This window comes from Medicago truncatula, chromosome 3, assembly GCF_003473485.1.
Source record: "Medicago truncatula cultivar Jemalong A17 chromosome 3, MtrunA17r5.0-ANR, whole genome shotgun sequence".
NCBI classification, from domain to species: Eukaryota; Viridiplantae; Streptophyta; class Magnoliopsida; order Fabales; family Fabaceae; genus Medicago; species Medicago truncatula.
Genome location: NC_053044.1, coordinates 6255830 through 6326424, shown reverse-complemented (window position 1 = coordinate 6326424; position 70595 = coordinate 6255830). Strand labels below are relative to the sequence as shown.

The window sequence follows — 70595 nt, the reverse complement described above, 5'->3', positions numbered from 1 at the left end:
ATAAATACACCCTCTTGTTATTATTATAAACAAAAATTTATTTTTTAGGTTCATTCAGTAATTGTTGTATGTGATCTACTAGATGTCGCAACCAATCATTGCATAAATGTCAATACATAATTTTGATAATTAATATCGTTAATTATATATAATAAAAAATTAATTAAACAAATCAAAGAACATCTTACTACTAGCATTAGTATTTATATATTAATTAAAAAAAATGGTAAAAATAAGCTATTGTAAAATTGCGACATCTATTTTAAAACAAAGTAGAGTAATTCAGAAAGACCAAAATTAGAACTCACTTAGCAATGATTCGTTTGGCTGCTCATGAGGAGGGTTAGTTCCTTGTCCTTGTTTTTCTTCTGTCATGGATACCAATCTGCAGAAAACTTCAAAAATGATCTTTTGCTGTTCACCTAAGAGGATGGAAATTATCTCAAGAGAATGAACCTTCAAATATTTATAACCAAAAGAAGTTGGTTCTAAAGCGGCATCTCTTTTGGATATTTGGTAAATGAGACATTTCGGCTGATTTTTCCAATGTCACATGCCTCTATTTGTTGGTGTCACGTATGCAAATGTTGGACTATATATTTGGTATATATAAAAATGGTTTAATATGTAAATACTTTATTAGATTTATAGTTATGTATAGGGGCGGATCTAGACATTTGTTTTATGTATGGTTAAATTTTTTAAATGGTAAACCACACCTTATTATTTTGATCAAAATGTGGTGCATGATAACTTTAGAACGGTAGGTGGAGGAAGACCAATTAATTTGGAGATTAGAGAAGAATGGACAGTATTCGGTTAAAACTGCGTATCGCTTGTGTATGGAAAATATTGCAGACAATTCACACCTGTACCGGATAGAAAATTGGGGTAGTATTTGGAAACTTAAAGTTCCACCGAAAGTGAAGAATTTATTATGGAGAATTTGTCGGGACTGTCTCCCGACGCAAGCAAGATTGCTGGACAAAGGGGTAACTGTACTTCGTTATGTGTTATGTGTCACGAAAGTTATGAAGACACGAGCCATATGTTTTTCGACTGCCCAAGGGCGAGAAATGTGTGGCAACACAATTTGTTATTGAGAAAAGTGATTTCAGTAATGCAAAATAGTAACACCGCGGCTAAAATTATTTTCACTCTATTACAAGAGCTGCCACAAGGCCAAGTGGAACAGTTTGAAAAAGCCGTAATTTATGTGTTTGGGAGAATGTTACGGATATGGGGCAGGTTATAATTGAGCGCGCGAAGCATTTGTTGTATAACTGGAATTTCGCAAATTGTAAGAAACTAATAAGTGGGACGGCTGGTGCTACAGCTGCACCACATACTACTGCTGTCATGACAGATACAGCAACAACAATATCACTGCCAGTTCAGTGCAAATGGCTGAAACCGCACCAAGGAAGGTTAAAATGCAGTATGGATGCATCTTTTTCGGAAGTTTTGAACTGTGTTGGTTTTGGGTTGTGCATAAGAGATGAACACGGGAATTTATCAAAGCTAAAACATTGTGGTCGAATCCCATTTGCTCTTCGGATGTTGGCGAAGCATTCCGTCCTTACCATGCTATTCAATGGGTGCGAGAATTACAATTTTCGAACGTAGATTTCGAGTTGTTGGACAACTTTCAACTGTTGTGGAATATTTCAATGAGGGAAGGAATGATATATCCGAGTTTGGAGCCATAATGGATGAATGTAGGAAGAATTGCAATGATTTTCTTAAAAACTCTAAGGTGGTGTTTAGTCGGAGACAAGCGAATGTGGTCGCTCATACTCTTGCTCGAGAGGCCATATCTCGATTTTGATTATTAATGAAAAGCTATAAACTATTTTCCCTCAAACAAAAAAAGTAACTAGAAGGGATGTGTTCACACGAACACGATATTCGACATTCATCTGCTTAGTTTGATTAAACAATGACTTTGTGAGCACAATTCTACAAAGAAAAACACTAGAAAATTGTCAATTTGTCATTCATGAATCATATTTCAATTCCAAAAGTTCAACTCTATGTACGTATTTAAAAACTAATTAAAATTCTATTATAATTCTATGTATATTAATACCTTTCAATTTTAACTAATTAACATTCCAATTCAGTAAAAATATAGCTTGTGAACTTCTTAGTCTGCTTAAGTCCCTTAAGTTCATCTCCATTATACATTTTAGTCATTTCCGTTAAAGGATTAACTCCAAATCTCTAAGGTGAACCTACGTTATAGGCGGTCCAGCATAAACTACATTGATTTTTTAATCTTAATTATTTGATATATTTGTCAAAAAATAAACCATTGAATCTTGGAGGTCTATTATATGTAATAGCGCACTATCACCACATAATATTTTTTCTCTTTATTCATCATTTTCTTTCCTCTTCTTCACGATCACCTTCAACAAGCACGGTATTCGTTTAGGCCATATATTCAATAAGGGCTTGGACTTGTAATTCAGTTTTCACTCTCATACTAACTCCATATGCACATCCAAAACCATCCTATGGTTAGGCCTTAAACCCTCGGTAAAGACTTGCATTTGAGTTTTCTCACTTAAATCATGGGTTGGACACCTCTTTAACAATAACTTAACCCTCTCTCAAGCATCATAGAGAGACTCATTCTCCTATTGCCTAAAGTTAGCAATCTCATGTCTTTTCTCCCAATATTTGGACATATGGAAAAATTTAAGTTCTAGTTTATCCCAGGTTTGGATGGTTCCATTCAGTAAAGACAACAACCAATCTTTAAGTTTTTTCTGATCTTTGGTAACATTGGCTGGTGACACACAGTACTGGAAAGTCTCATAAAACCTACTCAAGTGTTTATGCGGACATTAGGTATCTCTCCCCTCATACTAGTTCTCCTTCAACACTTGTTGGACGAAGTTTTTATGTCAAAGGCGACAGGGTTGGCTGGATGGAAAATATGAGACAGTTGACCACGTTTTGTAGTCAACCCATAGTCTCCCATTATAGGTCTAATTGGTGGGGGTGGTGATGGGTGAGCCATGATAAATGGTTCGATTTCAACTGGGCTATGTACTGTCTACAATGTTCTAGGACCAGCTTCAGTTGATCTAGCTAACCAAATAACTTTTCGATTAGCTTTTGAAGTTTTCTCGATCTCCGAATCATGCAAAAAGTTTTTCGGCTGAACTCTACCCCGCATAAACAGCAAAAGAATACCTTAGTAGCACTGCAAAATACAAAATCCAAACAAACAAGTGAACCAATTTTTTTTTAAATTTTTTTCTCTTGTTTTCAACAGTAATTAAATTGGAGAAAGCCTACATTATAACAATATTGCCTTGTTGAAAAGATTCAACAATCCCTGACAACGGCGTCAAAAGCTTAATAGATATTTAACAAGTGTACTAAAAATTATCGAAGTAATAAAATTTTGGTATCTACGAGGACTTTGTTAACTTCAATTCGGCAATTATTGTTATAAATTATGATGTGTAAAATTGGGGGGTTGCCACAGGGAGTTGGTTGATTTGCACAAAATAATAACAAAGCTTGTAAAAGCATTGTGAAAATAATAGGAGAAACAAATCAGGTATGTCGAATGGTCTTGTTGTCACTATTTGGTTAACTGCATCTATCCTTAATAAAGTTCTTCTAGTTTTGCGATGATTAACAATGTTATCTCTAATCATTTCCTTCACTCATAGCTCTCTTCAATGGTTACATATTCTCAATTCCTTAAGTAATCTAATATCCTAAGAATGTTTTTAAATTCCGTTAATCATTTATCACAAAAACAATTATTCATTCCTAGACTGACCATGTTTAATTGAACAGTTAAATTAGATCCAAGTTGAAAGCTAAGATCAATAGTCATTTATTCTTTACATTCAAATTATATATGATCAATATATATATAAGTCATTAAACATAAATTTAATTGAATAAAGACTATAGTTGCATTACCAAAGACGGAGTTTCACAACCTACATGGTTCAAACAGATCTAACAACTTTCATCTCCATACGTAATCACAAAGAACTTAGCCATTCATAATAAAGATTACAAATAACATATTCAAATGAAGCATTCTAACATACATGGAACTGACTATGTGTTTGGTGGAAAACCACCTCTTTAGTCTTTTGCTCTCAAGTTCGTGTTTTAGATCTCCAAAACTCACAGAATCCTCTTCCTGAAATAGGCAAGGTTCTGAGTGCCCAAAATCGTGTCACGGTGACCAAAATCGTGACACGATAACCTCCAAATTGTGTAACGGTAAAATAGGTAGGGACATACTCTAATTTCTGCGTAAAATCGTGTCACGATGTAGAAAATTGCGACGCGATGCTCTAAACTCAACTTGTAAAATCCTGCGTTTTGCATCTCCAGGCTATTTAAAATTGCTACAAACTCAATAAAAACATCAAAATACTAATAAAAATTATAATGACAGCATGTCATCAATGTGTAATTTTCTAGGTTTTCTTCATTTGAGGGAAATTAGAACCTGGTGGAAAGATCAATGTTTTTCACCTCCAAATGGGAATTATAGGTTTTCTTCATTCAATTCGTTCATCATTAATTTACACCTTTTCAACAATCAAAGGAGGAACAAAGGTTTCGTGCTTAAAAATCAAAGGAGGCCCAAAGGGATTGGGTTGCTCATACTAATAAGGCTATTGGATTGATTGGCTCATCACATTGGTTGATCGAGGATGACTGTCTTAAAGGGTTGGAAGTCATCCTTGTGATTCAAGAATTAGGGCTACATCAAAGAATTGTTCAAGAATATGGGTTCTCGGTATAACCTTAATCGCTCATGGAACAATTTTGGTGTGAAAATTGTATCAAACACTTGGTGTTTAATAATCAACAAAACTTATTGACTTGAGTCTTTGGGAGATGATTAACCCACTAGATAGAATGGTGTGGATGAACCTCTATAAACTTTTGTGTTCTTTCTCTATATCCTTTAACTCTTTTAATTCTCTTTTTTTGATTTGTTCTATTTTAGGTTGATTTTTTTTCTTTTTAAAAACCTAATTTTTGATAGATTTGAAAGAAACCCAATTGAGGGTTGAATCTAAAGATTCAGCTGCGTCAATAGGGTTTCTTAGAATTTGTCTTGTTAATCATTCAATTGTAGTGTCAGAGAGTGTCAGTATCATATAGTTATAAGGGTTAAATATGTTTTTATTCCATATAAAATATCAATGTTTTAAGTTTTTTAATCCTTATAAAAAGTTTATCAATTTTCAGTTCTTGCCTTTTGAAAACAGATGGATTTTTTTTTTTTTGTTAACCTTCATATTTTTATGGGAAAAAGATCATAGTAATATGAAATTCAATCATGAGATAAGTAAACTCTAACAACAACAAAAATTACTCAAAAATCTAATGTGGGTTCTTCAAAATCATTATTCCTTAGAGAAAGCCTATTAACCATCTCAGTTTAATCACTTAGTTAAAACAAATACTTTTAGTTCCTATTTTTTATAACAAGAAAAAATTTAATCCGTCCAGGTGGACTAAAAATGATTAACAAAAAAGTGTACTAATAAAATATTTGTTTATATTTAAATAAATAGTAGATAATTATATTTATGTTGTAAATATATTTTACCTTGCTCTCTAAGTTACTTAACATAGAATATTATTTAGAATATTTCTTTTGTAAATATATCCTAGTTTAGTCTTTAAATTCATTAACTCCTATGTAATAAATCTTCCGTAGTGCTATTCAGACACACAATATTTCAACAGCATATGTCTCTCTTTTCTCTCTTATTCAACAATGTTCAACTATAGTTTTAGGTACTATAATAAATTATAAAACAATATACAATATAAAATAAAAATCTTTGAACAAATAACTATGCAAAAACAAGACTATTTAATATTAAATTTTATATTCTAATATCTTAAAACTAATATTAAAATGTTCACAAAGTTGACTATGATTGATTTTTGAAATTATAAAGAAAGGCTTTAGTGTTGTTGTTCATAGTTAGTGATCATAACTTTGAACCTTAATCATGGTTGATTTTAGTGACTATTTTGCACTCCTCCTTATTTTTCTAGCTTCAATCCTCTTGCTAAGATTGATCTTCACCATCAAGTTCCACCAAAAATCACTCCTTCCACCAAGCCCTCGCGCCTTACCCATTCTAGGACACCTTTACCTTCTAACCAAACTCCCTCACCAAGCATTTCACAACATCTCATCACGTTATGGCCCTTTGGTCTACCTTCTGTTTGGTTCCAAACCTTGTGTTCTTGTTTCTTCCCCGGAAATGGCAAAACAATGCCTCAAAACAAACGAAACTTGTTTCTTAAACCGACCAAAACAAAGCAATTTGGAATACATCACATATGGTTCATCAGATTTTGCCTTGGCTCCTTATGGAACTTATTGGAAGTTCATGAAAAAGCTTTGCATGACCGAACTTCTCGGCGGACGCATACTTCATCAATACCTTCCTATTAGAGCTGAAGAAATAACGTTATTCTTAAAGGGCATGATGGAGAAAGCTGACTTGAGAAAAGAGGTTAATGTAGGGGAAGAACTTACTATGCTTTCTAATAACATCATAACAAGGATGGCTTTGAAAAGAAGGTGCAGTGATGTTGAAGGTGAAGGACATCAATTGATTGAGCTTGTGAAAGAAATGGCTGTGTTAGGTGGTAAGTTCAATTTGGGAGATATGTTATGGTTTGTTAAGAAGCTTGATTTGCAAGGGTTTGGTAAAAGGCTAGAGAATCTTAGAAATAGGTATGATGTTATAATAGAGAGGATCATGAAGGAACATGAAGATACAAAGAAGAAAAACAAGGAGGAAATAAATAGTAATGGAATTGAAACAGTGAGTGATTTGCTTGATATTTTACTTGATATCTATGCTGATGAAAACTCAGAGGTTAGATTAACTAGAGAAAATATCAAGGCCTTCATCATGGTAATTTATAATTATTTTAATTGTTCAAATTTTCTGTTTATTAATTATTCAAATTTCTTACTCCCTCGGTTCCTTTTTATTTATCATTTTTGTATGTGGAAGATTTTATTTTATTTATTTGTTGTTCTTAAAGATCAGTATAATATGTCTCCACAAGTATAACTCAGTTGACACAAACAATACATTGTTAAATGCATGGGTCGGGGTTCCTACTCAGGATACACCACTTATTCACTCTAAAATAAAAAAAGAATTCAAACCACTATGCTAAATGCTATTTGATAAAACAAATCAGTATAATATTAATGTTTTGTCAATAATATCTATAACAAATGTTTATGATATTATAGGAAATAAAGAAATAATTATATAAAGCATAACAAAATTTATTGATTTCTTGGTAATAACATTTAAACGTGAAAGAAAAAGAGAGTGTTTGATATTAATTATTAGTGATGTAATTTGCAGAACATTTTTGGTGCTGGAACTGAGTCATCAGCATCTACAATAGAATGGGCATTGGCTGAACTTATAAACCATAGAGATATGATGGAAAAAGCAAGGGAAGAGATTGATTCAATAGTTGGTAAGAAAAGGTTGGTAGAGGAATCAGATATTCCAAACTTACCATATATTCAATCAATAGTAAAAGAAACATTGAGGCTTCACCCAACTGGACCTTTAATTGTGAGACAATCAACTGAAGATTGTAATATTGGTGGATATTACATTCCAGCAAAGACAACTTTGTTTGTTAATTTATGGGCAATTGGTAGAGACTCAAATTATTGGGAAAATCCACTTGAGTTTCAACCACTAAGGTTTATAAATGAAGTGGGACAGAGTCCTTTGAATCTAAAGGGGCAGAATGTTGAATTATTGTCTTTTGGAGCTGGTAGAAGAAGCTGCCCAGGTTCTTCACTAGCTTTGCATATTGTTCATACAACACTGGCTACCATGATTCAGTGTTTTGATTGGAAGGTTGGTGAAGATGGTAATGGAATTGTTGAAATGGAGGAAGGGCCTGGATTGACCCTTCCTAGGGCACATCCGTTGGTATGTATACCTACGGCTAGGCTCCATCTTTTTTAGCAACTTTGATTAATGTCAGACATATTCTCTGCAACGGTCCACCACATCCAATAAAATTTCGAAGGTTGAATCATGATTGTATCTCGATTTAACCGTTGAGATACGATGGATTAACCCTAGTACGTATAGGATGTGAGTTTGATTTATGTTTGTTTTGTGCATTCAGTTCATTTAGTCCCTTTACTTATTTAATGAACGCAAAAAGATAAATTAGAAAAACATCTCTACTCTCTTGTGTGTAAAATTAGCATGAGATGTTTTTGTGCGGAAGTTTATGTTTGTATAGTTTTATTGCCAAACAAAAATTGTGTTGTTTTTCTTTTCTAAAACAAAATGTGTTGTTTATATTTTTAGATGTACGGATTTATATTTTTTAGAGGAGATGTACGGAACTTTTATAGGCTAATATGTGTCTATTGCAAATAAAAACAACAATAAATGATTAAAGAATGTGAATGATAATAATCATGCAAACATGTGAGGACAAGGAAGATCAAAAGTTACGTATGCCCCATCCATGGACCACCAAAACGATATTATCTCAATAATATGGTGGTAACAATAATATAAAGAAAACTTTCTATCAAAATATAATAATATAAAAAACTAATCCATCATGTTGGCGTGGATTTGGCATCTGTTGGGGAAAAATGTAAATTAGCCCAATCTATCTATAAAAGATGTTTAAAGAAAATAAATTTAGCAAAAATAATATAGGTTCAATGTTGGAACACTAGTTAATTCTAGTGGAAGTTGGAAAGAAAAACACAAGGTAAAAATGTGTGTGATTTAAAAATGTCTCACATTGGTGAGTCACACTAACTAGCAAGTGTTTATATAAGGATGGGGTGACCTCCAAGGATGTGCCCTTGGGATTGGGTCCAAAAAAAATATAATATCACATCACATGAAAATGAATTAATTAATTTTATCATTATTCGAAAGCGTCACACGCTTAACAAATAATTTTTTTTGGATATATCCAACTAAGAAACAGAAACGCGGCTTAATGATTAAGCTGACTTAATCCTTAAGTCACTCGTTTTTTGTTACAAACTCTCCCTATAAAAGGAGGGCTCGTCCCACTCATTCTTTACACCGAATTTCACAGTTGATGATTTATGTGTTTTTCCTCTCTTCTATCCCTCCTTCGACTTGTGTTGACAATTCCTTCTTTTTCTTCTACTCCTTTTTGTCCCTTTCGGTTTCGATTTGAGTGGTCTACGTACCATATATAATGGTTTTAATTGAACGATTAATTCATATTTTGAGGTGTATATTCTCAAGCAATTACATACTATGCAGTACATAATTGAACAGTGAACTGAGCTGTTTTATCCTGGAGGCAGCGCAATTATTACTCTACATTGCACGAACAGGGCCGGCCCTAGGCATAGGCCGCGAGTGCGACGGCCTAGGGCCCATGCCGGTAGGGGGCCTTAAAAAAGTTTTTATTAGTAGGGGTGTATATAGTAAGAATTGGTATTTTGGGGCTTTATATAGTAAAATATACCAACAGGCCCGAAACATTAACAAAAAGTTGGGCTGCAATATGTTATTATTTTGGCCTTTTTGATGCAATTTGTTATATATACACCATATAAAACAAGTATTTCTATATTCACCCTCCCAAAAAAAATTGGCCCTTTGTTTCTAATAATGTGCCAATAACATTTTTATATTTTTTGGGGCCCTTTGTTGCTAATAATGTATCTTACTAATATTAAAAATATATGTGATATTTATTATCCAGAAAATTGGGAGAATCTTCATAACAAAACAAATAATATTTTAGTAGAAAATGGGCCTACTAGAAAAATTAATCTTAATCTTGCTTTTAAAGTATCCAAAATAAATTAATTATATCAATATAGTAATATAAACTTGGTACTTGTAGCATATAAAAAGAAGAGTGATTTATTTGTAGTATACAATTACAAATGAGTTATTGTATCTTAGATTACTCTAAAAATTCTAACAGTGATTTTTTTTTTATATCAAGTATTATTGTTGTTATGAGTTTAACATTGGAGAATTTTGTATCCAAATGTCTAAAATTTAATTAATGACGTGTTGATATATATACTTTTATTTTTTTGGTTTTACTATCATTAGATGTCAAAAATTCAGTGTCTACTATTTAAGTGCTAAAATTTCAGTTTATTTCGCAGAAGCAATTGTTCTCTAATCCTATGGTATGTTGTTTAGTTTTGGTTTCTATGGAGTATTTGATTTATTTGAAGATGTTGCCTAGAAAACCTTTTATCGTATAGTGAAAAGCGAAGACAAAAAATTAAGTGTTAGTAAAATCATAACAAAAAACTAAAAAAGTTTATGATATATTATGTAAGGGCCCATTTTTTCAAACTATGCCTAAGGCCCTTAAAACGCTAGGAACGGCCCTGTGCACGAACTTAGGTAGTGCCGCGAAACGTCTTAAAAAGAGAGACCTGGTCATGAATCAACCCAGTAATCTCTTCGGTAGTAGTTTCTGAATTTTTAAATACGAAAATAAAAATTTTAAGATGTTTCTGAAAAAACACCATGACTACCGACGAAATTACCTTGTCTGGAACAACTGTCGATTTCAACAAACCGTTTAAGTTTCATGGCAGTCACTTCAAGCATTGGCAAACAAAAATGTTGTTTTTCTTAACTATGAAATAGGTTGCCTACGTCTTGAAGGAGGACATACCTGTGCTACTAGTGCTTTCGATTCCTACGGCATCGAATAGTGTCGATAAGACAGCCATGGATACATATGCTTCTGATCCTACTAGAAAGGCTGAGTTGGAAAAGCTTATTAATGAACATGCTGAAAAGGTGAAACAGGCCAATATAGATATTCACCTCTGGAAAGAATATGATTATTTATGCAAAAATTTCATTTTGAATTGTCTCGCGGATCATCTGTACGATCTGTACATTATCCACAATACTGCTAAGAATGTTTGAGATACTCTTCAGAACAAATATAATACTGAAGAGACTGACTCGAAAAAATTTGTTGTGAGCCGGTACCTGAAATATAAGATGACCGATGATAAGTCTATCGAAGAACAATCTTAGAAGCTTCAGAATATAGCTCATGAGATCTTTGTTGAAGGGATGCAGTTACCCAAACCTAGGGTTGCCACACCTCTCTCTCTCTTAAATAAAATATGTTCATTGCATAGATGTTGCTACTCTTAAATCGATAGTATGAATGAGATTTAGTCATTTAAGATTGAATGTTATTTAAGAAGTTATCAAAAATAATTAGTGATAAATGTAAAAAAGAAATCAAAAGCAGATGTTTGAGACAATTTGAATTGTCGCAAATGCTAATAAGATCCCTTCAAACAAAAATAAATAAACTTCACGACAGTTACAAACCCTCACAATAACTTTTATTATAGGAGTAACGATGGTTGCTTGAGTTGTCGTAATGTGACTGAGCGACACGTATATTCTTGGGATATCATTTGTGTACCATAATATTATATAATATTGGCCAATTAAGGTGTGCCACGTGCCACGTGGCACACCCTTTAAAAAATATATATCAAATAAAGTACTTACAAAATAACATTAGTATGTGGCACAATTGAAGGTTACCCAACCCTCGCAAGTGCCCAAACGCGACCATAAGAAATTTAATTTGGATGGGTAAATGTATACAAATCTATGGAGTAGTGTTAATTCCATATTGTCTACATTTTCTCTTTGTTTGAGTTAGTCTATTATATTTATATTTGTTTCAATCAATCTGAAATAATCACAACTAAAATTTTATTCTTTTTTTTTTGAAGGAACTAAAATTTTATTCTTATTATTTGAGTATTTAGATTTCACATTCTTTTCATAATCTTAATAAAATAATTAAATACAATAAATAATCTTTTTAGTATTCCAAAAAATGAAATAATAAATTAATTAAGATATTATTTTTTACAGAAAAATAAATTCAAGTGTAAAAAATTAAAGGTATAGAACAATTGAGTTCATTCATCGCAAAAGAAATAATAAATTAATTTATATGTTATTCACGAACAAAATTATTCCTCCGCCATAGAATTTCAATCAATCAAGTATCTTATTGAAATAACTCACATCCTTACAAGCAGGATACCCATAAAAAAAAAAATCCTTACTAGCAAGATAGAAAGACATCATTTGTTCAAAAAGAAAATGATACCTAGAAAGAAATAATTAATTTTTTTTGAATGACCATTGACTGAATTTAACACAATTATTTTTTTAAAGGAAAGATTTTAAATTATATACATAAAGTTGGTATACATAATTTGATATAAGGTTATAATCATATTTATAGCAGGTAAATAATGTTTTTTTTTCATGACCAAAAATAATATTATTATTTTTAAATTTTTTTGACTGCAATATTTGATTTTTACTATATATTAATTATTTTCTTAAAAGTTTTCCTATCTTATAATTTTTAATTACATAATAGTTCCTACCAAGATTTTATTATTGTATATTATATTGTTTCCTTGAGACATTATATATAGCATAGTTGAGCCCACTTCACTCATCACAAACAAAAATACATAGAGCAAATTTTCTCATATATTATACATCAACCCTCTTCTTGGTATAACTCACTCCCTTACTAAGTAGATAATTAGAAATAATACATTTCGATTCTAGTTTAATTTATTTTAAATTTACTAATTTTAATTATGTTTTATGTCTTGTTGTTTTGTCAGATTTTACATCAAAAAATCTCATGGCTTTGACTACCTCAACCTTAACAGAAAAGAAGAAGGTTTTATTTATCTTGGGTTCAACAGGAACTGGGAAGACTAAACTTTCCATCAACTTAGGAACTCAATTCCCATCCGAGATCATCAATTCAGACAAAATTCAAGTCTACAAAGGCCTTGACATTGTCACCAATAAGGTACAGGAATCTGAACGTTGTTCAATTCCTCATCATATATTAGGCATCATTGATGATCCTGAATATGATTTCACTGTGGATGATTTTTGCAAGCACGTGCTTGAAGCTTTAGATCTTATAATTGAAAATGGACACCTACCTATTATTGTAGGAGGGTCAAATTCTTACCTAAAAAAATTAGTTGACGACCCAGTCATTGCATTTCATTCAAAATATGATTGTTGTTTTATTTGGGTCGACGTGTCTCTGCCTATTCTCTTTCCATATTTGGACAAAAGAGTGGATGAGATGGTTGAAGCAGGGATGGTAGATGAGATAAGAGAATTTTTTGTACCTGGAGCAGACAACACAAAAGGAATTAGAAGGGCTATTGGGGTTCCAGAGCTTGATTCTTACTTTGAAATAGAAATGAAAAAAGGTATAGATGATGCTGAAAAGGAAAAGATACTAAAGGAAGCGATTAGAAAAACGAAACAAAACACCTTCAAATTGGCTGAAAATCAACACTCGAAGATCCAAAATATGGCCGATAAGCTTGGATCGATGATTAAAAAAATTAATTCTACAGAAGTCTTTGAGGTCATTCTAAGGGGGGAAGACTATCAACATTTGTATCAAGATATTGTAATTAAGCCAAGCATGAAGATAGTGAAGAGATTTCTTGAGGAGACAAACCCCAGATTTAAAAATGAAAAATATTCAAATGAAATTGGGAAACACACACCTAATGGTGTTTGAAACATCTTTTTTCATGAATTTTTTCATTCGTATATGAGAAATGTATGAATTTTGTTGTCTTATTTTTATGTGGGAATAAATTTGAGGTGGGTGGGAATCTTACGGATTTTGTCATCTTATTATATTTAGCAATGCATAAAATAAAATAAATGTAAAATTAGTTCTTAATTTTTTTCCCAAAATTAAGAGATGTTGACAAGAAGCAAATTATACCTGCATTTGTAATTTTTCGTCTTGTAATGAATTGTAATTATTTTTTAAGAGATTAAAGTGGATTATATTACCCACAAGAAAAAGTCATCCGGCACAAGATGTATTTACTTTTTTTGAAAGAAATAGAAACAAATCAATAGTTTCATTTCCAATCTCACAATGGACGGAAAAACTGTCAAAATCTTTAAGCTTTGGAGGCAATTTATTTTGAATTATAGCTATACATTTTGCTTCACCTTTAGGTTCTTCACTTAATATTAGATATTAAATTTAAATACGTTGAGAATAAATTAGCAAACAATTTCATAGAAAATAGAGTTTAGACTTGGGTTTGTACATGGATTAAATTATTTGATTATCCCTACAATCCCAAGAATAGAAGAATTTACTCACTCATGATCATAGTAGAGAATAGATTAAATTATAAAGGCATGAAATTAAAACACATAAAAGTAAATGACTGGAAATGTAGAGACCATAAAATACTGGACAATATGTAGACTGCAGAAAAATAAAGAACAAAACGTAAACAAGAAGTAAGAACTAAGAACTTTGATTTCCACTTTGTAGCAAGATTACAAGTGTAAAAGATGATGTTCTTCCTCACAAATGAGGTCTATTTGTACCTTAATGCCTCAGACAATGCATTGAAAACGAGTTACAAATCAATAACTAAATCAACCTTGCTGATTATACATGTGAGACCCTTAAAGAATGAAAGAAAATAGATTAGAAGAGAAGACGTGATAGATTTCATCATAATGATGTGTCCTCCAAAAGACAAGTTTTTATTCGTCCACCTTGACAATCAAGTTTTAATTTGGTCAATCAACGGGTCAAATACAAGCTATCAATAAACATAGAAGTTTCAGCATAAAAAAAATAAATAAAAATAAAAATAGAAGTTTCTTAAGTCAAAACTACATTAGCAAATCAAATACTTAATCCCAAGGATCGAACTAAAATCTTCCACATATGGTTAATTGGTAAGAATAATGAAAGATCTACGACCTTTAATTGCATCCCTCTTAAAAAAATAGTAGGGTTAATAGTGTTTTTCACCCCTGTAATATATGTCATTTCCGGTTTTCGCCCTTATAAAATTCTCGGTTTGATTTGTGTCCTCATAAAATTTTTATTTTCCGGAAAACACCCTTAATAGGCCATTTTCAGAATTTGTTTTCAAGAAATTTTGGTTTTTGAATGGCCTATTAAGGGTGTTTTCCGGAAGAAAAAAAAATTACGAGGATGCAAATCAAACCGAAAATTTTATAGGGGCAAAAACCAAAAATGACATATATTATAGGGGTTAAAAGCACTATTAACCTAAAATAGTATTAAGTTCTTCCATTTCAACCATAGATGGTGTCAAAGTGATTATACTTAAACATGACTTCTGATTTCTTATCAATGTCTTGCCGATGATCAAATAAAAAAATGAAAAGGGTTTCCATTACGGTATGGTAAAAATGGAATGTTTTACTTAATAAAATAAAAAGAAATTTGATATGGATGAATATATGCATACAAATCTATGGAGTGTTAATTCCATATTTTTCACATTTTCTCTTTGTTTGATCTAGTCTATTATATTTGTATTCTTTCCAATCAATCTGAAATAATCCAAACTAAAAGTTTATTCTTATTGTTTGGATATTTAGATTTCAGATTCTTTTCATTATCCTAATAAATAATAAAATACGATAAATAATGTTTTTAGTATTCCAAAAAATGAATATTAAATTATTAGATATTATTTTTTTACTCAAAAATAAATTCAAGAGTAAAAAATTAAAGGCATAGAACAATTTAATTCATTCATCCTAAATAAAATAATAAATTAATTTACATATTATTTACGAACAAATTTATTCCTCGGCCGTAGAATTTAAATCAATCAAGCCTCAGAGTAAAATAACTCACATCCTTACTAGCAGGATACCCCTAAAAAAAAATCCTTACTAGCAAGATAGCAAGACAACATTTGTTCAAAAAGAAAATGATACCTAGAACGAAATAATTAATTTTTTTAATGACCACTGAATGAATTTAGCACAATTATTTTTAAAAGGAATGATTTCAAATTATATACAAATTGGTATACACAATTTGATAAAAAGTTATAATAACATTTATAGCAGGTAAGTAATGTTATTTTTGGTCTTGTAATGAAATGAAATTAATTTTTTTAAGAAACTAAAATGGATTATATTACCACAAGAAAAAGTCATTCGGCACAAGATGAATTTAATTTTTTGAAAGAAATAGAAACAAACCAATAGATTCATTTCCAGTCTCACAAAGGACAGAATAACTGTCAGGAACTTTAAGCTTTGGAGGCAATTTGTTTTCAATTATATAGCTACATTTTGCTTCAACTTTAGGTTCTTCATTTAATATTAGATATTAAATTTAAAAACAATGAGAATAGATTAGCAAACAATTTCATAGAAAATAGAATCTAGACTTGGGTTTATACATGGATTAAATTATTCAATTATCTGCACAATCCTAAGAATAGAAGAGTTTACTCACTCATAATCATAGTAGACAATATATTAAATTATAAAGGAATGAAAGTAAAACACATAAAAGTAAATGAATGGAAATGTAAATACCGGAAAATAAAGGACAATAATGTAGAGTGCATAAAAATAAAGAACAAAACGTAACCAAGAAGTAAGAACTTGATTTCACTTTCTAGCAAGATTACAAGTTTAAAAATTGAGGTTCTTCCACATAAATGAGGTCTATTTATAGCCTAAAGCCTCGGACAAGGCATTGATAATGAGTTACAAGTCAATAACTAAAGAATTAATTCTAAGAGTTTGTAACAGATATTTCTGACTGCAGAAAGCGCACGGTCGTGCTTGCCTTCAAAACTATTGAACTTTTGAAGAGTGGGAAGGGCGCACAATCGTGCTACGTAGGCGCACGGACCGTGTCTAACTTTCGACAATGTTCCCTCCAATTTCTTCAAACAGGGTGCACAGGTCGTGCTCATTTTATGGTCTTGAAAATTCTTCCTTTTCTTCATTATTTTATCCTAAATATGAAAACTAATATTTTGCAGTAAAATAGCTCTAAAGCAAGACTAAAGTTCCACAAATATTATTGAATTCAAATGCTAAAACACACTAAATCAAGACTTATCACAAACCACATGTTCAATACCTTTTATTGGTCACTTCCCTTCAATAACCTCCAACCTAGCTTTCTCTCTATCCTCTTTACGTAAATAAGTCATCTTCTTCACGACTTATAATATCTCCTTCCTCGTTGAGTGCCTCCCTGACTCCTCATTCATTCCTAAAATGCTCACTTTCTTTTCTCCGTCGACACACTTACTTTTTCTCCCTCAAAACGCTTACTTTTTTCTCCCTCGAAAACCTAGAAGAAATACCAAATTTGTCGAAACGTTCTGCATTAGGCCATACCCTTAACTGGACGAAATACACATTATCGAGAGCCCTACTCAACTTTCTAGCATCATGAACTTTCACATATCTCTCAAAAACATGCATTAGGATAGTGTATATGTTCCAGAATGTTTGTGAAATAATAAGTTACCAGTGAAGCTTATTAAGGATCGCGTCTTGATGGAGAAAGAGTAGCAACCTTGTTGTGTAATGATGACCGTGATTGATTTCATCTCAAAACTGACCTGACACACATAACCGTAGTGCTCAAACACATGTATGGTTGAAAAACCTTTGCAAAATTGCGACTTGCAGAAAGATGATGTCGTCTATACTACTTTCTCCCATCTCCTATTCGGTTAATGAATAATAGATCTTCCAATGTTATACTATTTAATTCTTGACGATTATGATTTGATAACTCAAATATTGTCATTCGTGGTATTGATCCAATTCTATATCGTCGAGATAAAATAAAATTTATACCACTCAATTTACTAACAAAAGATTTTTCATTTCTATTGGATTAAATTCTACAGTATTTATTAGAGATTATGGAAGTCAATATTGTCACATTTATAACTATTGCACTATTCATTCTAGTTACTGCTCCCTTTTTAATAATAATTTACGTCAAAACGGTAAATCTAAGTGACTAATTTTATTTAAACATGACTTCTTATTTCTTATCAATGCGTTGACGAAGATCGAATAAAAAAAATGAAAAGGGTTTCCATTACGGTATGGTAAAATTGGAATGTTTTCCTTAATAAAATAAAAAGAAATTTGATATGGATGGGTATATGCATACAAATCTATGGAGTGTTAATTCCATATTGTTCATATTTTCTCTTTGTTTGATCTAGTCTATGATATTTGTATTCTTTCCAATCAATCTGAAATAATCAAAACTAAAATTTTATTCTTATTGTCTGGATATTTAGATTTCACATTCTTTTCATAATCCTAATAAATAATAAAATACAATAAATAATTTTTCTAGTATTCCAAAAAATGAAAAATAAATTATTTAAGATATTATTTTTTTACAAAAAAATAAATTCAAGTGTAAAAAATTAAAGGCATAGAACAATTTAATTCATTCATCCTAAAGAAAATAATAAATTAATTTACATATTATTTACTAACAAACTCGGCTGTAGAATTTAAATCAATCAAAAGCCTCCGAATTAAGTAACTCACATCCTTACTAGCAGGATACCCCTAAAAAAAATCCTTACTAGCAAGACAGCAAAACAACATTTGTTCAAAAAGAAAATGATACCTAGAAAGAAATAATTAATTTTTTTAATGACCATTGACTGAATTTAGCACAATTATTTTTTTAAAGGAAAGATTTCAAATTATATACATAAAGTTGGTATACACAATTTGATATAAGGTTATAATAACATTTATAGCAGGTAAGTAATGTTATTTTTTCTAGTCCAAAAATATTTTTGAATTTTTTTGACTCAAATATTAATTATTTTTTAAAAATTTTCCTATCTTATAATTTTTAATTACATAATAGTTACTACCAAAACTTTATTATTGTATATTATATAGTATATAGTTGAGCCCATGCTTCACTCATCACAAACAAAAATACAAAGAGCAAGTGTTCTCGCATATTATACATCAACCTTCTTCTTGGTATAACTCACTCCTTTACTAAGTAGATACCTAGAAATAATACATTTTGATTTGAGTTTAATTTATTTTAAATTTACTAATTTTAATTATGTTTTATGTGTTGTTGTTTCTTCAGATTTTACATCAAAAAACTCATGGCTTTGACTACCTCAACCTTAGCAGAAAAGAAGAAGGTTTTATTTATATTGGGTGCAACAGGAACTGGGAAGACTAAACTTTCCATCAACTTAGGAACTCAGTTCCCATCCGAGATCATCAATTCAGACAAAATTCAAGTCTATAAAGGCCTTGACATTGTCACTAATAAGGTACAAGAATCTGAACGTTGTTCAATTCCTCATCATCTATTAGGCATCATTGATGATCCTGAATATGATTTCACTGTGGATGAGTTTTGCAAGCACGTTCTTGAAGCTTTGGCTCTTATAATTGCAAATGGACGCCTGCCTATCATTGTAGGAGGGTCAAATTCTTACCTAAAAAAATTAGTTGAGGACCCATCCATTGCATTTCATTCAACATATGATTGTTCTTTTGTTTGGCTTGACGTATCTTTGCCTATTCTGTTTCCATATTTGGACAAAAGAGTTGATGAGATGGTTGGGGCAGGGATGGTAGATGAGATAAGAGAATTTTTTGTGCCTGGAGCAGACAACACAAAAGGAATTAGAAGGGCTATCGGGGTGCCAGAGCTTGATTCTTACTTTGAAATGGAAATGAAAAAAGGTGTAGATGATGCTGAAAAGGAAAAGATACTGAAGGAAGCGATTAGAAAAACCAAACAAAACACCTTCATATTGGCTGAAAACCAACACTTGAAGATCCAAAATATGGCTAATAAGCTTGGATCGATGATTAACAAAATTAATTCTACAAAAGTCTTTGAGGCCATTCTAAGGGGGGAAGACTATCAACATCTGTATCAAGAGATTGTAATTAAACCAAGCATGAAGATAGTGAAGAGATTTCTGGAGGAGACAAGCCCTAGATTTAAAAATTAAAAATATGAAACTGGAATTGCTAAACACACGCCTCATGGTGTTTGAAACATCTTTTTTCTTGATTTTTGTCATTCGGATATGACAAATGTATGAATTTTGTTGTCTTATTTTTCTGTGGGAATAATTTCGAGGTTGGTTGGAATTTTACGGATTTTGTCATCTTATTATAATTAGTAATGCATAAAATAACAAAATTTAATGTAAAATTATTTCTTCTGATTTTTAACCGAAAATTAAGAGATCTTGACAAGAAGCAAACTATACTTGCGTTTGTAATTTTTCGTCTTGTAATGAATTGAAAATAATTTTTTTAAAAGACTAAATTGGATTATATTACCCACAATAAAAAGTCATTCGGCACAAGACGGATTTAATTTTTTGAAAGAAATAGAAACAAGCCAATAGATTCATTTCCAGTCTCACAAAGGACGGAATAACTGTCAGGATCTTTAAGCTTTGGAGGCAATTTGTTTTCAATTATAGCGCTATATTTTTCTTCAACTTTAGGTTCTTCATTTAATATTAGATATTAAATTTAAAAACAATGAGAATAGATTAGCAAACAATTTCATAGAAAATAGAGTCTAGACTTGGGTTTATACATGGATTAAATTATTTGATTATCCCCACAATCCCAAGAATAGAAGAGTTCACTCACTCATAATCATAGTAGACAAGAGATTAAATTATAAAGGAATGAAAGTAAAACACATAAAAGTAAATGAATGGAAATGTAAATACCGGAAAATAAAGGACAATAATGTAGAGTGCATAAAAATAAAGAACAAAACGTAACCAAGAAGAAAGAACTTTGATTTCACTTTGTAGCAAGATTACAAGTGTAAAAGATGATGATCTTCCACATAAATGAGGTATATTTATAGCTTAAAGCCTTCGACAAGGCATTGATAACAAGTTACAAGTCAATAACTAAAGAATTAATTCTAAGAGTTTGTAACCGCTATTTCTGACTGCAGAAAGCGCACGGTCGTGCTTGCCTTCAAAACTATTCAACTTTTGAAGAGTGGGAAGGGCGCACGATCGTGCTAGGTAGGCGCACGGACCGTGTCTAACTTTCGACAATGTTCCCTCCAATTTCTTGTAACATGGTGCAAGGTCGTGCTGATTTTACGGTCTTTAAAATTCTTCCTTTTCTTCATTATTTTATTCTAAATATGAAAACTAATCCCTCCAGTCCAATTTATAAGAGAAATTTAGGTCAACAAAAGTGAATGTATTTGGACTGAATTTTTAACTAGATAAATTTACTTTTGTTGACCCAAAATTCTCTTATAAATAGGACCGGAGGGAGTAATATTTTGCAGTAAAATAGCTCTAAAGCAAGACTAAAGTTCCACAAATATTATTGAATTCAAATGCTAAAACACACTAAATCAAGACTTATCACAAACCACATGTTCAATACCTTTTATTGGTCACTTTCCTTCAGCAACCTCCAACCTAGCTTTCTCTCTATCCTCTTCACGTAAATAAGTCATCTTCTTCACGACTTCTAATATCTCCTTCCTCGTTGAGTGCCTCCCTAACTCCTCATTAATTCCTGAAATGCTCACTTTCTTTTCTCCCTCGACACACTTACTTTTTCTCCCTCAAAACGCTTACTTTTTCTCCCTCGAAAACCTAGAAGAAATACCAAATTTGTCGAAACGTTCTGCATTAGGCCATACTCTTAACTGGACAAAATACACATTATCGAGAGCCCTACTCAACTTTCTAGCATCATGAACTTTCACATATCTCACAAAAACATACATTAGGATAGTGTATATGTTCCATAATGTTTGTCAAATAATAAGTTACTAGTGAAGCTTATTAAGGATCACGTCTTGATTGAGAAAGAGTAGCAACCTTGTTGTGTGATGATGATCGTGATTGATTTCATCTCAAAACTGACCTGACACACACAACCGTCGTGCTCAAACACATGTATGGTTGAAAAACCCTTGCAAAATTGCGACTTGCAGAAAGATGATGTCGTCTATACTACTTTTTCCCATCTCCTATTCGGTTAATGGATAATATATCTTCCTATGTTATACTATTTAATTCTTGATGATTAATTGATTTGATAACTCAAATATTGTTATTCGTGGTATTGATCCAATTTTATATCGTCGAGATAAAATAAAATTTATACCACTCAATTTACTAACAAAAGATTTTTCATTTCTATGGAATTAAATTCTGGAGTATTTATTAGAGATAAAAGAGAAAGAAACATAGAGATTATGGAAGTCAATATTGTCACATTTATAACTATTGCACTATTCGTTCTAGTTATTGCTCCCTTTTTCCTAATAATTTACGTAAAAACGGTAAGTCAAAGTGACTTTTTTTTATAAATTGATGTGCCTATAAGGATCACATCATGATATCATTAAAAGAAAAGTGGAGTAAAAAAAAAGGGATTGGGGACCAAACCAAACCCTCAAAATGTTAGGAAAATCTATAGAATCGAAGACCTAGCCTATTCTTAACTAAGTCTTCTCTAATTTGTAAAGGTGCAGAGGACCACCATTGAAAGCCTCTCTGAAAATATGAGATAACAAAAAGTTCATAGATTTCAGTAAAGTGAGACAATTAAGCCATTTGTTTTTGATCTGCCATGGAACAATCTGAGGAGACTTGACTGCCAAGGTAACCAGTTTAGAGTCACTTTCTATCCATAAGTTCAGCCAATTCCTTTGATGTGCACACTCCACTGCTAGAATCACTGCCATAAACTTAGCAAACAATGCATTACATACACCAAGGTTTTGAGCAAAACACCCCATATAATTCTCTCCCAGGTTATTCCTGAAAATTCCTGCACAGGCTCCTAAGCCTGGATTTCCCAAAGCCGCGCCATCAGTGTTACATTTCACCCAGTTATGTATTGGAGGCGGCCAGATAACCTCAACAATTCTAGGTGCTCTTGGATGATGAGTTTCAACTTTGAAAGCTTTCAAAACAAGAAAATCAGAAATTGCAGGACCAGTAGCAAGTTTGGTTAAGTTACCTGATAGAGAAACTTGGGCTGTTATCATGGCTATGACTGCAGTTCTGGTGATTTTCAAGTTCTTGAACCTTTGATTATTTATGCAGAACCATATAACATTAATGATGGTAATTATAGCAGAAGTTATAACTAGCTTGCATTGGGGAATCCATCCTCTATTGCAAATGTCAAAGATAGAGAGAATTGAGGATAGATTGATATTCATTTTTAAAATAGATATCAGCCATTGCCATAGATAAATTGCAAAGTCGCACTGCAAAAATAAGTGATCAGAAGTTTCAACTTGCTTTTGGCACATGGTACAGACAGAAGGCAAGTAACATCCTCTCTTTACTAAATTGTCATCAGTAGGTAGCTTTTGATGAATTAGTCTCTATGCATACAAATCTATGGAGAGTTAATTCCATATTGTTCACATTTTCTCTTTGTTTGATCTAGTCTATTATATTTGTATTCTTTCCAATCAATCTGAAATAATCAAAACTAAAATTTTATTCTTATTGTTTGGATATTTAGATTTCACATTCTTTTCATAATCCTAATAAATAATAAAATACGATAAATCATTTTTCTAGTATTCCAAAAAATGAAAAATAATTATTTAAGATATTATTTTTTACTCAAAAATAAATTCAAGAATAAAAAATTAAAGGCATAGAACAATTTAGTTCATTCATCCTAAAGAAAATAATAAATTAATTTACATATTATTTACGAACAAACTCGGCCGTAGAATTTAAATCAATCAAGCCTCAAAATAAAGTAACTCACATCCTTACTAGCATGATACCCCTAAAACAATTCCTTACTAGCAAGATAGCAAGACAACATTTGTTCAAAAAGAAAATTATACCTAGAAAGAAATAATTAATTTTTTTAATGACCATTGACTGAATTTAGCACAATTATTTTTTTAAAGGAAAGATTTCAAATTATATACATAAAGTTGGTATACACAATTTGATATAAGGTTATAATAACATTTATAGCAGGTAAGTAATGTTTTTTTTTTTTTGCCGTGCTTCCACCGTATCCCTTGTTCTGTTCGGCGATTTGGACTCCAAGATCAATTTGTATTATCATTCAACCTACTCATTATTCATGTGGCGTTGCTTCATATGTTAATATGGGTTAAATCTCTCCATGGATTGTTTTCCCCTTCACATATAATATTCTTTGTGCATCTTCTCCATCTTGCCACAGTAATTCCAATTGAATTAAGAATTTAGTACTTTTATATCAAAAAGTAGGATACATCCTTTGAATTCAAGAATTTGATCTTTTTTGGTAGAACATGTATTTTATGATTGCCTTCTCTCCTAGGGTTAGTAGCGTCGCCGCTGTTCATCCCTCGTGAGTGTGTTGTTGTGGTTCGGTAGGTCATGCCTTACCTGAACATTTGCTCTGCTTTATGCCATTCCTGTGATAATGTTCCTTATATGAGTCCTTCATCATCAAATTGTTTTCTTCTATAAGGCCTCCAAAGAATATGAGTCTAGTGGCGTGGAATTGTCGGGGTGTAGGTAGCCCGAGTGCAATTCCTGACCTTAAGTACCTAGTTCGGCATTTTAATCCGGACCTTTTATTTTTAAGTGAGACTCTAGCTCACCGAAATAAAATTGAAGAACTTCGGTTTCTGCTTGGTTACGATTGTTGTTTTCCTGTAGACCGCACCGGTAGAGGTGGGGGTCTTGCATTATTTTGGCGTAATTCTTTACATTGTCAACTTGTTGATTTTTCGAGTAATCATATTACTGTTGAGATAAATGATATTGTTCTTGGTACTTGGAGACTTACCGGCTATTATGGCTATCCTAATGGAGGTCGTAGAACTGCCGCTTGGAATTTTCTTCGACAACTTTCTCATCAATTTACAGGTCCTTGGTGTATCTTTGGCGATTTTAATGATATCCTTGATGCAAGTGAGAAAAGGGGGCGCACCACTAGACCTCCGTGGCTTATAAACGGGTTTCGTCAAGCTGTTATTGATTCAGGTTTGTCTGATGTTCCAATTGAAGGTTATCCATTTACTTGGTTCAAAACTCTAGGCACTCCGTGTGCCGTGGAAGAAAGATTAGATCGTGCGCTTGCTAACAATTTGTGGTTTAATATCTTTCCGAATGCTACTGTTGAAACTTTGGTAGCACCTGCTTCTGATCATTATCCCATATATGTAAATGTTGCTCCTACTCCTCGGCCTCATGTCTCTAAACGCCATTTTCGTTACGAAAATGCATGGCATCTTGAACCGGGTTTTAAGGATCTTGTTACTAACTCTTGGCAGGAATATTCTACCCATACTATTATTCCGAAGCTTTCCTCTTGCGCGGAAGACATGTCTGTTTGGAAAAACTCACATTGCCATAAATTAAAAACTGATATTGAAGATTGTCGTAAACAATTGCAGGAAACTCGGTTAGGATCTGCTGGCGAGGACCAAGTTCGCATGTTCGAGCTAAGGAAAAGAATGCAACGGCTGCTGTCCCAAGATGATGCTTATTGGCGTCAACGCGCAAAAACCCATTGGTATAAGTATGGTGACCGTAATACCAAGTTTTTTCACGCTTCGGCAACGGCTCGAAAGAAGGTAAATCGTATAACTTCTCTTGATGATGATGCGGGTAATAAAATTACTAATGAGCAGGATATGCAAGAAGTGGCAAGACAATATTTTGTAAATATTTTTCAACAACAGAATAGTGATTCTTCTTCCGTTATTGATGTTATTAATCCGTCTGTTTCTGATAATGACAATGAAATGCTCACGGCCCCTTTCTCTAAGGCAGAGTTTAAGGATGTTATTTTCTCTATGCATCCAGATAAGTGTTCAGGCCCAGATGGCTTCAATCCGGGTTTTTACCAGCACTTTTGGAATTTATGTAGTGATGATATTTTTAAAGAATGCTGTGGTTGGTTAGATACGGGACAATTTCCCCCTAATTTGAATATTACTAACATTGCCCTTATCCCAAAAGGTTCTACGCAGGTTAGCATGAAGGATTGGCGCCCTATAGCACTTTGTAATGTGTTATACAAAATCATTTCGAAAGTGTTAGCAAACCGGTTGAAGAAAGTGCTGCCTAAATGCATTTCCGACAATCAATCCACCTTCGTCCCAGAACGCTCGATTTTAGATAATGCTATGGTAGCAATTGAGGTTTTACATTTTATGAAAGCCAAGACGCGAGGGGAAGACAGGTATGTTTCTCTAAAACTTGATATTAGCAAAGCCTATGATCGTATGGACTGGAATTATTTGAGGGCTGTTTTGAATAAGATGGGTTTTCATAACCGTTGGATTCATTGGATGTGTATGTGCGTCGAATCAGTGGATTATTTTGTGCTTGTCAATGGTACACAGGTCGGTCCTATTATTCCAGGGCGGGGTCTCCGTCAAGGGGATCCTGTCTCTCCGTACTTGTTTATTATTTGTGCAGAAGGTTTATCTTCGCTTATCAGAGATGCCGAGACAAGAGGTGTCCTCACCGGTACAAAGGTTTGTCGTCAAGCACCATCAATTTCTCATCTTTTATTCGCTGATGATTGTTTTCTCTTTTTCAAAGCTAATGAGGATCAAGCACATGTTATGAAGCATATTTTATCCACTTATGAATTAGCTTCTGGTCAAGCGATCAGTTTACCAAAGTCTGAAATATATTGCAGTCGTAATGTTCCTGATGACCTCAAAGCTAACATTACAGATATTCTAGGCGTCCAACTTGTGTTGGGCACAGGTAAATATTTGGGCTTACCTTCTATGATAGGTCGAGATCGAAATGCTACTTTTGCTTACATCAAGGATCGTGTTTGGCAGAGAATCAATTCCTGGAGTGGTAAGTGTCTCTCTAAAGCAGGTCGAGAGGTTATGATAAAATCTGTTTTGCAGGCTATTCCTTCTTATGTGATGAGTATCTTTCAGCTTCCCACTACCTTACTAGACTCAATTGAAAAGATGATGAACTCCTTCTGGTGGGGCAACGGTAAAACAACACAAAGAGGGATTCATTGGATGAATTGGGAGAAGCTTTCAGCACCAAAGATTCACGGAGGTATGGGTTTCAAGGACCTATCTGCTTTTAATTTGGCTATGTTAGGTAAACAGGGATGGAAATTTATTACAGAACCAGATTCTCTGGTGTCTCGAATTTTTAAAGCTCGTTACTTCCCCTCTGGCTCCTATCTCACGGCCACTGTTGGGCACAACCCCAGCTATGTTTGGCGCAGCATCATGCGTGCTAGATTTATTGTGTGTGGGGGCGCTAGATGGAGTGTCGGCTCAGGCGCGACTATTCCTATTCTTAATGAACCATGGCTGCCAAATGGGGAGTTTATTAGTAGTGATACTCCAGGTGCTCACTTTGTTCATAATTTTACTGTTAACAGCTTGATGAATTTATATGATAAAACCTGGAATGAACAGGTGATTAGACAAGTTTTTAGTGATGATATAGCAAACAAAGTACTACATACGCCATTGATTTCTCAGGTTGACGAGGATAGAATTATATGGAAAGCGGAAAGGCACGGACGTTACTCTGTTCGTAGTGCTTACAGGTTATGTGTATCAAAACTGATTGATTCATCTTATAACTGGCGACCGGGGTATTGGTTTGGTATTTGGAATCTAAAAGTCCCACAGAAAGTCAAGAATTTAATTTGGCGCATGTGTCGGGGTTGTTTACCGACTCGTGTCCGTTTGCTGGATAAAGGTGTTAATTTCCCAACTAATTGCGCTAGTTGCGCCTCCAATCATGAAGATCTTATGCATGCTTTCTTTGCTTGTCCTTTTGCTATACAAGTTTGGAATAGAACAGGTCTTTGGGGTTCGGTGCAACACACCCTTTCTACCACTGCCTCAGCTTCGGAAGCTATATTTTATCTGTTGGAGACTTTGTCGGTTGAATTAAAACAATGTATGTCATCTGTATTATGGAGTATATGGAAGCACCGCAATCTCAGAGTGTGGGATGATGTAACAGAAACAAGTGCTGCGGTTGTCGAGCGTGCTAGAAACATGCTTGCAGACTGGCAACTGGCTAATGCTCCGGATGTTCTTGTATCTAGATCGAATCATCAACCAACAACGGCCTCCACCTCTCAACAACACCGAATCACGTGGCAGCCTCCCGTGGCCGGAAGATACAAATGTAACATCGATGCGGCCTTCTCTTCTCACGTCAACCATACAGGTATTGGTATTTGTGTTCGCGATGCAGAAGGTACGTTTGTTCTGGCTAAGACTATGACATACCCTTGTACTGTTCCGGTGGAAGTGGGTGAAGCATTAGGACTGCACTCTGCTTTGCAATGGTTGAGTGATATGCAATTTGACAATGTGGATTTCGAAACAGACTCTAAGTTGACAGCTGAAGCCTTCCTTTCTACTAGAAACGACTTGTCCGAACTTGGATGCATTATTTCCTCATGTCGTTCTTTGTTCAGTACTTTCTTTTCTAACTCTAGGGTGGAGTTTGTTAGGCGACAAGCCAACGTGGTTTCTCATGCTCTTGCAAGGGAAGCCACGTCTTTAGCTAGTCCCGCCGTTTATTTTAATATACCCAATTGTATTGAAACTCTTATTATAAATGAAATGCTATAAGCATGTTGTCCTTCAAAAAAAGTAATGTTATTTTTTCTTGTCCAAAAATATTTCTGAATTTTTTTGACTGCAATATTAATTAATATTTAATTTTTACTATATATTAATTATTTTTTAAAAAAATTTCCTATCTTATAATTTTTAATTACATAATAGTTACTACCAAGACTTTATTATTGTATATTATATAGCATATAGTTGAGCCCAAGCTTCACTCATCACAAACATAAATACAAAGAGCAAGTTTTCTCACATATTATACATCAACCTCTTCTTGGTATAACTCAGCCCCTTAATAAGTAGATACCTAGAAATAATACATTTCGATTTGAGTTTAATTTATTTTAAATTTAGTAATTTTAATTATGTTTTATGTGTTGTTGTTTCTTCAGATTTTACATCAAAAAACTCATGGCTTTGACTACCTCAACCTTAGCAGAAAAGAAGAAGGTTTTATTTATATTGGGTGCAACAGGAACTGGGAAGACTAAACTTTCCATCAACTTAGGAACTCAGTTCCCATCCGAGATCATCAATTCAGACAAAATTCAAGTCTATAAAGGCCTTGACATTGTCACTAATAAGGTACAAGAATCTGAACGTTGTTCAATTCCTCATCACCTATTACGCATCATTGATGATCCTGAATATGATTTCACTATGGATGAGTTTTGCAAGCACGTTCTTGAAGCTTTAGCTCTTATAATTGAAAATGGACGCCTGCCTATCATTGTAGGAGGGTCAAATTCTTACCTAAAAAAATTAGTTGAGGACCCATCCATTGCATTTCATTCAACATATGATTGTTCATTTGTTTGGCTTGACGTGTCTTTGCCTATTCTGTTTCCATATTTGGACAAAAGAGTTGATGAGATGGTTGGGGCAGGGATGGTAGATGAGATAAGAGAATTTTTTGTGCCTGGAGCAGACAACACAAAAGGAATTAGAAGGGCTATCGGGGTGCCAGAGCTTGATTCTTACTTTGAAATGGAAATGAAAAAAGGTGTAGATGATGCTGAAAAGGAAAAGATACTAAAGGAAGCGATTAGAAGACCAAACAAAACACCTTCATATTGGCTGAAAACCAACACTCGAAGATCCAAAATATGGCTAATAAGCTTGGATCGATGATTAAAAAAATTAATTCTACAGAAGTCTTTGAGGCCATTCTAAGGGGGGGAAGACTATCAACATCTGTATCAAGAGATTGTAATTAAACCAAGCATGAAGATAGTGAAGAGATTTCTGGAGGAGACAAGCCCTAGATTTAAAAATTAAAAATATTCACATGGAATTGGGAAACACACACCTAATGGTGTTTGAAACATCTTTGTTCTCTATTTTTGTCATTCTGATATGACAATTGTATGAATTTTGTTGTCTTATTTTTCTGTGGGAATAAATTCGAGGTTGGTTGGAGTTTTACGGATTTTGTCATCTTATTATAATTAGTAATGCATAAAATAAAATAATTTAATGTAAAATTAGTTCTATGATTTTTAACTAGGGGTGTTTGCGATGCGGTTTGGTTCGGTTTTCAGCATAAAAGTCATCCAAACCGCGAGATAAAAAAGCATGCGGTTTGGTTTGGTTCGGTTGATTTTTAAAAAGTCATCCAAACCAAACCAATGCGGTTTGGATTGATTCGGTTTGTGCGGTTTATCGCGAGATAAAAAATATTACATTAACTCTAATATTGCCAACTTATTACAAAATAAACATAGGGCATTTTATTTTGTTGTTTATATGATAAAATATTAGGTAAAACTTATATCAAAATAGGTAAAATTAAGAAGAAATATAAGCATGAAACAAATTATTGGGAAGAAAAGGAAACAAATTCATCACTGGAAATGAATTAAAAGAGATGGAAAGGAATTAGAATTGAACCTGATGGTGCAACAATGGAAAAATCGAATCAAAAGAGATTATTCTTGGGCTATGTAATTGGGCTAGTACATGTTTAAGTAACATTCATTATTCTTGCGGTTTGGTTTGGTTTGGTTCGGTAGCTGAGATGCAAACCGCAAACCGAACCAAACCTCGCGGTTCAGTGCAAAAGTCATCCGAATTCATCCGAACCAAGTGTGGTTTTTTGCTGTTTTGGTTTGGATTGGTTTGATTTGCGGTTTTTCTATTGGGTTGGTTCGGTTTTGAACACCCCTATTTTTAACCCAAAATTAAAAGATCTTGACAAGAAGCAAACTATACTTGTGTTTGTAATTTTTCGTCTTGTAATGAATTGAAATTAATTTTTTTAAGAGACTAAAGTGGATTATATTACCCACATCTTCCTCCCATGCAAACAACTTCCGCCTCCACTTTCAAACTTCCCCCCCTCACCCCAACCCAACTAATAGATATATGCGATTGTCGTCAACAAGTTATCAGACAACTCAGATAACCAACTAAATCTCATGCTAAGGGGTCGCCCACACCCACGTGTGCAATGCCCTAATTTATTATTTAGTTATTTTATCGAGTTTAGTGTCATTTTGAATAATTTATGTGAATAATTACGATGTGTGATGTTTTGTGTTATATGTTGGTGAATATTAGTAGCTTATTATAGTAATATTAGTGAAGGAATAAAATTAAATAGAATAATGAGGCAGTAAGGGCAAAATTGGAATAAGAGGGAATGTGTTAGGTTAAGAAAAAGGAGAGGTTAGGAAAAGAAGAGTCAGACACGTAAAACAGTTTTTGGAGGAAACGTGAAAGTGAGAAGTCAGAGAAGAGAAGAGCATTGTGAGAGGGCAAGGGAAAGCTTAAAGAATTCAAAGTTCATCCAATCTAAGGTAAGGGTGGGACTAACCTTCTTTAATATGAGTTCTATAATTCTGAAAAAGGGGCTAACTTTGATGTTGTTGATAATTGTGATGTTAAAGAAATTAGGGTTTTGAATTACAATTTGATTCTTGAAAGTGTAAGTAATCCAATGAATTAATTTGAAAGTTGTTGTTTAGGTTGTAGAGTAACCCTAGGTAATGTTTCCTATCAAATTTGGATCGAATGGGGTCAAAAATTGAGATTTTGAATAAAAGTGATTTTAAGTGTTTTTGGGAAATAAATGATTCTGGGATAAGCTGTTTTGGAGATTTGAAAATATGATTTTTCAGTAAAATATGATAGGATTTATTGAATAGAACGCGTAGGCGAAAACGGAATTGGAATCGGGTTAACGGTTGAGTTTTTACGTGTGAAATGGTAAAACCGGGAAAAAACCAGGATTGTACAGAGCTGCAGCGCATGTCACTAGCTACTGCCTGACCAGGCCTGGGTGCAGCTCGCCAGCGCCTGGGCGCAGCAAGACAGCCCTCATGGGTGACTGCTTTATTGTGCCTTCGTTTGCGTGCTGTCAGGACTTCGTATTTTGAGTTTTTGTGCTTTTTCACCCTTTTTCTGATTTGAATTGGCTTTGGTGTAAACATGAAGGTTTTAGATAATTATGTTATCTTTCCAATGGCGTTAGTTTGACTTGAAAATGTTTTGTGGATTTTGAGTTATGATGAAAACACTTCAAGTAGGTCTTGGGGAAATTTTAAAGAAATTTAGCATAACTATTTCCAAGTCATTCCAATACTTATGGTTTGGTTTCTAAACTTCAAACTTGAGTATTAAGGGGTTCAATTAAGGTATGCATGCTTGAGTTTCGTAATTATAAGTGTTTGAATGAAATTATTGTTTATTTGCGAAGAATAATGTTGATTAATTGTGAAATTGTGATGCGAAGTTGATGTTGTTGTTGTTGCATTTTAATTGTGTCATTGCATAATCATTTCATTTTAATTACGATGGCCTGGATTGGCACCACGATGGCCTGTATTGGTGATTTATTAAGCGAAAGGGGGTTGTAGCCTATCAAAGCCGAATCACGGCATTAGCGAAGGGAGTTGTAGCTCTGTTGGTACCACATGCATAATTGCATTGCATTGCATTTTATGAGTCATGTCGTTGCACTGTTGAGCGAAGTTAATTGATGATTTGTAGTTGGACTTATGTGAAGCATTGTTAATGATGAATTGCTGATGTTTTGTGTTGTTAAATTATTTTAAATGAATTATTGCTAATTATTATCGAGTGTGAAATCTCACCCCTTCTGTTTGAATGTTACCTCTATATGGGTAACGTGCAGATATTCAGGAGTAACAGCTGATGTGAGTTGAATTCTTGTGTCGTCATAGGAGTCATGCTCTGATACGTAACGGGATGGGAATTCTTATGTGTTTTATTTACCATTGTTACGTATCTTCTTATAATTTGATGTTTTACCACTTTTAGGTGAATTTTATATATGTTGTTGATGTTGAGGCCTCAGTGCCAAGTAATGCTTAAAGATTAAATATTTCCGCTGCGACATTATTTTGAATTATTGAAAGCAGTTGTTTAAATAAATAGTGAATTTAACTCTATTTGTGTTAAATGATATTTTGAAGAACGAAATGTGACATTCTGTTTGCGATGAACTCTGATTTATTTTATATTATTTATATGTTGGAAAAACGGGGTGTTACAACGTGTCCAACCAAAAAGAAGGTATTAACCCCATCACCGACTACCCTCCTCAGGTTATCATTGAACCAAATTCCGACTCCCATCTTAATCCCTTCACAAATCTTTCGTAGATCCCTCCACCACACAGAACTATCCCTCCCCCCTCCAAAAGTTACCCCCAAAAATTCACCATAACGGGTTGCTAGGACTTCGTACCACAACCCTCCGCTATCTACATGCATCCTCCAACACCATTTATCTAACAATGTTAAATTGAATTCCTTCATCCTCCTAATCCCCAAGCCACCATTTTTTTTTTACCTAAACAAACAGACTCCCAACTGACCCATGGAATCTTTCTAGAATCTGCCCCCTCCGAAGAGAAAAAAACATTTTAAAATAGAATGTATAGAGGTCATTATACATGTGAGAGCCTTGAAGAACGAAGAAAAATAGATCGGAAGAGAAGGCATGATAGGTTTCATTAGAATGATACGTCCTCGAAAAGACAAGTTTTTATTCGTCCACCCTAACAATCTAGTTTTAATTTGGTCAACCAACGGGTTAAATACAAGCTCATCAATAAATGAGTAAGGATCCTCTCCATTTATGAAAATAAACGATGGATGTCATTTTTAAGAAATAGAATGTTAAATTTAGTGATAATCACAATAATTTCTTTACTCAAAATACTAGACCAAGTGTATTCTTACAGCCCATATTCAATTAATTTTTGCAAAATTAAAATAAAAATCAATTATTTTTTATCAAATAATCTAGTTATTATAAATTCACATTTAATGTTGTCATGAGCTTAGCTCAATTGATATAGACAATGCATAATATATATAAGGTTTGGGTTCGCCACCACAAAAAAAATGTAAATGAGTGTGAAATCTGGAATTCCAACTCAATCGTGTGCATTTTATCAACAAAAAAACAAACTCAATGGTGTGTGTGTATAACTAGTGTGTTAACCTGTGCAATGCACGAGTGATAAACTATTATTTTTCAATCTCAATTTTTTTATTTTTTTATTGATGAAAAGCATCTATGCACCGTGAATTTTGAAATATGTCAATATTGTTTTGTTAAAAATAATATGTTAATATTTTTTTAGCCACAATGATGACAAATATGTGTCACATGTTTTTATGTTTATCAGTGGTAAATATATATCCCGTGTTTTTGTGTATAAATGAAAAATATATTTATGGGTTTTAGTTTGTCGTCGATGAAGCGCCGCAGCGGCTGTCCTTTTAGAGTCTTGGTGTGTGTTGATTCTATTGTGGTCACTGGTTTCGTTCAACATCGTCGACGTCTTGTAGAGCTATGGTGTTGACGCGATTATGAGTTAGTCTCAGTCTGTTTTTGGCTATTTTTTTTTCATTTTTGTTTATTGGCGTTTGTTTTCGTTTTGTTTCGTGGAAATGAAGATGGGTGGTGACTTTGTTTCGGCTCTGTGATTTTGTCTAAAAATCTCGAATCTGGTTTTTTGGATTGAAGATATGGGTTCTTTAGTTCTGGCTTCTTTGATGGATGCATATCTCGATTCAACATGACTGGTTTTATCTTAAGGTTCCTCGAAAGGGCTAGGTGCGTAGATGCTCTGTGTTGACGGTAGTATCGTTCATCATACCTAAAATATTTTATCCATCGTGGTTGCTTCTTGCATCGTTGGTGGACAGTGGTTGATTCTTATGTGTTGATTATACTTTGTTACTTTAGTATGTTATAAATGGTGTCATTAAAAAAAATTGTCTTAAATTGTGTAATTGAACTATGACTTTTATAATTCAACCTTACATTGCCACATGTAAATTTTCTTTTAAATTTGATCTTGAGATGTCATATGTATCGTTCATTTTAAACATTCTCAAATGTATCTATAGAAGATGTGATGTGTTATCAATGTGCTGCAGAAAAAAAATAATAATGTTTTTTTTTGAATGGCAGAAAAAAAAATTAATATACAAAAATATTAAAAAAAATCAATTAAATTCCAAATTTCCCCTTATCCACCTTCATTTTCATTTCATTCATCCCTTCTTGAGTCTTATCTCTCACTTCTTCAGACAACCCAGCAGTTTCCACCATGGCTGTATGCATGGGTTTCAACATAGCAACAGCATTCAAATCACTTTCTCTCTCTTCTCCCTCTTCTTCATCTTCATCTTCCTTTTTATCAGGTTCCACCACTCTTCGTATGACTCCATCAGTATCTCTCCCTCGAATTCATCATCGGTCAGCACTGATTATCCGGAATGCTCATAAGAAGGGAGCAGGAAGTACCAAGAATGGCCGTGACTCGGCCGGAAAGCGTCTCGGTGTTAAGGTTTATGGTGACCAGGTCGCTAAACCTGGTTCCATCATTGTTCGTCAGCGTGGAACCAAGGTGTGTTCATAATCAGTTTCTCTATTCCATTTTCAAATTTTAGACAAAAAAAAAATGACGTGTCATATGAATTTATGAAATTATGAACATGTTAATTGTCGTTAAGAATTATATTTTGGGTGAATTGAAAAAAATGAAATTGGTGTAGTTTGTGTTCAATTAGAGCTTATAGAAAGAATTAAAGAAAGGATTATAGATTGGTGTAATTGGCATGTTTAAAACCAGACACTGCCATCCAGAAGTCCTAGCTCATCTGACAAATGCCGAAATTGTTAGGCTGATACCATGACCGGGGTTCGAACCCCGGTACCTCCACTTGTGTGTGTGAGTTTATAATGGCTTTGCCATTTCGTCTATCTACCAAAAAAAAAAAAAAAAAACCAGACACTGCCTTGCTCTGCTTTGATATCCAAATTATCAATTACGAAATGTCACATTTTTGTTTTAATTAATCATTTGAGTCTGATATATGAGACTATGAAGCACAGACACCTCTGTCATTAAGGTCTCTGTGTCCGACACACGACATGTGTCCCCCAAAAAAATTATTTGCTTCAACACACTTTTACACTCCTTCGACACTCCTCGTAAACTTCTATGAGGCTTAAAATTGTGTTGAAGTAGTGATGATAAATGAAGGGGTTGAAGATATCATTTTTTTTTTAACTTTTCTGTATAGTAGATGAATGGATGGATGAGGTGAAAATTTGTTATATTTTGTTTAATAACTTTGTACCAAATGGCTCAATTTAGACGTACATATATATTTTAGTTCTCGATTTAGATCTTTAATAAATAATGCTCATATCTTATTTAATAATTATAAATAAATAAATATGTATGTATCAGTGTTTGTCCTATATTTTTAAAATTAGCATTGTCAATGTGTCCGTGAGGTGTCAGTGTCAGAGTTCGTTCTTCATAGCTTACTCGTAAGTACGCTTTGACACCACTCGTTTTTTAAGTCCTACGCTGACATTTGGACGGACATCCAAAGAGAGTGAGTTGGCAATTATACTATTTTGCCGATTTATATCATTAATTTCAAGATGCAATTATAAGAGTGAGAGTTGCAAAAATAGTGAGTTTTTATTGTTCTCTCTAGTTATGGGTTTTTTTTTGTTGTGGTTAGTCACTGAAAAACCCTTTTTCTTTGTTATGGGTTTTTTAAGTCAAGTTAAATGACAGAATTCATCTTCTATAAGAACTTGTTATTTTAAAAATTCTTAGATATTGTCTCTTTTTAATAAGTGTTTCCTTAGATGTTTAGGTCAATCAGAACAGGTAAAACATGTCTACTTTTGCAATTTATATGCTAGAGCCTAGAATTCCATATGAAGGGAACTAAGAATGATTAAGGTCTTTTGAATAATTGAGTTGCATTGTGTAATTGACAATATCACCATTGATACGATTGTTTTTTATCAGTATGGTAAAGTTGTAAGCGATTCCACAACTTTTATTGCACACTTTATACTGACTGAAAGAACTTCTCATGTTTGTTCTATACTGATTGTAATAAATGCTATTATGGAAATAATGTGGTCAATTTTTTAAATCGCAATCACGGTTAGTGGTGATCCTGGATATTATGGAAAAAAACATGAAAAAACACGGTCAATGTAGCTACTTTTTGCTGTTGCGATGCGGTTGCTGAGAGTTGAAAAACCTTCACATTGAGTTTGTATTTGTGGTTATAGGCACACAGAATATAGTAAATCATGATAAGGTTGTTACAGGCACACACAATATAGTAAATAGGTGCATTTGTTGTAGCAGTTTTTAAGATATTGTTGAATCTTTATTGCCTTGCTGTTTTTCTGACAATAACAACCAAAGTATTTTTTTTTTCCGATAGACTTGGCTAAATGCATCTAATGATGTTGTAATGTGAATGTCCTATCATGAAACTTACTGTTTCTCTAAGTTCTAATATTTTTTTCTTTGCAAAACTTGAAGTTTCACGCAGGAAAGAATGTAGGGATTGGTAAGGACCATACCATTTTCTCCCTAATTGATGGAGTTGTAAAATTTGAGAAATATGGACCAGACAAGAAAAAGGTAAAAAATAGTCTTTCACTGCTTTCTGTATATGACCTGTAATCCTACAGTACAAATTAACTAGCTAATAAAGTTGTAAAAATATTACAGATCAGTGTTTACCCACAAGAAGAACGGGTTCCGAACCCCGATAGCTATAGATTAAGGAAGATAAAGTACTTCAAGATGAGGCGTGAACGCAAAAAGGCTGCTAAAGAAAGAAGAGCTTTTCAACCACAGCTAATGCTCGCTTCCGTTGATGATACCGCAATAGAGAATCCAGATTGTTGATTCTATACTTCATTCACTTCACTGTGTAAAATCTAGCTGTCTTCAGTTGTTTTTCTTTTGTGTATCTGGGAAACCTTTAGCATTGTAATATTGTATTTGTTTTCTGGCAGCAAAATTGTACCGTACACGGCCAAAACTGTTCCCTAGTGTCCCCAAACCAATTACAAGACAGTATAGCCATTCACTATCAATTTGTTTGGGTGTGTAATTTTCTTTTTGAGTAAATGAAATGGTCTTTTGCTTTGTTTACATGATGTAACTCACATTTCACCTTTACAAGCTACCTAAGTTGATGTTTAGTTTCCCCCAAGTTTTCAAACTTGGCCTCTGTCTATGTGACATGTCCTAGTGTTATCCTGAAGATTGTACCTGTTATATTTTAGAGCAAAAATATGCCAAACAAAACTATAAATGCAAGACATGTTATTGGAGTGAAATTTATATGGTGTTTTAGTTACTGAGGGAAAACTATGTTTGCACTTCTTTAAAGTAAAGTGAAGAGAAGAATATATGATTTAGTTAAACATTTTGTGAACTTTGTAAAGCTTGGTAAAATTACAAAATGGTTTTGCAATTTTAAGTTTATTATGCACTTTGGGTCAAGAATAAATTTTGTATGAGTTCTGAGATTGGTTATTCATGATAATTAGAATTTTGAATAGTTGTGTGCTGCATAGAATTTAGAATTGATAATAGCATATCTTACCAAACATTTAATTCCAAGCTTTAGACAATGTGTGTTTTTCTTGTTTGTATTTCCAAAATGCAAAACAAGTTTAAACTTGCTACTGTAAATAGTTTTTTACCTTCACCTTTGCAACCTGATTCTGAGAATAATTTTGACATGTCAGTTGCTTGTGTTAACATTGTTGAAAAGTGTAATATATCATAATGGCTCTAGTTATTTCTTTTTACTTACTCATTTCCAAGTCATAAACAAATTACTTGCAGTAACTAAGAGAGAATATGGTGACAATAAAGTTGGAATGTGTGCTCCTTTCCATGGTTAATCACAAGGTTGGACAATATGATGTATTTTTATTTTAAATCATAATATGATGTAAATTTGCAATTGCCTAAGCTGATAGAGACAAATTTCCTCAAGGGTAGATACTTTTTTAATCAATTCAGAGAAAAATTCACATTATTACTTAATCACTTCATAGACAAGCTATAGTGGTTTTGTTATTTGAAAATCTATCATTAGACATTCTGTGTTTCCAATGTTCTAAACCCTGCTTAAGTAAATTAACAAGCAGTTAAAAACAAATAATCATCATCTAAAAACTTTGAGTGAGTGATTAGTTCTAGTAAATCCTCCATCAACCATCAGATTCTCTCCACTTATATACTTTGCATCATCACTTGCAAGGAAGAGCACGGCATTAGCCACATCGTCAGCAGTTAACTCTACGCCCTGCAAGTTTGCGTTTTTCCCGACAAAAGAACGAAAACCAGCCATGGCATCCTCGGTTCTTTCGTCTTCAGGCAAATGAGCCAAAGCCAAACCTGTTGCGACACAATAAGGTGACACACAGTTCACTCTTATTCCGTGGTTCCCCAATTCAGCTGCAACATTCTTTGTTAATCCCCACACAGCATGCTTGGAACCTGTGTATCCATGCGGTCCTAACCCTCCTAAGGAACTTGCTACACTTGATATAGAAATTATTGAGCCACTTTTCTTTGGGATCAGATATTGAGCAGCATGTTTCATTCCATGGAAAACTCCCTTTACATTTATGTTAAATACTTTGTCGAACTCTGCCATGTCCACGTTGCGGATATCAGGACAAGGTGCTCCGGAAATTCCCGCATTGTTGACCATGATGTCTAGAGTGCCGAATTTAGCGACAGCGATGGATACTGCAGTGGAGACATCAGCCTCTACAGCGACATCACAATGGACGAAAAAAACATTTTCTAGATCACTTAAGGAATCAAAGAGCTTCTGTCCAAGGTCGTCTTGGATGTCGGCTATACATACTTTAGCACCGTGGGTGTGGAATAGGCGAACGATGCTTTCTCCAATTCCGGAGGCTCCACCAGTTACCACAGCGACTTTACCTAATAATCTGAGGGAGATATAAAGCAGAGAACTTTAGCTCAAATGATTGAAATATTGAGAGTGGTTAACAATAATTGAAAACTTAAAGAAAACATTATTATTATAGAATGTGTCATTGTGTGACAGATAAACATGACCAAAACCAGAATCCATAATTCAGAAATCAGTGATATGGAAAGAAAACAGCTAAATATTTCTAGATCTTTTTCACTTGTAAAAGACAGTGTTTTCCCATAATCTTTTGTCTTAACCCTCCGGTTCCCATGGGAAAGGGACCCTGTTAATCATGAATTTGGTCAAAAGTAAGTAAATTCTAGCTAAGGATTGTTCTAGTCAGAGTCTAAACTTAAATACTCCCGATCGATTCAACCTTCATTAAATTATCCATTTTGAACTTTGAGACCGGTGGAGGATTTGAAGGTTGAAGAAAACTCGGATATTAGTAGCGAATTAGATATAAAATTCAAAACCATATCTAAGCAATACATAACTTAATAACCAAATATTAGCTTTTCAAAATTACAGGGCAAGCAATAAAATGTACAACCGATTTTATCTAACTAGCTTCAATTTCTTGTACAAATAAACTTAGCATATACGAAAATAATATGACTGATTAATCATTCTTAGTCTTTGCTTTCAAATGTCATTGATCATTCAAACAATACATCATACAAGCTTGATAATTTTATATGTTGGTGCATGATCATCAAATTCAGCACCTACCTATATTAGCAATTGTCTAATTTTATTATGATCAAAACATCAAGATCTTAAGGATGACTGGTAGCATATCATAATATTTTTCATGCCAAGCTCATCTAAATACAAGAAGACTAGTGAAAATATAAAAATAGCACCGCAAAAGTCCTTCACCGGATTTAAACTATGGTTCGCTTTAGGCCTACAAATATGTTGGATCGGCCCTACTTCTCGGTTGAAGAATACAAAGATATAACCTCATTGATTCTTTGCTGTCTTATTATGAAAGTTAAACATAATTTGTCAATATCTATTTACTTTTGCTCTCTCTTACGTTCGATTTTATTATCTTCAATTCTTATTAAACCAGCACAGCAGGGCAACAAACTAAGATTCTTAACAAGTACTGTAAATTTGTAGTGCCAAAACAAACATGGTTGAGAAATCAGCAGAAATCCTCAAATTATATAACCAAACTCATTATGAAGGAATTCGAATTTTGGCTCAGAAATGGTAAATCTGAAATTCATAAGAATCACATAATTTGGGGAAAAATGAGAGAGCCAAGAACACAAGGCTAAGGTTGAATTCCGGCCACCACAAAAAAAAAAATATTATTCTTTCAATTTTTTATAATCTAAAATATATACCAAAATACAGACATAGTCCTTCTAAACCTTCCACCCAAACATACTCTAAATGAAAACAATCATAAAACAAAAACGAATTGAACCCAGTAAACATTATTTTAGACTTTTTTTTTTTTTTTGTGGTGATCAGGGTTTGAATTCCGGACTTTGCATATCTTATACATTGTTTTCTACCAACTGAGTTAAGCTCACGAGGACAAACATTAATTTAGATCTAAGACTAAACTAGTATTGAAAGAAGAATGAATATCAGAACAATTTCTTAAAACAATATTTGTTTTATATATTGCTGTTAAGAAAAATAAGTCAAATAAGTTCAAACAATATTTGTTTTATATATTGCTGTTAAGAAAAAAAGAGGTTCAAATTCAAACAAGATCAATTCAATTTGTAAAAATATAACCATAAAGTCAACAACATGAAGAATTCAAATACCTCAGCAGATCTCTTTTTGTGTCTTTTATTTGTTAAAATCTCTAATAATTAAACAGACAAACTTAGTCAACCCACAGTTATCATGTCAAAAGCTGACAAAAAATCTGATAACATATTTTCTTAAGAAAATAAATAAATAAATAAAAACAGAAGCTCAAACTATAACTAAGAAAGTCTTGATAATAATTTGCATGTATGAAGTAGATTCAAAACTCAGAATAAAACTGAAAAACAAAGTAATGTTGTGAACTGAATATATTCTATAGTTATTAATGTACCTTTGTGCTGGAGCAGAAGTGGAAGCATTGATGGCAGTTGACATAGCTCAGCTGTGTGTACTTTCTTTCTCTCTCTTGTTCTACAAACAGTTTGTTCATGATAGTGTTGTTGGTGGCTCATAATGTTTCATTTTATAACATTTTTTTTTTGTCCTATGTAAGATGGTAAGAGCATCTTCAACAAGGGTCCATGCTTAACAAGGATCACTTTTAGAGGAAGAAAAAATGAGTCCCCGTTATAGAACGGACAACTATATAATGACCCTCTTTCTTCTAAGTAACTAACGGGTTCTACGTTTAGAAAAATAATAAAATGTGTACTATTTGATCTAACTTGCATAAAAGAATAATAAAATATGTTATATTTGGTTCCACTTGTAAAAATGAGTATATAAATTATTTTTATTTAATGATGTAAAGATAGTGGGACATATCTTTTCATTGGAGTCCTTATTAGTGTATTGTCATTGAAGTCATTGAGTCCTTAATAAATACTTTTATTAAAAAATTATAAATAAGTGATGTGTCACGTGGGTCCATTTAAAGAGTTCTTGTTAGGGAACTACCATTGTGAATGCTCTAAGTCATTAAAATTAACCTTAGTGAAGTTTTGAATTTGAACTCAGGTCACGATGTTCGACTTTGCAATTTTGACATTTGTAAGATGAGTTAGCATTTCTAAAAGAGAGTTTTTTAAAAAGTGACTTTTTTCTTTGCTTGGTAAAAAAGCAACAAAAAAAGAAAAAATAAATATCTTTTGTTAATATATTACTTTTGAAATAAAATGTTAAGCATGGGTAGATAGAAATCAAATGAAACTTACTTGTGAGAGGATTGTTAAAGTTTGGAAGAATGGTAACTTATTTATAGAATGTCCTCTTGTTCTCTTCAAAGTTATCTTGTATGAAGTTTGGTTTATTTTGTTTCTTTTTTCTTAAAGCTCAATCCGATATTCTTTCTTTTTTACTTTATTTTGTGGGATTTCGGATAATCTTTCTAAAAAGCATGTGATATTACGTGAAGAGGTTGTTATGAATTTTGGATCACACATGTGATATTTAATGTGTTAGGGATATTAAATTAAAGTGATATAAGATTCATGGTTAAGGATATATTTGTCATAAAAAGCATGACATGTTGTATAAAGACTCCATTAGTTATAAAATGGAAAAGAGATGTCAATTGAAACAAGACGTAACATTACATGAATAAATGTTTTCAACTATGTTTTTTAGTTCCGTAAAAAAAACTATGTTTTTATAGTTGATAAGTTTCTTTGTACGGTGGCGATGAGTTGATCTTAAATGTTTAGATCAAGAATAGGAGGAGAGAATTCACACTTTAAGCAAAGATTGTTGGGTTTCAAATGTAAGTAGTTAAATTTCATAACGTTAATGAATGAATAAAATGTTAGATATATATTGTACCAAAAAAAAATTGTTACATATATAAGAGAGGAGACACATATACTTAATGTCTTAAAGTTTAGATGAAGATAAGACGTTTTCTCTTGTGGTTATGGTGCATTGGTTTATTGTTTCTCTTATGCCCCCGAACTCCTCGACGCCTAGCTTTTTGCTAATTTTCGATGATGTTGATCTTTCCTCACATCATTAATCATAAGGTCAAGTTTTCTTCCCTAAAACTTTGAGGTTTAACCTTTGTGTTGAACTTGTTCACAAACCTAAGTTTGACAGTATGTTCAATTATGTGTGCTAGCTCATTGACTTAGTCGGGCAAATCAAGGTTTATACACATTGGCTTTTTTCTAAAATGGACTCTTCAGACAGGCCAACTCCGAATGACATTGTTGTTAATTCCACAAATACTATCACATCTTATTTGTAAACAAGCTTGGATGGTGATTCTTATGTAGGAATGATGTCAATTCTTCAACCCATTTTCCTTTCTCTTGATCAAGTCACTTTCGTAACCTGTTAAAGATTACTTTCTCGCCGATTCCACCCACCTGTTCGTTTGGGATTGTTTAACTAAGGAAAACTTCAATTTGATCTCGAGATCATTGCAAAAAATCATGAATTTTTTTGCTTCACTGTGATGGTATGAGGGAGTCTGTGTCGACGAATGACATTTTTCCATATGAACTTCCGCATCCTTTTTGGCTAGGATGATGGATAGAGGCACAACTTCTATCCTTTTGGAGAAATAATATATGTTAAACAACAATAAATTTTAGCTAACCCAGCAATAATGGAAAGGGCACAAGGATATCGAGCCCCTATGTGTTGAAGGGTTGTGATTTAACAATAGGGTTGAAGTGCCTCAATATGGCTGGCGTGACTGATTAGCAAATATTTCACATTTATCATATTCATAGACAACATCGTTGCAATGTGAGTGTAATGTGCCAATATTACCCATATTGAAGGACCTCATAAGGTAAGATCTTTTTTTTTTCCTTACCAATGATTACCACATATTTCTTGTTGTATTTCCCGAATTATGTATTATGCTACTTGTTCTTCAAGGCAAAACAACGAAGGTTTGAAGAATCATTTTCATGTATAATTTATTAGCAATGAAGGTGTAGTGTGTTACATCTCACTTGAGTTTCCGAGTCGTTTCCACGTTGTTAGGAAGTATATTGTTTATTAGATAATCTTTGAATTCCTTTACCCACATCGACACTAGAGGCATGTAAAATCTAGAATGCTATGAATTTGTGGTGGCTTGATACTTTCATATTTTTTAGTTTTGAGAGTTTATCCGATATTACGCTTTCAACCAAGGAACCTAAATGATGTTGATGTCTTCGAGCTTCTTCATAGAAAATTGTTTTGATATAAAATTACATGAGATGGGATGTCATACTCATGTGGTTCATCTAGCCCCATAAACTTGCAGTTTAGAAGTGAGGTAGAAGTCTAAGAGTTTTCCTTTCAATGATACTCGTATTCGATTTGATTAACGATGAGTTGAGAATTGTTTTTTTTAGAATTGTTGTTGACTTAGATATGTAAATCCGCATTTCTGTCTCTGATTATGGTACTAGTGTCACAAATTTGTATAATATTTGATTTTTTGTTTTGAAATTAAACCAGGATTTTATATATATATATATATATATATATAGGCCTCCAAGTTCTTCCAAAATGAATCATTCTTTGCTCCCGATGTTTTTGGATGATTCATTATATCTGCTAGATAGATGTGTATCTTAGCCACGAAGTCCACAAGGACTTCAAGTTTGATTGCTTATATTGGCTCGAAATTGACTTAAATTTGGAGAACTCTACTAACCATGTTACTATTATTTTAAAAGTTTAGACTTTTGTATAATATTCTTCATGACAAAATAATGAGTAACCACAACATATAAACAATATCAATTTTCTCATTTCTTTACGAATGGTCATGATAAGATATCAATTGATTACATCTTGTACCGCTAAACCATTCTAGTCATAAACCAAAAAATATCACGAGCACAACACGATTGAACAATTAACACTTAAATTCGCCAAATGATATTCTCAAACCACAAGGGGTAAAAATGAATTTAACCCTGAAATTTATAATTTATTCCTAAAAGTAACAAGAGATGCAATTGTATAAAAAAAGAGGAGGTGTAATTAACACATCCCTAAGCTTATAAGTATTTGGGCTAAAATTAAACGGGTCATAACACTAAACCCAAACATGTATAACAAAAAACAAAAAAAAAATTGATAGGGTTTTTAACACAGTCTTCTTCGTAAGTATAAAAGCCACTCCTTATCTCTTTCCACCGTTTAGCTCTTCTTCACTTCGCAATCTGTTCCTAGGTTCTCAACCTAACCCTAATCAAAGGTACCGTTTTTATTCATTCATTCATTCATTTCGCTAATTTCAAATCTCTGTTTCGTTTTTCTTATTCAGTGTTTGATTCATACAAATCTTGGTTGAACCCTAGTTTCGATTTTTTTTTTATTTTTTTTTATCTCCATTTTCGATTTCTTGATTTCAATTTCATTTTCGATATTTCACTTTTCCTTTTGTTGATTTAATTTAAATTTAATTTTTTTTGAATTTTTGAAATGATTACATTTTGTTTACCAGCTTCGGTTAGTGATATTATTATGATTAGTATCATCTAGATTTAGATTATAGATTTAGATTATTATGTATTTATTTACTATATAGTTTTATAGGTGAAATAATTGGAGATAAAAAAAGGATTTTTTATTAAATAAAATAAAAAAAAGTGGAAATGGGGAATTTTTACTCAATTAATTCAATTATAAATTTTAAAGTGTGGCATTTAAAATTTTTATTTTTAGGAAATGAAATACTGTTCCTGTAGTCTAGTATTATTAAATCTTGTTTAGATTGGTTGTAGGGCTACACGTAAATGCATGATGAAATAATTTATTTTTAGTAGCAGATTGCCCTTTATATTTTTTTATATGATTGAGTTGAATTTTCAGAGTGTAAGCTTAATGTTCCTACCTATGAAGCACAGACACTGGTAATAATCTGAAAAAATCACACATTTAAGTGTAATCACATGTGTTTGTCTCGGACAGAGGGACACAGCTAATCCGAGCTGTGTCCGTGCTTCATAGGTTCATACAGTGTATGTTTACAGTGAGATACCTAGTTCTTTCTTTGATGGGTTGTATGTAATCAACTTATCAATTATAATACAGTAATGAGAAGGATAAATTATACTCGAATATGATTGTGTAAAAAATGTTTGGATTCAGTCAATGTGATAGGTTTTTGTCTTTGTGTTTTAATGTAATTCAATTAATTATTTGATTTCATTTATATTTTTGGTGGTTTCTATCTTTGTTCTAACGAGTTAATGTTTACTTGTACAAATTCTGATGATATATGTATTCGACATATCTAACAGAACCTTTTTATACTAATTTTGGAAAATCAGTGCATTTTTGTTCCTGTAATTTTCGTTAGTAATATCTTATCATTGTTTGCCTCATGTGTCTTAAACTTCAGTATTGTCACCATTCATTTATTCATCTGTACAAAGGTGTACGTAATTTTTTTTTCTCAGGTGAAACTTATATTTTATCATTATTCACTTCTATACAGATGAATGTAGAAAAGTTGATGAAGATGGCCGGTTCTGTTAGAACCGGTGGAAAGGGTACAGTCAGAAGGTATATATCATATTATATCTAAATACAATTTTCTTCCATATTGAAGTTATGTTCTTAAAATGATTTGATACTACTATTAACTATCCATTAATGTACTACTAGCAATCATGTTATCTCTTAAAATGATTTGACTACAATTCCTTATCTTTATCTTTGCAATCAACTGAAACCTTACCACTTTGGTATCCATGTATCTCTTAAATTCTAATTTTTATTTTGCAAAACTATAATTTTCAGTTCATCCTATAATTGTTTTTTATTTGAGTGTGGTGCCTGTATTATTTCTGTCTGATGCTCTGATAAGCAGATTGCTTCTGTTAAGTTGTTTCTTATTATTAATGTTTGGTTTTCTGCCCATTTTAGAAAGAAGAAGGCTGTCCACAAGACAGCTACCACAGACGACAAAAGACTTCAAAGCACTCTGAAGAGAATTGGAGTGAATGGTATCCCTGCCATTGAGGAAGTCAACATCTTTAAGGATGATGTAGTTATTCAGTTTCTAAACCCCAAAGGTATTCTTAATTCACGATACTTATTGTATATATTTTATTTTAAGATCTAAGTAAACTAACTGTTAAACTTGATTTGTTTGCAGTACAAGCATCTATTGCTGCCAATACCTGGGTTGTTAGTGGATCTCCTCAGACAAAGAGTAAGAATACATATCTCTTTTGGTCACATCCTCATTGCACATTATCAAATATAGCTTGTACTGTTTATTTACTAGTGTGTTACACGAAACTTCAACACCTACAATAGAACACTGTCAACATCTTTGAACATCATGTATGAATGAGCTATCAAAAACTTTGTTTGCATCAATGTTCAGAAATTGCAGGCTCATGCGCACCGTTGTTTGATGATTATCATATTGAAATGTTGAAATTTTTGTTACAATTTCGAGTGTACCATACCATGGACTTGTTTTCCTCATTTTGATTATAGGACTTGACAATAGTGTTCCATTTGATTTTTCACTGATTTCACATTAGACTGACATTTCAATTATATATTTTTTCCCTTTTGCAGAGTTGCAGGATATTCTCCCCAACATCATTCACCAACTAGGTATGTGATTTACATCTTATCAAATCTATATTATATTTTGTGTTAATTTATTTATAATCTTATATTCTTATTTTCTGGAAAATGCAGGGCCAGATAACTTGGAAAATCTGAAAAAGCTAGCTGAGCAATTTCAGAAGCAGGCTCCTGAAGCAGGAGCTGATGCAACCGCAGCACAAGAGGATGATGATGACGCTGTACCAGATCTTGTCCCCGGGGAGACTTTTGAAACCGCTGCTGAGGAGACCAAGGCTTGAAAGTTTTTCTGTTCCATCTTTATTTTTGGATGTCAATTTTTTCCTCTTTTTATCTCCAAAATTATGTATTTCAGGTTATTTTTGTTGCTCCTCTTTTAGATACTTTTAAGTTGTTAAAAACTCTTAAATCTGCTCTATGATCTAACGAAGTGTATCTAACTGACAGCACCTAAGTTTGTCTGCTGAGTTTGTCTATTGTATGTCCACCATTATTGGAGGTAGCAATCAATTTTGGTATTTGTATTCATAATATATGGTCTCACCTATGTGTGTAAAACTAAGATGTTTAGGGGAATTAACAAAGTCACCATAACATTTTTATGGTTTTGTTCTTGTTGATTCTCTGGTTATGTTGGAATGTTGATGCATTGCCATCTGACATTTCAGTCATACCTGTATGCGTTGTTGGAAGGATTCCTCCCTGTTTGCAGATGCGACTGCGCGACTGCAGATAGAGGTGTTAAAATTCGTCTATCTTCCAAGTTTTTCAATATCATTGGTGCTAAAATTGGATAATGTAGCACCTCATTAAAAATGAAGATAACACAAGATTTAAACTGCTTTCGAGAATCCCTTAATCACTAGTGATTGACATGAAATAGAAACATATATGCATCGCCTCACACTGTCCTTCAAATTGAAGGAACCGAACCCTATATCCACGAATCACAAAACTACCTATACAGCAGGTGGTCAATTCTAACACGCATTTACGCTCCTAAGTTGCAATGATGAATGAGAAGGAACATGTTTTTAGAAAAAGGTTCACATGCATTAAGGTTTTTGATTTCTTTGCAATCACGACTTAATTACGACTGAGACCGCATCAATTGCATTTTATTGTTATGTTTTGTAAAATCTCTGTTTGCAACATGACCATTATTACAACCGTTGTTAAAACTATGATTAATTCACATAGCTGATGTATTCTCCCATATCAATGCCTTTGCATGAAAAATAACATCAGAAGACGTATCTGGTTGAGTAGCATTACACAGGGATTTTTCATTTGTAGAGCCATTAGGATTAGGCTGGCTAGCCATAAACAAACTCCACAACCCATATAATTATAGTATATTCATCAACTTTTTAACTCTTCAAACCACCATGAAAATGATGAGCCATCAGTTCATTAATATTACATAAAAACAAAAAAAAACATTTAATTTCGTACTCTCCGTTTCATAATGAGTGTCGTTTAAGGTTTTGACACATAGATTAAGGAATGAAATGAAATAATTAAGAGTAAATTACACTCCCCTCCCCTCAAAGATGCTTGAATTACACTCCCCTCCCCTATTATTCAAAACATATTAGAAAATATTTCATTCCCCTCCCTTGAGAGAAGCTTGAATTACATTCCTCTCCCCTCTTAAGTTAAAATCTACGCTTTAGTCCCTCAATAGTTTTTTTTTTATTTCTAAAACTCTAGCAAAAAAATAATCTAACAAAATTCAAAGAAATGAGAGTGTTTACTAAGATAAATGTGTAAAGCGATACTCATTATGAAACAATTTTTTAGTCCCTCAATAGTTTTTTTTATTTGAAACAATATTTTTTTTTCTTCTCTAAAGCAATACTCATTATGAAATGGAGGGAGTATTTACTAATAAAAAAATTAATTTATTAGTCAACTATGATAAATGTGTAATCTAATGAATGAGGTAATACTTTTAGAATTTGACTACAATGAAAGAATAGGAGACTAGTGGGTAAATTGTCAAGTCAACTTGTAGCCAACTATGCAGCTTGTCTGACTTGTTCATGGCAGAGCTTTCTTCTCTAATCTAGACAGATACTCATAGGAGAAAAAAGTTGTTAAGAGGATTCTTCATTTCATTCCTAATTGATTGGTTTAGACTCTAGTAGTAATCATTGATTATCATGTCACAATCAACACTACCTTCTATTTCTTCTTTCACATGTGATTGGACTTATGATGTCTTTCTCAGCTTTAGAGGCATTGATACTAGAAACAACTTCACTGGTAATCTGTACCATTCTCTACATCATCAAAGAGGTATACAAACTTTTATGGATGATGAAGAAATTCAAAAAGGAGAAGAAATCACACCTACTCTTCTTCAAGCCATTAAACAATCTAGAATTTTCATTGCTATTTTCTCCCCTAACTATGCATCTTCAACGTTTTGTTTGACTGAACTTGTTACCATCCTTGAGTGCTCAATGTTACAAGGAAGGTTATTTTTGCCGGTTTTTTACGATGTGGATCCATCCCAAATCCGAAACCTAACAGGAACTTATGCTGAAGCTTTTGCAAAACATGAGGTGAGGTTTGGAGATGAGAAGGATAGCAAGGTGCAGAAATGGAGGGATGCTTTGCGTCAAGCTGCAAATGTCTCTGGATGGCATTTCAAACCAGGGTACGTTATACCACCCCTTAATACATCTCTTTTTGTTTTTTCAGTTACCTTTTTTTTTTGTTCTCCAACACAGAAGGTAAAGGAAATATATATTCTATTATGTTGAGTATGACTCATATTTACTTATAAAGTGGGCAATGGGCAGTTGCCGACTGTAGTGGACCGTATGTCCTTTGCCCATTCATCTGCTGGTTAGGGTTCAAAGATAAACTTGTAAATTGGATTGTAGTATTTAAACTTATATTGTACCCTGTGATCGTATATAGCAGCGAGTCTATGCAATTGATTGAAAATCAATCAATTATGTTCTTGTGTGCCCTTTATTTATCTGTTTTCTTTAGAACAAGATTTGTGTTCTAACAGATTCATTCTAAAAAAAGGCTTTCTCTAATGACACATGACAACATTTCTCACATCTCTTCTCCACTATTATACCATATCTGTCCAATCTTGCACAACATCTTTACGAGTGAACATATAAATCTAGTAGAAGGAAATATAGTGAAGAATTAATAATTTTATGTGATTAATTTTGGTTTGAAGTGAAAAATTTAAGCACATTAAATGACTCGGTTTCGATCTACATGTACTTCTGAATTGTGCAGGTTTGAATCAGAATATAAGATTATTGAAAAGATAGTTGAAGAAGTCTCTGTAAAGATAAACCGCGTTCCTTTGCATGTAGCAACCAACCCTATTGGCTTGGAGTCTCAAATATTAGAAGTGACATCACTCCTTGGACTTGACTCGAATGAGAGAGTCAGCATGGTAGGCATTTATGGAATCGGCGGAATAGGCAAATCAACAACTGCTCGTGCTGTGCATAACTTAATTGCTGATCAATTTGAAGGTGTGTGTTTTCTCGATGACATAAGAAAGAGGGAAATTAATCATGATCTTGCACGGCTCCAAGAAGCACTACTTTCTGATATATTGGGGGAGAAGGATATTAAAGTAGGAGATGTTTACAGAGGAATGTCAATAATTAAAAGGAGGCTTCAAAGAAAGAAAGTCCTTTTGATTCTTGATAATGTCGACAAAGTGCAGCAGTTACAGGCATTTGTAGGACATGGTTGGTTTGGCTTCGGCAGCAAGGTTATAGTCACTACAAGGGACAAGCATTTGCTAGCCACTCATGGAATTGTGAAAGTATATGAGGTTAAACAACTAAAAAGTGAAAAGGCTCTCGAATTATTTAGTTGGCATGCATTTAAAAATAAAAAAATTGATCCATGTTATGTGGATATTGCAAAACGTTTAGTAACTTATTGTCATGGTCTTCCCTTGGCTTTGGAGGTGATAGGTTCTCACTTGTTTGGAAAAAGTTTAGGTGTATGGAAATCCTCATTAGTTAAATATAAAGGAGTCCTTCGTAAAGACATCCATGAAATTCTTAAAGTTAGCTATGATGATTTGGAAGAAGATGAGAAGGGTATATTTCTAGACATAGCGTGCTTCTTCAATTCTTACGAAATAAGCTACGTCAAAGAATTACTATACTTGCATGGTTTTCATGCGGAAGATGGTATACAGGTGCTAATTGACAAATCTCTCATGAAAATTGACATCAATGGTTGTGTGAGAATGCATGACTTGATTCAAAGCATGGGCAGAGAAATCGTGAGGCAGGAATCAACGTTGGAGCCTGGAAGACGCAGTAGATTATGGTTTAGTGATGACATTGTTCAGGTTTTGGAAGAAAACAAGGTTTGAAAATTAAAATACCCCCCTTTCTTTTGTTTTTTTTTCTGAAAATACCCCCCTTTCTTTTGTTATATGTATACATTTCTTTAAGATGTATTAGGTTGTTTACAAGATTGTTAGTTTTCCATGCTCAAGTACAAATGATTAATGAAATTTTTCACCACTAGCAGAAAAGGACATTATAATTTAAAGATTTTTGTATACAACAAAATATATAGATGAAAGATTCTAAACCTTTAATTTGTGTTCAAACTGTGATTTGGAATTGAAAGGGAACTGATACAGTTGAAGTCATAATCGCCAACTTGCGCAAAGGTAGAAAGGTGAAATGGTGTGGAAAAGCCTTTGGGCCGATGAAGAACTTGAAAATTCTTATAGTTCGAAATGCACAATTTTCCAATGGTCCTCAAATTCTTCCAAATAGTTTGAAAGTTCTTGATTGGAGTGGATATCCATCATCCTCCTTACCATCTAAGTTTAATCCCAAGAATCTTGCAATACTTAACCTGCCTGAAAGTCACCTTAAATGGTTCCAATCACTTAAGGTTTGTATTCTTTTAAAGAGAAAAAATAAATCTTGAACATTGTTTGCTGGCATTAAATAATATATATTTCCAGTTCTATCCTAACAATTTGAGGCATCTACTTTTTATAGGTGTTTGAGATGTTGAGCTTTCTGGATTTTGAAGGATGCAAGTTCCTAACTAAATTACCTAGCTTATCTAGAGTACCATATTTGGGGGCTTTGTGTCTTGATTACTGCATTAATTTAATTAGAATCCATGATTCAGTTGGGTTTCTTGGCAGCCTTGTGTTATTCAGTGCTCAAGGGTGCTCCCGACTAGAAAGTTTGGTTCCCTACATTAACTTGCCATCTCTAGAGACTTTAGATCTTAGAGGTTGCTCGCGTCTTGATAACTTCCCAGAAGTACTAGGATTGATGGAGAATATAAAAGATGTTTATTTGGATCAGACTGACCTATACCAGTTGCCTTTTACAATTGGAAATCTTGTTGGTCTCCAACGTTTGTACTTGAGGGGATGCCAAAGGATGATTCAATTACCAAGCTACATATTGCCTAAAGTTGAGATAATCACAACTTATGGTTGTAGAGGATTTCGATCATCTGAAAATGAAGAAAAAGTGAGTCCAAAAGTGTTCGCAAATGCCATGTGTGTTTATAATGAATATGGGAAGTCCTTCCTTAATGTGTATTCTCGTAACATAAGCTCCAACGATGTGATAGAAGTAAGTCATCCTTGGTGGAGCCAGCATGGTTATGATCTCTCGAATTTTGAATTTGACCTATTTTGTTCGAAACTTGAACTGGGTAAGCTTAAAAGGAGTGAATCATCAGTGTGTTTTTGGTTCCGGAAAAAATTCCCCACGATAGCTCTATGGTGTCTTGTAAAACCTGGAAATCATCTAAACAACATGGTGTTGGATTTCAAGCTGAACGTACTCATCAATGGCACTAAGCAACTCACTTCTTCATGTCAATACATATTTTATACACATAAAAAGACTGACCAATTTCTTTGTTGTGATCTACAATGCAAAATGGAGGGCGTATTTTCAGATAATGAATGGAACGTTGTGGAGATTTTATGTGAGATGGAACATCTCATGCCTGGTGATTCTAAAAGGACCATGGCTCACCAAGAATGGACCACTAAGAAGATTCTGAAGTGGTCTCTCCTGTATGTCTACCCAGAAAATGAAGAGGAAGATTACAAATTATTTGACAACCCTGATTCTCCTCCACCAACTAAAGAGATAGTTGCACACAAGCAGATATTACAAGAATATCTACAAATCTACAACTCTTCCTTGGCTATAGGGGAACGGCAATTGCGGGCTTATATTGATGTGACTTATTGATCTAATGGTAATAATATCCACAAGACAGCTACTACAGACGACAAAAGACTTCAAAGCACTCTGAAGAGAATGGTATCCCTGCAATTGAGGAAGTCAACATCTTTAAGGATGACGTGGTTATTCAGTATTTAAACCCCAAAGGTAACAATATTAATTCGCGATACTTATTTTGTGTGTGTGTGTGTGTGTGTGCATATATATATTTTATGATTTAAGTAAACTAACTGCTGGACTTGAATTGTTTCCAGTACAAGCATCTATTGCCACCAGCACTTGGGTTGTTAGTGGTTCACCTCAGACAAAGAGTAACAATTCATCTCTTTTTCTTCGTATCCTTATGGAACATTATCAAACATAGCCTATGCTGTTTATTTATTGTCAACAACTTTGAACATTATGCACGGATGAGTTATCAATAACTTTGTCTGCATCAGTGTTCAGAAATTGTAGGCTTCATTGTTTGATGTGTATCATATTGAAATGTTTAAACTTTTTTTACAATTTGGAGTGTACCATACCATGGCATTGTTTCCCTCATTTCAAGTGTCAGACTTGACATTAGTGTTCCATTTGATTTTGAACCGATTTCACGCTAGACTACTGACATTTCACCCAAATGCTTTTGTACCTTTTGCAGAGTTGCAGTATATCCTCCACAATATCATTCACCAATTTGGTATGTGATTTACATCTTATCAAAGTTGTATTATATTTTTTCTTACTTTATAATCTTAAATTCTTATTTTTTGAAAAAACGTAGGGCCAGATAACTTGGAAAGTCTGAAGAAGCTAGCTAAGCAATTTCAGAAGCAGGAGCTGATGCAACCGCAGCACAAGAGGATGATGATGATGATGATGATGCTGTACCAGATCTTGTCCCCGGGGAGACTTTTGAAACTGCTGCTGAGGAGACCAAGGCTTGAAAGTTTTTCTGTGCCAACTTTATTTTTGGATGTCATTTTTTCTCTCCTCTTTCTCTCTCCAAAATTATGTATTTCAGGTGATTTTTGTTGCTCCTGTTTTAGATACTTTTAAGTTGTTAAAAACTCTTAAATCTGCTCTATGATCTAACGAAGTGTATCTAACTGACAGCACCTAAGTTTGTCTGCTGAGTTTGTCTATTGTATGTCCACCATTATTGGAGGTAGCAATCAATTTTGGTATTTGTATTCATAATATATGGTCTCACTTATGTGTGTAAAACCAAGATGTTTAGGGGAATTAACAAAGTCACCATAACATTTTTATGGTTTTGTTCTTGTTGATTCTCTGTAGTTATGTTGGAATGTTTATGCATTGCCATCTGACATTTCAGTCATACCTGTATGCTTTGTTGGAAGGATTCCTCCCTGTTTGCAGATGCGACTGCGCGACTGCAGATAGAGGTGTTAAAATTCGTCAATCTTCCAAGTTTTTTAATATCGTTGGTGCTAAAATTGGATAATGTAGCACCTCATTAAAAATGAAGATAACACAAGATTTAAACTGATTTCGAGAATCCCCAATCACTAGTGATTGACATGAAATAGAAACATATATGCATCGCCTCACACTGTCCTTCAAATTGAAGGAACCGAACTCTATATCCATGAATCACAAAACTACCTATACAGCAGGTGGTCAATTCTAACACGCATTTACGCTCCTAAATTGCAAGGATGAATGAGAAGGAACATGTTTTTAGAAAAAGGTTCACATGCATTAAGGTTTTTGATTTCTTTGCAATCATGACTTAATTACGACTGAGACCGCATCAATTGCATTTTATTGTTATGCTTTGTAAAATCTCTGTTTGCAACATGACCATTATTACAACCGTTGTTAAGAGGATTCTTCATTTCATTCCTAATTGATTGGTTTAGACTCTAGTAGTAATCATTGATTATCATGTCACAATCAACACTACCTTCTATTTCTTCTTTCACATGTGATTGGACTTATGATGTCTTTCTCAGCTTTAGAGGCATTGATACTAGAAACAACTTCACTGGTAATCTGTACCATTCTCTACATCATCAAAGAGGTATACAAACTTTTATGGATGATGAAGAAATTCAAAAAGGAGAAGAAATCACACCTACTCTTCTTCAAGCCATTAAACAATCTAGAATTTTCATTGCTATTTTCTCCCCTAACTATGCATCTTCAACGTTTTGTTTGACTGAACTTGTTACCATCCTTGAGTGCTCAATGTTACAAGGAAGGTTATTTTTGCCGGTTTTTTACGATGTGGATCCATCCCAAATCCGAAACCTAACAGGAACTTATGCTGAAGCTTTTGCAAAACATGAGGTGAGGTTTGGAGATGAGAAGGATAGCAAGGTGCAGAAATGGAGGGATGCTTTGCGTCAAGCTGCAAATGTCTCTGGATGGCATTTCAAACCAGGGTACGTTATACCACCCCTTAATACATCTCTTTTTGTTTTTTCAGTTACCTTTTTTTTTTGTTCTCCAACACAGAAGGTAAAGGAAATATATATTCTATTATGTTGAGTATGACTCATATTTACTTATAAAGTGGGCAATGGGCAGTTGCCGACTGTAGTGGACCGTATGTCCTTTGCCCATTCATCTGCTGGTTAGGGTTCAAAGATAAACTTGTAAATTGGATTGTAGTATTTAAACTTATATTGTACCCTGTGATCGTATATAGCAGCGAGTCTATGCAATTGATTGAAAATCAATCAATTATGTTCTTGTGTGCCCTTTATTTATCTGTTTTCTTTAGAACAAGATTTGTGTTCTAACAGATTCATTCTAAAAAAAGGCTTTCTCTAATGACACATGACAACATTTCTCACATCTCTTCTCCACTATTATACCATATCTGTCCAATCTTGCACAACATCTTTACGAGTGAACATATAAATCTAGTAGAAGGAAATATAGTGAAGAATTAATAATTTTATGTGATTAATTTTGGTTTGAAGTGAAAAACTTAAGCACATTAAATGGCTCGGTTTCGATCTACATGTACTTCTGAATTGTGCAGGTTTGAATCAGAATATAAGTTTATTGAAAAGATAGTTGAAGAAGTCTCTGTAAAGATAAACCGCATTCCTTTGCATGTAGCAACCAACCCAGTTGGCTTGGAGTCTCAAATATTAGAAGTGACATCACTCCTTGGATTTGACTCGAATGAGAGAGTCAACATGGTAGGCATTTATGGAATCGGCGGAATAGGCAAATCAACAACTGCTCGTGCTGTGCATAACTTGATTGCTGATCAGTTTGAAGGTGTGTGTTTTCTCGATGACATAAGAAAGAGGGAAATTAATCATGATCTTGCACAACTCCAAGAAACACTACTTGCTGATATATTGGGGGAGAAGGATATTAAAGTAGGTGATGTTTACAGAGGAATGTCAATAGTTAAAAGGAGGCTTCAAAGAAAGAAAGTCCTTTTGATTCTTGATAATGTTGACAAAGTGCAGCAGTTACAGGCATTTGTAGGAGGACATGACTGGTTTGGCTTCGGCAGCAAGGTTATAGTCACTACAAGGGACAAGCATTTGCTAGCCACTCATGGAATTGTGAAAGTATATGAGGTTAAACAACTAAAAAGTGAAAAGGCTCTCGAGTTATTTAGTTGGCATGCATTTAAAAATAAAAAAATTGATCCATGTTATGTGGATATTGCAAAACGTTTAGTATCTTATTGTCATGGTCTTCCCTTGGCTTTGGAAGTGATAGGTTCTCACTTGTTTGGAAAAAGTTTAGGTGTATGGAAATCCTCATTAGTTAAATATAAACGAGTCCTTCGTAAAGACATCCACGAAATTCTTAAAGTTAGCTATGATGATTTGGAAGAAGACGAGAAGGGTATATTTCTAGACATAGCGTGTTTCTTCAATTCTTATGAAATAAGCTACGTCAAAGAATTGCTATACTTGCATGGTTTTCAAGCGGAAGATGGTATACAAGTGCTAATTGATAAATCTCTCATGAAAATTGACATCAATGGTTGTGTGAGAATGCATGACTTGATTCAAGGCATGGGCAGAGAAATCGTGAGGCGGGAATCAACGTCGGAGCCTGGAAGACGCAGTAGATTGTGGTTTAGTGATGACATTGTTCGTGTTTTGGAAGAAAACAAGGTATGAAAATTAGAATACCCCCCTTTTTTGTTATATGTATACATTTCTTTAAGATGTATTTAGTTTGTTTACAGGACTGTTAGTTTTCCATGCTCAATTACAAATGATTGATGAATTTTTTCACCACTAGCAGAAAAGGACATTACGATTTAGAGATTTTTGTATAGAACAAAATATATATATATATATATATATATATATATATATATATATATATATATGAAAGATTCTAAACCTTTAATTTGTGTTCGAATTGTGATTTGGAATTGAAAGGGAACTGATACAATTGAAGTCATAATCGCCGATTTGCGCAAAGGCAGAAAAGTGAAATGGTGTGGAAAAGCCTTCGGGCAGATGAAGAACTTGAGAATTCTTATCATTAGAAACGCAGGATTTTCCAGAGGTCCTCAAATTCTTCCAAATAGTTTGTCAGTGCTTGATTGGAGTGGATATCAATTATCCTCTTTGCCATCTGATTTTTATCCTAAGAATCTTGTCATACTTAATCTGCCTGAAAGTTGCCTTAAATGGTTCGAATCACTCAAGGCATGTATTCTTTTCACACAAGAAATTATATCTGAACTAGTGTTTATGTCCAGTTGAAACCTTAAAAATTTGACGCATCTGTATATTTTTATTTTTTATTTTTGTGTAGGTGTTTGAGACGTTGAGCTTTCTGGATTTTGAAGGCTGCAAACTCCTAACTGAAATGCCTAGCTTATCTAGAGTACCAAATTTGGGGGCACTATGTCTTGATTACTGCACTAATTTAAATAAAATCCATGACTCGGTTGGGTTTCTTGAGAGGCTTGTGTTATTAAGTGCTCAAGGATGCACCCAACTAGAAATATTGGTTCCCTACATCAACTTGCCATCTTTAGAGACTTTAGATCTTAGAGGTTGCTCGCGTCTTGAGAGCTTCCCAGAAGTAGTAGGAGTGATGGAGAATATAAAAGATGTTTATTTAGACCAGACTGCCCTAAAACAATTGCCTTTTACAATTGGGAATCTGATTGGGCTCCGACGTTTGTTCTTGAGGGGATGCCAAGGGATGATTATGCTACCAAGCTACATATTGCCCAAATTTGAGATAATAACATCTTATGGTTGTAGAGGATTTCGATCATCTGAAGACGAAGAAAAAGTGAGTCCAAAAGTGTTTACAAATGCCATGTGTGTTTACAATGAAAATAGGAAGTGCTTCCTTAATGTGTATTCTCGTAATATATTCTCCAACGATGTGATAGAAATATGTAGTCCTCAGTGGAGCCAAAGTTTGTTTGATCCAGCAAATTTAGAAAGGTTTCACTATGGGATTTCACATAGGATAGTAAATGTGGATAAGCTCAGAAGCAATGAATCATCAGTGTGTTTTTGGTTCAAAAAAAATTTTCCCAGGGTAGGTCTATGGTGTTTTGCAGAACCTGAAAAACATTTTGATAACATGGTGTTAGATTTCAAATTGAATCTACTCATCAATGGCACTAATAAACTCACTTCTTCATGTAAATACATATTTTATACATGCAATAAGATGGACCAAATCCTTTGCTGTGAACTACAATCCAAAGTGGAGGGTGCATTTTCTGAGAATGAGTGGAACCAGGTGGAGATTTCATGTGAGATGGAACACCTAATGCCTTGTGATTCTAAGATAGTCACGGCCTACCAGGACTGGACCAATAAAAGGATTCTACAATGGACTCTCATATATGTCTACCCGGAAAATGAAAAGGTTGCTTTCAGGTTTTTTAACAATTGCGATTCTTCATTTTCAACTGAGCAGCATATTCAAAAGCAGCAAATAATACTCAAAATCCTACGGTTCGTGATTCCACATTCACCAATGTTGACCTTGCGTCTTAATAATCGTGAAGCTAAATTTCTCGTCATGTAGACAAGTGTGTACGGCAAATAATATTAAATTGTCTCAATGGAGATGGCATTTTTTAGTACACAAACATGAAATTGCCAGACGCTCATTGTCTTTGTTTGGAAAGAACTGTTCTTGCATTGGCTATTGAAACTTATGTGGAAAAAACTTTCTTGTATTGGCTATAGGAATGTGACAAGACATTTACATATGAGTATGACTGGCATCTTCAGAACATGCTATATAATTTGAGGTGTTAGTCATTGACTTCTTTAGTGGTATAAATAATTATTTTTAATTTGAGGGAGGGAGGTGCATGTATCATTTCTGTCTGATAGGAAGATTGTATCAGTTAATTTTTTTTTTCTTTTTCTGTTGATGTTTTTGTTTTCTGTTCATTTTAGGAAGAAGGCTGTCCACAAGACAGCTACTACAGACGACAAAAGGCTTCAAAGCACTCTGAAGAGAATTGGAGTGAATGGTATCCCTGCCAAAGGTAATATTAATTCACGATACTTATTTATATATTTTATTTTAAGATCTAAGTAAAACTAACCGTTGAACTTGAATTGGTTGCAGTACAAGCATCTATTGCTGCCAATACTTGGGTTGTTAGCAGTTCTCCTCAAACAAAGAGTAAGCATATATATCTTATTCTTCATATCCTAGTGTGGTACACGAAACTGCAACATCTATCATAGAACACTGTTAACATCTTTGAACATTATGCGTGAATGAGTCATCAAAAGCTTTGTCTGCATCAATGTTCAGAAATTGTAGGCTTCATAAGAATCATTGTTTAATGTGTACAATTTGCAGTGTACCATACCATGCATTGTTTTCCTCATTTCGAGTGTGAGACCTGACATTAGTGTTCCATTCGATTTTGATCTGATTTCATGCTGGACTGACATTTCACTTAAATAAACTTTCCCTTTCGCAGAGTTGCAGGATATTCTCCCCAACATCATTCACCAACTAGGTATGTGACTTACATCTTATCAAATCTAGATTATATTTTGTGTTAATTTATTTATAATCTTATATTCTTATTTTCTGGAAAATGCAGGGCCAGATAACTTGGAAAATCAGAAGAAGCTAGCAGAGCAATTTCAGAAGCAGGCTCCTGAAGCAGGAGCTGATGCAACCGCAGCACAAGAGGATGATGATGATGCTGTACCAGATCTTGTCCCCGGGGAGACTTTTGAAACCGCTGCTGAGGAGACGAAGGCTTAAAAGTTTTTCTGTGCCATATTTAGTTTTGGATGTCATTTTTTCCCCTCTTTTTTTTTATCTCCAAAATTATGTATTTCAGGTGATTTTTGTTGCTCCTCTTTTAGATACTTAAAGTTGTTAAAAACTCTTAAATCTGCACTATGGTCTAACCAAGTGTATCTAACTGACAGCATCTAAGTTTGTCTCCTGAGTTTGTCTATTGTATGTCCATCATTATTGGAGGTAGCAATCAATTTTGGTATTTGTATTCATGATATATGGTTTCACTTACTATGTGTGTAAAACTAAATGTTTAGGGGAATTAACAACGTGGCCATAACATTTTATGGTTCTTGTTCTTGTCGATTATCCATGGTTATGTTGAAATGCTGAGGCATTACCATCTGACATTTCAGTCATATCTGTATGCTTTGTTGGAAGGATTGCTCCAGTTTTGCAGATGAGATGCAAATACAGGTGTGTTAAAATTTTCTGTCTTCAAGTTTTTCAATACTTGGGTGTTAATATTGAGTGAAGTAGTACTTTCTTTAGATGAATGAACTAGATATATAAGGTTTAAAATTGAGTAATATATTTGTACTACCATTTTGCGATAATTTTAGGGACAATCTTCCCTCTTCTCATTGGTCAAATACAATAGAGTGAAAGAGAGTAAGTACACAATGAAAATTTGAGAGAGAAAGGCATGAATAGATCAATATATAACCTAACAAATAATTAAATCGATTTCATTAATCGAATAGAAATCAAATGCGATTGAAAAATGAAATTCAAGAAACGGAAATTAGAAATGTTGTGGAACCACCCCCTCGATTTCATTGCTATTTGATTCATATTTTTGTTTCTCTTTTTAATTTAAACACTTCTAAATTCAACTGATTTGAACCATGTGTTAAATAAATTAAGAGACTTTTCAAATTTTGATGAAGAAGAGAACTATTAACTGAACAAACAATGCTTAATATTTAAGGATCGAGTACAATGACATTTGATTTTAATTTAATGTCCTTGGGTTGCTTGTTAAAAAAAAAAAATGTCTTTGGGTCAAGAAATGTTCATTTTCATAACGAAACTATGAGTGTGTTTGTTTCAGTTTTAAAAAAAAATAGATTTTGATTTAAAAGAATCTAGAGATTTTTCTTAGATATTCTTAGAATCTAGAGATTTCTATGGTGTTTTGTAGAACCTGGGAAGCATTTGGAAAACATGGTATTGGATTTTAAGTTGAATATACTCATCAATGGCACTGAGCAACTTATTTCTTCATGTGAATACATATTTTATACCAGAAAGAAGACCAACCAACTGCTTTGTTGTGATCTACAATGCAAAGTGGAGGGTGTATTTTCAGAGAATGAGTGGCACTATGTGGAGATTTTATGTGAGATGCAACATCTCATGCTATATGTGATTCTAAGAGAGGAATGGCCTACCAGGACTTAACCACTAAGATGTTTCTAAAGTGGTCTCTCATATACGTCTACTTAGAAAACAAAGAGGATGATTACAGCTTATTTGAAACAAAGGGTCTCTCACATTATCACCCATATTGTTTCTTTCATTGCATCAGTGCCCTGATTTTGGAGGCCTTGCTTCCGCATAAACCCTAGCCGCTGTCACTACGGTTTTTTGTGTTATTCCGTTTTTTATCCAGCGAAAACTGTTCACCTCTCTGACATTATTCACGCACGCACTATTCACTCGGAGGTACTGTTCACGCGCGTACTGACCATCGCCAAAGAAAAAAAACCTTCGAATTGTAGCTTGCTATTTTTTGAGTTTATCGGATCGAAAAATGAAGGGGATGAATAGAACTAAGCTCGGAAGAGAAGAGACACGTGAAAAGGGTGATGATGGGTAAGACAATTTTCAACTCATCAACCAAAGGTCATGCACTCCAAACTACTTCTGATCAAGAGTCACGGTCTTCCTCAAATGCATTTCCATTCACCAAGGAGCAACTAGATAAACTGTACGAACTTCTAGAGTCTCGAACACCTACCTCCTCCATAGTCCAAAAATGCAACTTCTCAAAATCAGTCCACCTTAGTGTCATTCCTACATTATTGGAATTATGGATACCGTTTTTTGATGTGAGAAAAAGTGCCACTCAGTCTTATAAAACATGTCAGATTTAAACTTGCTTTCAAGTATCCCATACCACTAGCAATTGACAATTAGATGATTTAGTAGCAATTGACAATTCTATAATGCAGTACCTTTTTTTTTGTGTGGTGTATTATGGATACCGTTTCTTGATGGGAGAACTCAGTCTTATAAAACATGTCAATTGATCCCAATCTGTTTGTATATTTATAGTTCCATTTCTTTGACTCCACACCACCAAAACACTACTTAGACATGGGTGTTACAGTTAACGACAAATTTCGTCAATGGTTCAAAATTCAAATGGCAAAAGATTTCAAGAGATGTTTTTTTATTTGAGAGGATGATCAACTAATTGAGGTGTCGAATATGATGCCTATAAATCTTCACTGGAGTGTTTTTCATTGGACTAACATAAGCCACAAATCATTTCTTTTATGCTGAATTCTTCAAAACCACGTGTAAATAAATCATCTAATAGAAGTGCCTAGTTACACAAATCAATAATTTTCATTTTGTTCAGTTTTCTGCATATATAGAAATAGGAACTGCATTAATAAACTCACCTATTCAAGCCATTTCATTCATTCTGTTTTTGAGCCACTTAGCAATGACTTTATTGGGATTTATTGTTACTAATTAAACTCAGGTCATCTTTACAGATCAAGCAAATGGTTCAAATTTCAGTGTATTTTCGAAAGCAATGAAAAGAAAATGGTTCTGCAATGTCTCTAACAGAACTGGGTAGATAGTTGCTATACTCAACTAAACTCTTGCTGGCATGGTTCATGTGAAATCAATGCGAAGATCAATTTTCCATGGCTATTGTAGATGATCTCTCTCTGTGAAGGCTTGGATATACCTCGAACTTCAGTTGAACAAGCACAGACCTAGCACAGAAACAATAAATACAGATTCCATGTCAAGTTTGATGTTGTTCAATTTTTAATAGACTAATGCACTAACCAACTAGAAGCAAATAAAATTATGCGTGGACGATATTTTAGGCACTAATAATAAAAACCTAAGTAAATTTGAACAAGGAAAACTAGAACATGTCAAGCCTGGCCAACTGGATCGATCATATCATGATCAACACTGATGCATAACATGAATAAGTAATTTTGTATATGCAAAAATAACATATAATAAAATATTGGGATGCTTTTCATAGTTATGAGTTAAGACCATACATGTAAAATGAGTAAAATTGAAAATGTAGTTAAAACTTTATAAAAAAAGTTGCACTTCGTTTTGGTGATGCCATGGAGGAGATTCATACTGCAAAAAAGGCCAGAAAATACCACCAAGTTAATTTTGATGGTCAGCAGTATTTTACCTATAAATTTTTGTGCAGGATCTTTTACATGCTCTTTCCCAACATAAGACATGCCAAAACAACACATATTTTCAATAAACCGAAGAAGTAGAAAATGTTTCTCTTGAATCTGTTAAACAACACACCAGAATATTTAACAGAACTAAAGACTACATCATGTTCTACTGAAACGTAATGTTTGATTAACAACACATAAGTTCTGTTTGTGACATGAATAATAAGGAAGTAATATAACACTTAAGTAAAAGGATCATAAGGAATCCTCATAAGAAGTCCTGTTTGGACTGAAGTTCTGTTTTGTTCATTTTCTTTCACTAAATTATAATTTATCTATTGACAAAAGTTTATGGTCAACAAGTGCACTATTCAACAACAATTGCCGTTGTATGTCAAATAGGCTATTAAAATAGAATTGTTGTTTAATGGTTTCAGTAATGAGTTTTCCTTGGACTGTAAGTTCGGAAATTCAAAGCTAATAAACTTCATTCTGTTGATTGTTTGAAAATATAATGGTTTATAGAAAGAGAAACATGACCGACAAAGGGTGCATGCAATGGTGAATTCCAAAACCTAGGACCAAAGTTTAGGCTCTCGATCATACAATTGTTGGGAATATGCTTTCAGTTTTAAAAATACATGCAGTATTAATATAGATTATGCCAAATTATTCCTAATAGTACCATTCAGTTATTTATAAATTCAACTAGACAAAAATAGTACATACATATCAGTAAAACATTAGCTGGACTTGGTTGCAGGTCGTGGATGCAAACCAAGTTATAATGACTTCTCCTAACATCAAGGTTGGGCAGAAGCAGGAGTGACACAGATATAATTCTTAAAAAAGAGTTAGTGTTTGTGTTGTAATACTGTAATTTGATGTTATTATTGAAATGAACAATATTAATTATGGAAGGTAATGGAAGAAACAAAAAAGAAGTACTATGGAGACTCACCCGAACATGAAAATCATGTGATTATTTCATCGTTGATAATTATAGACGGAATGTGAGCAATCTTACGCCACTCTTTCCCTTGCTTCCTCCGCAAACTTGCATCCAGTAACGGACAGTGAGTCATACTTAGTACTGAAAGAGAGGAAGGCAATCCTTTTTTTGGCAATGACTTTAGTTTGGGAGCGTTAACAATCTCAAGGTTTTGGAGAGAAGTCAGATGTTGAAGCCACTTCCCATCAATTCTTGTACCATTAAGACCACAAATGCATAGTCTCACAAGCGATACCGGTAGCAATGGAACCATCAGCTTGTTCACCGTATCATTACTGTTGATTCGCAACACTGAAAGATAGGGGAGATGTTCCCAAGTTGGCTCATTCTTCCAAATAATCCCTCCAACAGAACCAACAGTCAGTTCCTGTAAACTGATAGGCAAATCATCTATGACAAAAGATTGAAGATTCGGAAGATTATCAATTTCCATTTCTTGAAGGCCAGTTAGAGAGCTCATTGCTTCAGGTAGTGAACTAAGCTTTTCACACTTCCACACTGCAATATAAACAAGGTTTATAGTGGGCAATCCACCTGTGGAAAATGACTCCAGTTCATTACAATCCATATTTTGATGCTTTTAAGAAATGAGAGACTCTTTTGCGACGCGTCTTCCGCAATTAATATCGACTTCAGATTCTTACAACCTTCAATAAACAGACTCTTGAGGACCGGGAGAACACCCAAAGTAAATGATATCATTGAATTACAACTATAAGATATTTTCAATTCCTCAAGCGATGTGTACTTGTGCAAGTATTCATGAGGAAGGAACTCTAGATTCACACAGTTACTGATTGTAAGAATTTTCAAGGTTTTTGGGAGACCTTCTGTTGGGAAAGACATCGGAGATGGAAACCCGTCTATGGTCAACTGTCGCAGAGAATTCAAGGGGAACATCATCAGTTGGCTGAATACATGATCTAATGATGGAATTGATTGCACTGATAGAGGACATTCTCTCAACTCAGGTTCAGTTAAAGAAGGAAATTTGTCAGGTATGTTTCCTAATCTCAGTTTTGGACACTTACTTAGTGACAAAGTTTTTAGACTAGGAAACTTATCCATACCTCCAATCAAGTTCCACTCTTCCCACTCTTGCATATTCTCAAAATGTAGAGTCTCCAAGGAGGGAAATGGTTGAAATGAAGGAGAACTATCACTTCCATAGAACTCAGTACCAATTATCTGTATGGATTGCATCCCTTCAATAATGAGTTCTTTCAGATTACCCAATTGTCCAAGGGGTGGAAGCCATAAACAATCACCACAATTCGAGATCCTTAAATACATCATGTTGGTAAATAACGAATCACCTAACCAATTCGGAAAGTTGATTCCCCCATAGCCTTTGATGGTGAGACTTTTCAAATTTGTTGAGGGTCGCAAATGTTCAAGTACAACACTCTGAATTTGTGAATCTGAACAAGTACTACCACAAGCCCATTCTAAAACTAACTTGTCTATTCGTTCTTTCATCTTCATATTGGCTTGAACTGCTTCAAAAGGGTTATTGACATTTTGTAGTTGTGAGATGGAAAGTTTTCCATTTAGAAGAGGATACTTTCCTAGCTCTCCAACCATCAATCCACCAGTATGTTTGCTGACAAGAAAGTCAGACAAAGTTTCAAGATTTTCTAGTTTGGCTATTTGTGTGGGCATCTCCCTCAATGCAGTGTCACTAATGTCAAGACGGCGCAAACTAACCAATTTTCCCATGTCCTCTGGCAATTCAGTGAGCCTTTTACAGCCTGACAACAACAAGAACTGCAGATTGTAAAGCTTGCATGTTTCACTAGGCAACTTTTCAATCTTAGTGTGAGAAAGATTTAAGTACCGCAGGTATAACAAATTTCCAATAGATTTGGGAACCTCAGTGATGCTTTTGTAGTTTGTCAAAGACAACACACGCAATTGTTTCATTGTTGGCAGCAACTCATGTACTACCTTGTTTGATAGCAAACAACGAGGCAATCGTTCTTCTAATGGTAATGCTAGAAAGGTACGTAGATCTTTTAATCCATACAATTGACCAAATTTATCATATGAGTCATATGTACCTGTATTGTATGATAGCTTATGTATCATATCATGTAAGTTATGTTCGCCCATATTGATGCAGTGTGGAGATGAAACCTCTGTAGCTAAATCATGGACAAGTGTATGCATTTCAAAGTTTTGTTCCTCATTACCAATAGATTGTTGATGCAGCAATGACCTTGACACTAGTACATCAAAGTATTCTTCACCAACTTTTTCCTGGTTTATGGACGATTCTACTAAGCCTTCTGCAATCCACAACTGAACTACCAAATTTTTTTCTATGATGGACTTCTTCGGAAAAATTGAACAATATGCAAAGCAGTTTTTTAAAAGAGTCGAAAGATAGTGATAGTTCAGTTGTATAAAAGGTCGAACATCATGATCTATCAATAACCGAATGTCACTTTGTAGCACATAATTCCAGTAATCTGGGGACAATTTGGTGCGAAGAATATCCCCAAGTGCTACTGCAGCAAATGGTGATCCATAACATTTATTTGCAACTTCTCTGCCAATTTCTTCTAGATTGGATTGGCGTTGGTCGTTATGTTCTCCAAATGCATGCCCGGCAAGTAAAGACCAGCAATCTTCACTTTCCAAAGGTGTCAAGTAGTGGACAGAAAGAAAGGTTCGCATGGGTAGTGCAAAGGTTTGTATTGATAGTGCAACTTTTTCATCCTGTGTTGTGATGATGATCCTACTTCCTGTTTCACCAACATTAGTGATATTCATCATTAATGTCCAATTGATAGATCTTGCATCACATACCCCATCCAATACTAGCAAATATTTTGGGTAAATGATATTTACGCCACTTGTTTCATTTCTGTTTATATTCAAGTTATCAAGAATGGTTTCCAAAACATGCAAATCATCATCAAAGTCTTTTGAAACATGTGACCACACTTTTAACTCAAATTTATCCTTAACATCGGGATCATTGTAAAGAACCTTAGCAAGGGTTGTTTTACCAATCCCTTCAATACCCACAATGGAAATAATTCCTATTTTACCATCATCACCGTCACTAGACAACAAAAGATGTTTAAGTTTCTTTATATCATTGTCTCTTCCATAAATACAAGATTCATCATCCATAATAGAACTTGTAGGAGTTTGATGCCAAACACTTTTGGAACTGGAACCACTAAATTGATCTTGTGCTCGTGAACTAAAGAATTGTAATCTTTCAATTAATTTTTGCAATTTAGAATTCGTCACTCCATTAAAGCATTTGAAAGAAGAAGAAAACTGAGAAGGAGTAGTTAGGGTTTGATACTCTGCTTCCACTTTGCAAGGCAATGTCTGAGGGTTGATTTCCTCCAACAAATAGCCAACTTCAAAGACAGCACTTCTCAACATATCCAGCCAAAGCAATACAGTAAGTATCACGTCATCATCTTGAAAATCCAACCGTGTTGTCTTAAAATCATCGTTAAAAAGTTTAGCTTGAACCCACAGAAAATCATCGCTATGATATAAAGCTTGAACCCTGAGCAGTATTGTCTTAAGCTTTTCCAAGAGTGAAACATCAAGTTTAGTGCTGTGGAAGTTGTCGACGAACTGACTAGAAACAATCTTGTTTAACAACACCTTCACAGAAGCTGAGAGTGAGACGAGTTGTATAGGAGATTCATCAACCAGAAGAGAAAGTGAAGGAGGAGTTCCATTCCATTCACCTAATTTACCTAGCTGTTCTCCAGAACTCCAGCCTTCAAATTTTTCAATTAATTTTCGCAAGTAAGAGCGTTTGAAATGAATAGGAAGAACATTCAGCACATGAGCCTCAGTGTTGATTTCGTTAAACAAATGGACAATTTCTATGGCATCATACCTCAGCCTATCCAGCCAATGCCGTACAGTGGTGGTGATCCGTTTCTTCTCAACATAATTAACTATAACTTGAAGTTTCAGCAGCGTTGACTTGAAATTTTTCAAGAGTGAAACGTCAAGCTTCGTGCTGCGGATGTTTTCCTCAACAAGCTTGTCTAACAACACCTTTAAAGAAGTTGAGATTGCGAGGAGTGTTTCCTTCAGACTATCTGCCATTAGTTGCTTCTCAAGAAATTAAAACTACCAAAATGAAAGTGTAAGAATAACAAAAAAGTCGTCTCCTCTCACTTTGATTTTAGTGGTAGCCTGGTAGGTGGGATATCATTATCAAGTTGGTACAATTATGTATTGTGACAAATTTTGAAAAAAAAATTCTTTCATTTTCTCTATTTATTTCTCACTCTCTTGTTTTTTAATCAATAAAAAAGAAAAAAAAAAAGTTATCACAAATTGTGTGTACAACCATTCTTTAAGACGATGATACAACTAAGTTGAACCCACAAAACAAGCTTTGGTAGATATTATTGTTTCATTTGGTTCGAGAGTTTTGGGGGGAGGGGAGATAATATTTTTAATTTAACATGTTTGATTCAATTTTTAGAAGAGGAGAGAAGCAAAATCCCTTCGAGACCCACTTTTTTCTTTCTCTCAAATTGGAGTTTTTTTGAAAGGAGGAGAAATGATTGCTTTAAAATTTTATTGCATT

The 70595-nt window shown here is 33.7% G+C and overlaps 10 protein-coding genes across 12 annotated transcripts in view; 7 read left to right on the top strand and 3 right to left on the bottom strand.

Moving 5' to 3' along the window:
* LOC11417721 (subtilisin inhibitor CLSI-I) overlaps window positions 1-524 on the bottom strand; it is a 1596-nt gene extending 1072 nt beyond the window's left edge. The window contains exon 1 of the mRNA XM_003598728.3: window positions 309-524. Within this exon, the coding sequence (XP_003598776.1) occupies window positions 309-375 (67 nt within the window). The 5' untranslated portion in view covers window positions 376-524. The remainder of the gene's footprint in view (window positions 1-308) is intronic.
* A 5454-nt stretch (window positions 525-5978) lies between these two features.
* LOC11418309 (cytochrome P450 93A3) lies at window positions 5979-8412 on the top strand. Its single transcript, XM_003598726.3, has 2 exons — window positions 5979-6944; window positions 7413-8412. Exons 1-2 carry the CDS (start codon window positions 6024-6026, stop codon window positions 8034-8036), a joined length of 1545 nt encoding a protein of 514 aa, XP_003598774.1. The 5' UTR covers window positions 5979-6023; the 3' UTR covers window positions 8037-8412.
* A 4354-nt stretch (window positions 8413-12766) lies between these two features.
* On the top strand, window positions 12767-13680 carry LOC11422300 (adenylate isopentenyltransferase 5, chloroplastic). Its single transcript, XM_003598725.2, has one exon. It carries the CDS (start codon window positions 12769-12771, stop codon window positions 13678-13680), a length of 912 nt encoding a protein of 303 aa, XP_003598773.1. The 5' UTR covers window positions 12767-12768.
* Window positions 13681-19102: 5422 nt separating this feature from the next.
* LOC11412710 (adenylate isopentenyltransferase 5, chloroplastic) lies at window positions 19103-19969 on the top strand. The gene has a single exon (XM_003598723.1). The coding sequence runs from the start codon at window positions 19103-19105 to the stop codon at window positions 19967-19969; it is 867 nt and encodes a 288-aa protein (XP_003598771.1).
* Window positions 19970-35096: 15127 nt separating this feature from the next.
* On the top strand, window positions 35097-38244 carry LOC11411686 (50S ribosomal protein L27, chloroplastic). The gene is made up of 3 exons (XM_003598719.4): window positions 35097-35476; window positions 37436-37537; window positions 37628-38244. Exons 1-3 carry the CDS (start codon window positions 35177-35179, stop codon window positions 37805-37807), a joined length of 582 nt encoding a protein of 193 aa, XP_003598767.1. The 5' UTR covers window positions 35097-35176; the 3' UTR covers window positions 37808-38244.
* Window positions 38245-38892: 648 nt separating this feature from the next.
* On the bottom strand, window positions 38893-42096 carry LOC11414690 (xanthoxin dehydrogenase). The gene is made up of 2 exons (XM_003598718.4): window positions 41941-42096; window positions 38893-39882 (listed from the first exon to the last, which is right to left on the bottom strand). The coding sequence occupies exons 1-2, from the start codon at window positions 41982-41984 to the stop codon at window positions 39084-39086; spliced, it is 843 nt and encodes a 280-aa protein (XP_003598766.1). The 5' UTR covers window positions 41985-42096; the 3' UTR covers window positions 38893-39083.
* A 3505-nt stretch (window positions 42097-45601) lies between these two features.
* LOC11414689 (nascent polypeptide-associated complex subunit beta) lies at window positions 45602-48635 on the top strand. The gene is made up of 6 exons (XM_003598717.4): window positions 45602-45750; window positions 46996-47063; window positions 47427-47575; window positions 47659-47715; window positions 48093-48131; window positions 48219-48635. Exons 2-6 carry the CDS (start codon window positions 46996-46998, stop codon window positions 48383-48385), a joined length of 480 nt encoding a protein of 159 aa, XP_003598765.2. The 5' UTR covers window positions 45602-45750; the 3' UTR covers window positions 48386-48635.
* Window positions 48636-50005: 1370 nt separating this feature from the next.
* Window positions 50006-55531, top strand: LOC120575747 (disease resistance protein RPV1). Its single transcript, XM_039831597.1, has 7 exons — window positions 50006-50769; window positions 51375-52476; window positions 52746-53018; window positions 53129-54496; window positions 54604-54660; window positions 54993-55031; window positions 55116-55531. Exons 1-4 carry the CDS (start codon window positions 50270-50272, stop codon window positions 54353-54355), a joined length of 3102 nt encoding a protein of 1033 aa, XP_039687531.1. The 5' UTR covers window positions 50006-50269; the 3' UTR covers window positions 54356-54496; window positions 54604-54660; window positions 54993-55031; window positions 55116-55531.
* A 27-nt stretch (window positions 55532-55558) lies between these two features.
* Window positions 55559-61813, top strand: LOC11415136 (disease resistance protein RPV1). Of its 2 annotated transcripts, XM_024779895.2 has the most exons (8): window positions 55559-56742; window positions 57348-58452; window positions 58726-58998; window positions 59108-60276; window positions 60730-60821; window positions 60905-60961; window positions 61269-61307; window positions 61395-61813. In XM_024779895.2, exons 1-8 carry the CDS (start codon window positions 56243-56245, stop codon window positions 61559-61561), a joined length of 3402 nt encoding a protein of 1133 aa, XP_024635663.1. In that variant the 5' UTR covers window positions 55559-56242; the 3' UTR covers window positions 61562-61813. The 2 variants fall into 2 exon arrangements, 1 of the variants encoding a protein (XP_024635663.1); XR_005645242.1 differs by lacking the exons at window positions 60905-60961; window positions 61269-61307; window positions 61395-61813 and having other exon boundaries at window positions 59108-60603; window positions 60730-60814.
* Window positions 61814-64158: 2345 nt separating this feature from the next.
* On the bottom strand, window positions 64159-70192 carry LOC11422299 (putative disease resistance RPP13-like protein 1). Of its 2 annotated transcripts, XM_024779893.2 has the most exons (3): window positions 65963-70192; window positions 65007-65115; window positions 64159-64557 (listed from the first exon to the last, which is right to left on the bottom strand). In XM_024779893.2, the coding sequence occupies exon 1, from the start codon at window positions 70103-70105 to the stop codon at window positions 66530-66532; it is 3576 nt and encodes a 1191-aa protein (XP_024635661.1). In that variant the 5' UTR covers window positions 70106-70192; the 3' UTR covers window positions 64159-64557; window positions 65007-65115; window positions 65963-66529. The 2 variants fall into 2 exon arrangements, with proteins under 2 accessions (XP_024635661.1, XP_003598762.2); XM_003598714.4 differs by lacking the exon at window positions 65007-65115.
* Window positions 70193-70595: the final 403 nt, after the last annotated feature.

Coding starts and splice junctions, on each gene's coding strand:
- LOC11418309 (XM_003598726.3), top strand. CDS start 6,024: ATGGTTGATTTTAGTGACTATTTTGCACTCCTCCTTATTTTTCTAGCT. Junction 6,945..7,412: donor ATATCAAGGCCTTCATCATG/GTAATTTATAAT, acceptor TGTAATTTGCAG/AACATTTTTGGTGCTGGAAC.
- LOC11422300 (XM_003598725.2), top strand. CDS start 12,769: ATGGCTTTGACTACCTCAACCTTAACAGAAAAGAAGAAGGTTTTATTT.
- LOC11412710 (XM_003598723.1), top strand. CDS start 19,103: ATGGCTTTGACTACCTCAACCTTAGCAGAAAAGAAGAAGGTTTTATTT.
- LOC11411686 (XM_003598719.4), top strand. CDS start 35,177: ATGGCTGTATGCATGGGTTTCAACATAGCAACAGCATTCAAATCACTT. Junction 35,477..37,435: donor TTCGTCAGCGTGGAACCAAG/GTGTGTTCATAA, acceptor CAAAACTTGAAG/TTTCACGCAGGAAAGAATGT. Junction 37,538..37,627: donor ATGGACCAGACAAGAAAAAG/GTAAAAAATAGT, acceptor AAAATATTACAG/ATCAGTGTTTACCCACAAGA.
- LOC11414690 (XM_003598718.4), bottom strand. CDS start 41,984: ATGTCAACTGCCATCAATGCTTCCACTTCTGCTCCAGCACAAAG. Junction 39,883..41,940: donor ACTTCTGCTCCAGCACAAAG/GTACATTAATAA, acceptor TATCTCCCTCAG/ATTATTAGGTAAAGTCGCTG.
- LOC11414689 (XM_003598717.4), top strand. CDS start 46,996: ATGAATGTAGAAAAGTTGATGAAGATGGCCGGTTCTGTTAGAACCGGT. Junction 47,064..47,426: donor GGAAAGGGTACAGTCAGAAG/GTATATATCATA, acceptor TGCCCATTTTAG/AAAGAAGAAGGCTGTCCACA. Junction 47,576..47,658: donor TCAGTTTCTAAACCCCAAAG/GTATTCTTAATT, acceptor ATTTGTTTGCAG/TACAAGCATCTATTGCTGCC.
- LOC120575747 (XM_039831597.1), top strand. CDS start 50,270: ATGTCACAATCAACACTACCTTCTATTTCTTCTTTCACATGTGATTGG. Junction 50,770..51,374: donor GGATGGCATTTCAAACCAGG/GTACGTTATACC, acceptor TGAATTGTGCAG/GTTTGAATCAGAATATAAGA. Junction 52,477..52,745: donor AGGTTTTGGAAGAAAACAAG/GTTTGAAAATTA, acceptor TGGAATTGAAAG/GGAACTGATACAGTTGAAGT.
- LOC11415136 (XM_024779895.2), top strand. CDS start 56,243: ATGTCACAATCAACACTACCTTCTATTTCTTCTTTCACATGTGATTGG. Junction 60,822..60,904: donor GAATGGTATCCCTGCCAAAG/GTAATATTAATT, acceptor AATTGGTTGCAG/TACAAGCATCTATTGCTGCC. Junction 61,308..61,394: donor CAACATCATTCACCAACTAG/GTATGTGACTTA, acceptor TGGAAAATGCAG/GGCCAGATAACTTGGAAAAT.
- LOC11422299 (XM_024779893.2), bottom strand. CDS start 70,105: ATGGCAGATAGTCTGAAGGAAACACTCCTCGCAATCTCAACTTCTTTA.